At 41.3% G+C, this 72089-nt stretch overlaps 1 protein-coding gene across 3 annotated transcripts; it reads right to left on the reverse strand.

Annotated features, from left to right (window-relative positions):
- Window positions 1-2559: 2559 nt before the first annotated feature.
- On the reverse strand, window positions 2560-48981 carry Rnf182 (ring finger protein 182). 3 transcript variants are annotated; one of them, XM_070023480.1, is made up of 4 exons: window positions 46033-46092; window positions 26309-26482; window positions 24737-24786; window positions 2560-5637 (listed from the first exon to the last, which is right to left on the reverse strand). In XM_070023480.1, exon 4 carries the CDS (start codon window positions 5425-5427, stop codon window positions 4681-4683), a length of 747 nt encoding a protein of 248 aa, XP_069879581.1. In that variant the 5' UTR covers window positions 5428-5637; window positions 24737-24786; window positions 26309-26482; window positions 46033-46092; the 3' UTR covers window positions 2560-4680. The 3 variants fall into 3 exon arrangements, with proteins under 3 accessions (XP_069879581.1, XP_069879582.1, XP_069879583.1); XM_070023481.1 differs by lacking the exons at window positions 26309-26482; window positions 46033-46092 and adding an exon at window positions 48961-48981; XM_070023482.1 differs by lacking the exons at window positions 24737-24786; window positions 26309-26482; window positions 46033-46092 and adding an exon at window positions 48162-48238.
- Window positions 48982-72089: the final 23108 nt, after the last annotated feature.

A 72089-nucleotide genomic window follows, 5' to 3' on the forward strand; every position in this document is an offset into this window, starting at 1 on the left:
CTAAAGTGCTATTAAAAACTAAAATTTGCCTAAAATTATCTTAGAAGATAAGCTTTTTTTTTTTTTGTCAGTCCTGGGGCCTGAATTCTGGGCCTGGGCACTATCCCTCAGCTCTTCAGCTCAAGGCTAGTGCTCTACCACTTGAGCCACAGCACCACTTCTGGCTTTTTTCTTTTTGTTTATGTGGTGCTGAGGAATCAAACCCAGGGCCTCGTGAATGCAAGGCAAGCACTCTACCACTGGGCCACCTCCCCAGCCCAGAAGATAAGCTTTTTTATTTGAAGACATTGAACAATAAATAGCTTTACTTACTCTTAACTGTTGGGAAGGGATTCAAAACCAGTTGTCAGAATTACCTGATGACCTTATTCCAGAATACATCTAATCACAAAGAAAGAATTCTTGATTGGTTCTACTGTATCAGAATTGTTTTGGCAAGAAATAGGGGGAAGATGTTAAGTTTAGAATTATACAGCATACATTTACTAGTCAGAGGAAAAACAAATACAGCTGAAAGTTACTGTGGCCTAAGTGGTAAGTAGACCACTCAACTAATTCTATATATTCGAAAATCTTCATGAAAACATCTTAAGCTTTTTTCTCTTCAAAAATCAGTGTCAGGTCTGTTTCCATTACTTCAATGCAGAGTATTGATTTCACTTCTTTCTCTTGCCTCCCATGACCACACATTTGCTGGCTTCTCCTTTGGTACCTGTCTACTAAGCATTCCAAGTTTTGGTCTTGTAGAGAGCTCAGCTTTGGCTCTCTCTTCTTCCCTCCCTCATCTTCGGCTGCTGTTGCAAAGCAGTCTCCCAAAGCCAAATCTCGAGGCCAAACCTCTTACCTGATATAAATTGATGTGAACATACAAAAAAAACCTTCCATGGCACTCCAAAATAAAAACAAAACCCAAAATAAAACAATCTGCTGTCAACCATCTCAATTTAAAAGGTTAATATGTGGAACCCTAATAAACTCTTGATTAATTAAAATGCTGGCTGAGCAACTGTTTCACTTAATTGAATGTTTTAATTAAATCAAGGTTCACTTTTAAAAAATACATTAGTACATAGCCCAACTTAGTATGTACATTATTCAGGACACACTAATTTCTGATTCCTAAACTTAGAGCACCTTCAGATCTGAACCATAAATAATTACTGAGTATACTTATACCAGATTTAAATGATACAAGCAATTGGGCTGAATGAGTATTTCCTCCAAGCCTCCCTTGTCATTTACTCAGACTTCAATATATATTTGCATTCTTAAGAAGCATCTTTTATACAAAAGTAAACTTGGGGGGACAAAAATGGTATAGCACACCTGTAAATCCAGCTACACAGGAGGGAGAGGTAGGCTGATGGCTTGAGGTTGGCTTCAGGCAACAGATTGAGACCCTATCTGAAAAACAAACTACAAGTAAATGGAGTTGGGACAGGGCTCCAGTATTTGGCTAGAAAGCAGGAAACCCTGAGTTCAACCCCCCAGTATCACAAATAAATAAACAAACAAATAAATAAATAAATAAAAGTAGCTTTGAAGGAAAGATCTAGTATTAATCCTACAGGAGTACAACTTACAAAGGTGTTGAAGGAAAGAGAAATAGCCATGCAAACACATAGCAAGCACACAAAACTGCAACAATAAATGGTTACACCCCTAGGGATCTTACCTGAAACAAAGACTGTCACTGGTTTTGAGAAAGCTCTGAAATAATGTGTGGCTCCCTATAGTGTTTCAATGAAATCCAGGCAAGTAACTTTATCAAACAGTGTGCAGAACCCACTCATAACCTGCTGGCACACAAGGCAATTGCTTCCTCGGTGCTCACCCAGCTCTCCTTTTCTGCGACATTATACTTCACCAGAATGTGCCATACTGAGAAATTTCTCCAAGGTTATCTGTCTATAACCCTGCAAGTGTTGGCTGCTTTCTGTTCTCAGCAGTGAGTCATGAGTTTTTAGGAAAGTTATGGAAGCCCAGCTAACAGCCTTTTCAACCTGCTGATTTATGTACAGATTTCAGAAGAAAATGAAAATTCTTTTCTTGATGGATGTATATTTTCACTTTATGAAGTATCATGGGTATATAACTGCTACATATTCTCAAATTATTTCTACTTTACCTCGCAATGGTCATAATCAGATACCAGGTAATTTTCAATATTTACCCAGATACAAATTAAGGTATTCTTCAACTAAGTTGGCCTATATTTCATTGAGCAGCTAGAAAAAAATCTGGAAAATTATATCAAACAAAACTAAATCTTATAAAGAAAATATTTTTATTTCCCCTTCCCTCATTTTTCCTTTCTGCTTTAAAAAAAAGGATGAATGCCTTTTTTATCAGTGTGCTGAGTCTGGTCAGCTTTGTTGGAAAATTCTGAAATTGCCATGTGCATGATAAAGTCATCAGCTTAATCAAATTTCCTCCACAGTTCATGTGTGCAGCTATTTGAAGTTAACAGGGTGCCAAGGCAATGCCTGAATGTCAAGGACAAGTCAGAGAAATCAAGCATCTCATTTGGAAATAACAATTTAATAGACAAGAAGACATTATCACAGTGAATAAAATATTAAAGCATTGCCTTTATACATTCAACAGCATAGAGAGTTTTGTTATTGTTAGTGTAGTCATACATTTGAAACTCTTTAAAACCAAATTGACTAACTGGCAATGAGAGAAAAGGACCTTCACAATGCAAGGAGACAAAAATTTAGCACTGCAGACATTATTCAATAAACAAATGTACAGTACCCATATCCAGAGCTTTCTGGACATCTTCTTCCTATGACAATTCACCAATTCACTCAGGATTACATTTCAGACAAAGTGAGCACTTTAAAAAAATCTTATATAAACCCAAATCACAAAACATCTCTTAAATATTATATTTACTCAAAGTACAAATGAGTTTCTGAAAATTGTACTCACAATGCTACCTAAAGCAAGGTTTTATGCAATCATAAGTGTGTTTAGTTATGTCTTGGGCTTAAATGCATTGGACCACATACCACGTACACTTTCTCATCACGCTCACTGTGGGTATCCATATTCTCAAAGTTAACGGCTATATAATTAAAATCAACTGCTATTCTAGGTAAGTATCAATTTTTTCTTAGTAAGGAAACTAGAATTGGCCCACTATCACTATTTTGCGCAACAAGTATTTCACCACGAACAAGTTAAAGTAGTCTTAGTAATGCCCTTTTCTTAGAGTTACAAATATTTCAATGTTAATCATCAGCAATAGACTTTAGATATTTTTTTAAAGTTTTTGCCTAGTTTCTGTGAACATTCTATTCCTCCGATCCTAAACTCTACTAGACAATTTCTTCTCATAAATATATACATTCAACTTCCCTGACATTCTGAAAGGACTTCACCAACTCAAGACACATAGCTTATGCTTGATTTGATGCAGAGTTAAGAACTATTCCAAAACTGGTTTAGGGACAGCAGGGACAGCAATGCATTTGTGTTAAGCTGCATTCTCCACCTCCACTTTACTCCCTTGCAGAGCTCCTTCAAGCCAGGCATAAGCTTGGCAGATCTTTGCCTGTTGCTTTGCCTGGACTTCTCCAGCACCTGGTTTCACATATAAGTGTCAACTGTCTTATTCTGGTACAACTCAGCCCAGGACAGCAGACACAGGCTCTCAGCATTATAAGCTGTGAGCAAGAGCATCTCACCGTCTGCCTCTGCTTTCTCTGCCACAATTCAATCTCACATTATTACAGGATCAAGCTAAGTAAGTCCTAATCATCCTAACCAAATTTTTCCAACAATCTTTCAAAAGAACATCTCCATAAACTTACAATGACTAATTTAAATGGAACTTTGTTCAAGATAAGGGATGGGATTGGTTGAGCGTGTGGTTAAAAGTAAATCAAAACTAAGGGGTTTGAAAGAAAGACTACAAGGAAGGTTTCCATTAGCAATCGTTGTTCATTCTCCTCAGCTCTTACAGAAGCCTGAGGAGAGAGAAAAATAGACATGGAAGGAAAAGCACGTGTCAAATACAAATGTCCATATTCTGCCATGACATCTACTACAATGTGAATTCTGCAATGTTTTCCATTTCCCTTCAGTTAGTAGCAAACAGCTATTCAGTTGAAACTACCCATGGGAATGACTCATGGCAGGGGAGAATGCCCAGAGGGGACAGGCATCTCAGAGGATCAGCAGGCCTCAGAGTGGTATTATCTTGAGAGAGAAAGCACCTGAAGATGATTTGGGGGTTCCAACACCACATGGGTATGTGAGGTGCACATTTTGCAAACCTATGGGACTTGAGCAACATTCCTGCAGCATGGTAGAATGTACACAACAGTGAAAAGAAGGAATCTGCTGCCCCTACCTTCTCACGAAGAACTGACCCCTGACCCGGTGCCTGTCTGAAGCTCTGGGAATCTCGTGGCTGTCAGAAAGCCACAGAGGCCAAGCACACACAGAGTTTTGCTGCTAATTCCTAAGTAAAAACAATATTTTTACTTCCGGCATTCAGGAAAAAAAACCCACTGATTCAACATGTGTTTGGAAAACAGGCCGCAGCCTCTGGCCTGGGGCTTTGCTAATGCCATCAACAGCAACCATGACGAACATAGAGGAAAAGAAACTATCCGTACATCCTTCAAACACGGCGGTGTGTACCAAATTTCTTATTTTGCATATTGATTAAGAAGGAAGTGCCATACAGTCCAAAAACTCATGACAAATGCACTGGCAAAAACCATATACCATAAGGATGACAAGGCTGGAAGGGACGAGGCTGACAAAGACAACCCCCAGGGTGACTTTCTTAGACACCAGCAAGTAGATGCCCAAGGGTAAGGAGCTGAAGTAGAGCAAGCCCAACAACCACACCAACACCCGGATCGAGGTCTGAAACAGCAGGGATGTGCAGTTCCACACAGTCCAGTTATGGGACACGGTGGTGACCGAGTCGAAACTTGCTGGCCTGTAGAATTCAACTACAGGCGCGGAACTCAGAGATGGGGAGCTCTCCCTCTGCACCTCCATGATGGTGATCACCAGACAGTTGGAAGACGTGTGAGAAGGACTGACGAGGGAGGCCAGCCTCTTGGGGGTCAATAGCAGCTCGGTGGGGTTCTCTGGCAGGCACTTCCTCCCTTTGCTTCCACAAGTCAAGTTTACAAGGATGTTGTTGTCATCGGGTAAACTACTAACCTCGTCATCCGGCAGGCATGTCTCAAACCTGCAGAAGGGGCAGACGATCACACCTGGAGGGGAGTCCCCAAAGTCTATGATCTTGTAGAGGCATTTGGCACAAACCCTGTGACAGCACTCCAGCACCTTGGGTTTCCTCTGCTTCAGATTGTAGCGATTATAGCAGATCTTGCACTCAAGCTCATCGGACACCTGAGACTCTGTGGCATCTTCAGATGCCAGCTGGCTGGCCATCTTGAATTACATGCACAATCTTTCACAGATGCAGCTGGTTGAAGAACCACATCAATTAAAGTGTCCTTCTGAGTAACATGTCATCTGAATCAGGAAGGGAAGCAAAAGGCTGGAAAAATAGTGAAGGAAACCAGACATCTTCTGGGCATTTTCAGCTTCTGCTTATAACTCTGTCTCAAATGTGTATTTTAGAAAGGCCGCCCAGAGGATCTGAAAAGGAAAACAAAGACATTCTAATATAGTGAAAAATTCACTGAAAAGGTATTTCTGAAATATGCTTTATGAAATTTCCTGAGCTCCAAAGACTAAAAGCAATAGATTAACTGGCTAAATCCCTTCATCTTTTACTCTCCATCCCCAGAACAGAAGTCTCATCTCCATAGCTGTTCCAATCCACAGATATGGAAAGGGGAGCAACTACAAATTCTAATAGATATACACTGCTATCAAGCTGTGTCACGTATGTGAATAGAAGAGAGCCTCTGGAATCTGCACCAAATTCTGACTTGTATCAGAAACATCAATGTTGGTGAAAGCAACAGCCAACCATCTTAGTACCTTTGGCGGTGTTTACTAACGACCAAAAGAGAGAACCTGAAGGATGAAAGTTAAGAATAAATTTTCATTCATGAGGAAATGGAAAGACTTGGGAAAAAAATTATGTTAAATCAAAGTAAGCCAGACCCAAAGAGACATTGGTTGCATGGTTTCCTTCATTTATTATAATTAGAATGTGCCTATAAATCTACAAGTAAACACACTGGGTGATAAAAGACAAGAAAATACACTTGGATGTGATAATAGAGGCCTCTAGACATTCATACAGTGAGACCAAAGATAGATTATAACTTAGGAGAGGATCACAAAGGCTCAATAGCTATGTGCATATGATCATATAAAAGGATATTTATTGAAATGAACTCCAAGAAATGGAAGCAAGAATTTTTTTTGCCTTTGTTGCTGTTTTTGTTTTCTATACCTTTTGTCCTCTGTGTAAGTTTATCTGTTTTGGAGAGGGTAAGGAGGAAGCACAGAAATGGTGGGAGAAAGGGTGAACAAATACAGCTATGATATCAGACACTGTGCTGAAGATGAACTATACAACTTGTGTGGTGGGGGAGGGGGAGAGACAAACTGGGGAGAGAGCCAGGGAAAGGCTAACACTGTTAAAAAAGAAATGTACTCATGGGGCTGGGAAGGTGGCTCAGTGGTAGAGTGCTTGCCTTGCATGCATGAGGCCCTGGGTTCGATTCCTCAGCACCACATAAGCAAACAGAAAAAAGCCGGAAGTGGCACTGTGGCTCAAGTGGTAGGAGCACTAGCCTTGAGCTGAAGAGCTGAGGGACAGCGCCCAGGCCCAGAGTTCAGGCCCCATGACCGGACCAAAAAAAAAAAAAAAAAAAAGAAAAAGAAATGTGCTCATTATCAACCTTTATAATAACAAAAACACAAAGCAACAAAATAGGATACATTTTCAGAAAGTGTTTTGATGGAGATGAGAACATGTCTGTGGAGTAGATGGCTCTCAACTTGTTGGTGTAAAGAAGTCTGTTCCATAATCATCTTTGACTATTCCATTTCAGATTTTTCATTTCACTACAAGTTTGAAGGCCATACTTATGAATACACAGTCATCCAAGGTAGAATGATGCAAATGCCATTTGACATAGCAACAGAAGCAAGTTGAGTCTAATATCCAAGAAAGAGAAGTAAACACAGAGAATAATGCACAGCACATCTTAGTGTTATGAAGAATCACCCAACATGGCTGTCAAGAAATATTCCACATTTACCTACTCACCTACTTTATTTTCCACAACCTCCTTGTGGTCAGCAGAAAGCAATCTGCCATCCTGATACTTATGACAGTGATATTATTGTCACTGCTTTTGGACAAAGGGCTGAAGGCTGATTTCCTGAACACAGCTATCTATGGTATTAGAGAAACCATTTCCCTTAGCTTTAATAGACAAAACATTTGGTGGTTGTAAATTTGTCTTAAATTATGCTTGCTTGGAAAATAGCAAAATGCATTCGAAATTCTGATCACATTCCCCACCCCCCACAAACAATAATAGCAGACTGTCAAAACATTTCTAAGAAGCAGAGTGCAACTCTGCTAAAATTTAAAATTGCTATGGATCATACTGAATTAACACAGAAGAGGCAGGGGGTAGCTAGTTGGAAAACTTGAAAAATCACAAAGAGCTAAGCTGTGCATACACTTTTCATTTCTGACTTTTGTTCATTTTTAATTGGGTTCTTACTCTTCAAGAATGCATATTTGAGTATCAGTGGCTAGATGTACACTTGTGGCAAAAGGAATTCAGGCAATAGAATGGTGAGCAGCTAAAAAAGTTTAGATAGAATTTTAAAAAGTTTATTCTACATGTTTGCATGCAAAAACTGCTAGCATGAACATAACCAAGTATGAAATCACCTCAGATGCCCCTCAATGGATGAATGGATCAAGAAAATGAGGTACATATACACAATGGAATGTTATTCAACCATTAGAAAGAATGACACTGCATCATTTGGAAAGAAATGAAAGGACCGGGAAAAAAAATATGATAAGTGAAGTAAATCAGGTCCAGCAAGACAAAGGTTAAATGTTTTATCTCATATATGGAACTAGAATTAGTTTGTAAATATATAAGTAAATACTCTGAGTAGCATGCAAGGGTCCACAAATTTATTGACTGAAATATGGTAGACTCAGGGGAGAACTCAAACAGTGTAATTCCTTAGGAAAGGCTAAATCAAATGTCAACAAAATAAGCATCAGGAAAAGGGTACTTGAAAGGAGTAGGGTAGGGCCAAGGGGTGGGGGGGGTAGACGAATAAAGATGAGAAGTGGGGGGAAATGTAGCCAAGAATCTCAATGCATATCCTACAAAATTAAGAAAAGCGATGAAGGAGTGGGTTGGGAGGGAGGGGTGAGAATGTTGAAAAGGGTGACATTGATCAAGACAATTGTATTCATAAACTGCTTTGATGAATGGCAACTCCTTTGTACAACAATAGAAAATTTAAAAAACAATAATAGAAAATAATTATTTAAATGCTAGCAGGAACCAATATCTATGTATGTAGTCTTACACACACACAAAAGGTATACATATACAAGCATCGACTCTTGGATGCCTTTTCCTTCCATATGACCTAAGTATTTTCTCCATTTCTGACCCAATCCTGTTCAGGATGCACACATTTGTGTGGATGCATCTGGCCCACAACTGCACAAAGCTGGTTTTGGCTCTTGCCTCCTGTGAGATGCACATCTCCGAGACAATAGCCAAGGACTGAGAAGGAGCTCCATCCTGGTGACCACACCTGATCCAGCTACCTTCGAAGGACAGTCTTTACTTCTCAGTGGAGCATTTCTGGTCCACCACCTGGAGGGCTCCTGATTATTCCCTGCTGAACCCATTCTCTGAGCAGCCCCACCTGTCAACCTTACAAACCTGCCATCAGTGGGAAGAGAGCATGGTAAATTACCTCTGCAACTTCTTTCCATTCAGTCTCATGCCCTCCCAAGCAAAAGTGTCCCATAGCTGACAATTCTAGTTGGATAACAGCAGCAGCTGCCCCACTGCCATGGAAAGCAGTGAACACATGCATTTATGGCATGAGGAAAAAGAAGGCAAAACAGCCAGTGATGATATAACTGGGCAGAGTGACATCAAGAGCCCAGAACGCTAGAGCCAACCCACAGATACACCAAAATAAAGTCTAAGTGTGAGGGCATGTTGAGCATCAGCATCTGATGGCCAGCCGGTCACATTGCAATTTTCTGACCATGCTCTCAGCCATCAGAGGAGGACTAGCCACAATGCCTACCTGGCAATTCTGAGACCTAATAATTTTTACCTATACTGAGCTGTTATTTGACCAGAGCTTCTTTTTTCCCCCCACAGAAATATTACACCAAGAGGGCAGGGGGAAAGAAAGAGGAATGATGAAAATGAATTTGAACAAAGTGTATTGTATCCACACATACAAACGTCAAGACAGAAGTCTCATCATGTACAATTTAGCATGTACCAACACAAACAAAATTAGAAATACACCACCAGACCTTTGAACATATAAAACAATGTTGTTATGAGATCCTCATATATGGGCTTCCTGGTAATATGCAAAGAAAATACTAGTTGTTCACTTATCCAATCAAAAAGATGCCTACCTGGGCTGGGAAGGTGGCTCAGTGGTAGAGTGCTTGCCTCACATGCATGAGGTTTGATTCCTCAGCACCACATAAACAGAAAAATCCATAAGTGGCTCAAGTAGTAGAGCACTATCCTTGAGCTGAAGAGCTCAGGGACAGTGAGCAGGCCCAGAGTTCAAGCCCCACGACCGACCAAAAAAGATGGCTGCCCAAGGGTAACAAGTTTGAAAAGAAATGTACTTATTGCCTTACTTACATAACTGTAACCCCTCTGTACATCACCTTGACAATAAAAAACAAACAAACAAAGAAGCCTACTCTAGCTGGGTGCTGGTGGTTCATACCTGTAAGTCTAACTACTCAGAGACTGAGATCTGAAGATTGCAGTTCAAAGCCAACCCAGGCAGAAAGTCTGTGAGACCACCAAAAGAATCTGTGGCTCAACAAGGAGAGAGCTAGTCTTGACTAAAACAGCTCAGGGACATCTGTGCGCAGGCCCCGAATTCAAGCTCCGGAACCAGGGAAAGGTGCCCACCTTATTACCAACTCTTACAAACCGGCTCCGTCAGCTTGAGAGGCTAGCTCCAAGACGGGTGCTGTGGGTAGCCAGACATCCGGCCTTGAGGCCTAGCCATAGTTTTGCAAATGAACCCACAAGGGTCTCTTTCTGGAGTGGCAGACAACAGCATAGTGACTGTTCTTCTCCAGAAGCCAGGCAATGAACTGTTACAGGTTTTGAAAAAGATTCATCTGTCATTTTGACTCTAAGGTCCCACAAATACCTGAGTACCCTATATCTTTAAAATAAAACCTTGTGATCAGAGTAGGGTCCTCAAATACACCACTGGCTTTGATCTGCTAATATTTTATTGAGAATTTTGCATCTATATTCAAAGTTAAATTTGGCTCTAGACTTCTATTTTATGGAGTTTTGATATTAAACATGCTTATTTTATAAGAGAATTAGGAATTCTTCAGCTTCTTCTTGGCCAGTTTATTTATTTATTTTTTTTTTTGGGTCCGGTCATGGGGCCTAAACTCTGGGTCTGGGTGCTGTCCCTCAGCTCTTCAGCTCAAGGCTAGCGCTCTACCACTTGAGCCACAGCGCCACTTCCGGCTTTTTTCTTTTTGTTTATGTGGTGCTGAGGAATCGAACCCAGGGCCTCGAGCATGCAAGGCAAGTGCTCTACCACTGAGCCACCTTCCCAGCCCTCTTGGCCAGTTTAAATGCAGGTAAAAAGTATTTTTTCAAATACATAAGACTCAGCTGTAATTTTACTGTAATTCTATCACCATTTTCAGTGGTAGGTCTTTAATCTCTTTCTATGTCTCTTACGGTCAGCATCTCGTCTTATTCACAGATTCCATTTTCCTCAGCCAAACTGAAGCTTTGCATTTGGCAAAAAAAAAAAAAAAAAAAAATCTTCTGGCTATTCAAACTCTTTGCCACACAATCAATTTCCTAATCAGATAATTCTTTATATCAATTTTATTATGCTACTCAAAGAACAAGTAATTATTGTATTTCTTCATCTTCTTCCTTTTCCTCTTCTTCTTCCTCTTCTTCCTCTTCCTTCCTCCTCCTCCTCTTCCTCTTCTTCTTTTTCCCTCTTCTTCCTTCCTCCTCCTCCTCCTCCTCCTCCTCCTCCTTCTTCTTCTTCCTCCTCCTCTTCCTCCTCCTCTTCCTCCTCCTCTTCCCCTTCCCTCTCCCCCTCATCCTTCTCCCCCTCTTCCTTCTCCTCTTCCTTCTTCTCCTCCTTCACCCTTTTCCTCCACCACTACTTCCTCCTCCTCCTCCTCCTCCTCCTCCTCCTCCTCCTCCTCCTCCTCCTCCTCCTCCTCCTCCTCTTCCTCCTCTTTTCTTTTTCTTATTTTTTGGTGCTCGTCCAGGAGCTTGAACTCAGGGCCTAGACATTGTCCCTGAGCTTCTTTTGCTCAAGGCTAGTGCTCTACCACTTGAGCTACAGTGCCACTTCCAGATTTTCTAGTAGGTTTTTATAGGTTTATTTTTGGGGGGCAAGGAGGCTGGGGGTTGTGTTTTTTTTCTTTTTTCTTTTTTAGTGGAGATAAAGAGTCTCAGGGACTTTCCTATCAAGGGTTGTCTTTAAACCATAATCCTCAGATCTCAGCCTCCTGAGTAGCTGGGATTACAGACTGAGCCACTGGTGTCTGGTGACTCGAATTCTTTGATACAAAAGTTATAAAGTGTTTAAATTCAAAACAAAATTCTTTTTATTATATTTTGTGATTTATTTCTAATCTTAACAGATGATTAAAGAACAAGAGCTACAAAAATATCTTTTCTTTTGAACTTATGAAAGTGTTCTTCTAGTCAAATATATGATCAATTTTTTCTAAATATTCTAGAAAATAATATTCCGTATTAATGAGATGAAGGACTTCAGTACATCTACCAAACTCAACTTTCTTATTCATGAAACTTTTCTGCCCTTCAACTGTGAACATGTTTATGACAGGTGGAGTGCATTTCTAAACATTTTGCTTTATATACTTTGTGACTATCACTTACCCTCTTAATAGGTTCTTCCTTCTATCACGATGCAATATCTTTTCTTTCCTGTTTGTACCTTTAACTCAAATACCCCATCTAATCCTAACTTGCAAGTTCCACTGATCACATCGGTCAGAATCTTCATCTGTCCAATTTCCAACCTCGAGCACTTTACTTCAAGTATTTCCTATAGACAGCACGTAACTGGGTTTTGATTTTTGACTTAACCTGACACATGTCAAAACTTTTAATGGGAAAACTCAATTCATTCACACTTAAAGATTTTTATGTGAACTTATCCTTTCCTTCACACTTGAGTTAACTGATAAAGTTTGACATATTTTTTTAATCTGCTTTCATCTGGAGATTTGTGCTTCTGGTTGGGGTTTTGTGTTTGATACTCTTTTTTTCTTAAGCATTTGAGGAAATGTATGATAGCTCTGAATTCTTATAGAGCAAAAGGCCATCATTCTAACTGGAAAAGGGCTGCATGGCTACTGACTTTTCCCCTCAGGGTCTACAGAACTTACATCGCCCATTCCAGCTTCAGGTCATGGATGTGAATCTACAGCTAGTCTGTACTTCATCATTGGTCATTTATTGTCTGTCTGAAAGTCTCTTAAGTTTCTGCTCCTCATTCCTAGGAATGTGAGAACTCTTCCAACATTTGCAAAGTTGTCTTGAGGAGTGATTTGAATTTACAGACCAATCGATTTTTTTTTCCAGTCTTCATGTTTAAGCTCAGAAAATGTGTGTCGTACATTTGTCTAGTTATTGACTTTCCTCCATCTGCTCTTTCTTCACCTTCTGGCCTCCTCTTACTCACATGCTACATTTCCTCTGTTTTCTCTCATGATTTCTATCCTTTGGTATTTTGGTTCTGGGCTTTGAGCTCCTTCCGCATGACTAAATAGGCTATAAATTCAAGAATGATCAGCTTCTCCTTCAATTCACCTACTACCATGTTTGACTGGAAAGTCATGTGATTCGTCTCCAGAAGTCTTTCTGAGTTGCACTGACTTCTCCCGTCATGCACTCTTACTATTTCTGTCAGGGTGTTGTCTGACTCCAGCTGCTGGCCAATGGCATTAAGCATGCATTCTATCTGTTCTAGTTGACTCTCTTCTCTTTGCTGTGGTGCCATCATGCTGCTTGGTACACTGCTGGGGTCTTGGTCTGCTGTGTGTCCATGATCCTGCAGTTCTGTGAGTGCTTGGAGCAAAGTGGTTTCTAGCCCTGGCACCCAGCAGTGCAACTTAGGGGGCACGGAGGGCAGCATGTAAAGCTGTACAGCCTTGGGCAAGGAAAGGCTCACCCTGATGGGTCTTGCTCTCCTGGGCTCTTGTGGAACACATTACATTCCTCCCCATACACACACAATAAAGAGAGGGTGGTTTCCACTTCTCTTCCATCCTGTAAACCTCAGGGCAGCACCCAGTGCATCCTGGCCCTCCTTGGGTCACATGACATACTTAGGCCCACCCCATTCAGAAAGGAAGCTCCAATTTACTCCAAAATCTTCACCTGCAACTCCCACAAAGTGTGAGGGGCTTTCCCATCCTCAGGGGCCTGTCAGCCACAGGAGAAGTCTGGGTCAGGAGGGGTCACCAGGGCAGCATGGTAAGCTACTTTACCGGCCATCTGCCCAGCATCCTTGACAGCTAGAATTCCTGGGAGAGATTTTCAAAATACATCCATCCAGGTGGGGAGATAAAAGTTTAATTTAGCCAGGCACCAGTGGCTCACACTCGTCATCCTAGCTACTCAGGAGGCTTAGATCTGAGGATTGCAGTTCAAAGCCAGCCCAAGCAGGAAAGTCCGTGAGACTCTTATCTCCAATTAACCTCCAGAAAACCATAAGTAGAGCAGTGGCTCAAACTGATAGAGCCCTAGCCTTGAGCAAAAAAGCTCATGGACAGCATCCAGGCCCTGAGTTCAAGCCCTATGACTGACAAAAAGAAAAACAAAAACTTAATTTGGAATATTGGCAGTACTAATCAAGTTTGGTGACTATTACATCATAAAGATAGGTAGTAAATTAATACTCATCCTTAAGTTCATATTGTTTTTTAAATCCATATTTTAAAATTCACCCTTATAAATATTCTACTATTTCCTTTCCTCTGTAGCAAACTGTCAGACACCCAAGAAATAAGAATCTTTCTATTTTTTCCCTGGCTATCTTTCTTTTTAAAAAAAAAACCCTCAAGTTTTATGTAATTCAAAATTATATCGCTGTATACCACTTGGACTTAAAAGGTCATTTTAAAGGATTTATGTTTGTATCTCATTCCTATATACTTTTATTTTGCCAATATGGGGATTTGAACTCAGGGCCTCACATATGTTCAGCTTGCTTGCTTAAGGCTGGCACTCTACCACTTTAGTCATACCTCTATCCCTACTTTTTGCTATGTTGGAAATATAGTCTCAACTTTTCTTCTCGGGATATCTTCAGTCCTCTAGATACCAGCCTCCTGAATCACTGGGATTAAAGGCATGAGCCACTAGTTCCCAGCTTACATCTGTAATTTTTAAAACTTTCATTTCACTATTTGGAATCTTCCTATTTGAATCTTAGAATGCTTGGGATCTTCTTCCCCAGTATGTCACAATATAATCCTTCTTTTTCAGTTTTTTAATCAGATCATTTTACATAAGTATCCTTTGTCCTGTGTCCAATACATGTTCAAATATGACTCCAGTAATTTCTCATAGCCCTGAACAACCAAGCTTTGCCATATAACTTTCGTGTGTGTGTGTGTGTGTGTATGTGTGTGTGTGTATGTATATGTCTTGTGTGTGTGTGCTTATATAAAAGAGAGAATAAGAGAGAATAAAAAAAGAGAGAAAGAAAGAGAAGGAGAGACACAGAATTAAACTCCCTCACAAATTCTCTAGCAGTATTTAGTCTGTGTTCCTGATAAGGTCATGCACTTTTGACTGGGCTACCCTCAGACTACAATCCTCCCACCTCCACCTTGAGTAGACGGAATGACAAGAGTGCACTACCATGTCTTCCCTATAACTTCCTTTTTGTCAACAAGTGGAGGAATCCATTGCCCCACCTCCTTAAATCCACGCTGCCCATGGGAGCTGCTTTGGCCAACAGAAATGGAGTTGAAGCAACCCTGGGGGAGTACCAAACCCTGGCCTCGAGCTACCAGGCAGCTTCTGTCCTTGCACTCATGGGACTCTAAGACCAACCATCAGGAGCTGAGGCTGGTCTCTCGAAGATGAAGACCCACAAAAGTTAAAACACAAGCCAACACTGGCACTATAGTCAAGCGAGTGAGATTCTCACAGAACTCCAGGCCTTAATGAAACCCGTGGGACAGCCCCCATTTGAGCGAGTAACCCCGAGAGCAACAAAAGCATCTCCACTGAGCCCAGCAGTGATGCTGACCTCCAGACACACAGCAGATCAATAAAATGTCGGAAGCTTTAACATTTTCAATTACTTTGTTTTGTGATGATCAGTAACCAGAAGCATCAGGCCACATTGTCTTTTTCTAAACTAATTTGAAATGAATCTTTGTCCAAAGAATGTATTCCCCACTTGACAATGGAAATAAGTCCTACTCAGTCGAATTTCTTAGGGACTTTGAAACTTCCCAACCTGTAGTACTTGCAATTTTTGTTAGAAATTATTGGGCTATGCTGCAATAGTCACAATAGTCAAGTTATGCAAACAGCCCAGATGCACTACAACAGATGAATGAATACAAAAAATGTGGTAACTATACACAATGGAATTTTACACAGCCATTAGAAAGAACAATATTATGTCATTTGTAGGGAAATGGATGGACCTAGAACAAATCGTGTTAAGTGAGGTAAGCCGAGCTCATAGAGACAAACAGCATACGTTTTCTCTCATTTGCAGAAGCTGGATCTAAAATATACCGGGACATAATAAATTATACAATACTCTAGGCATTCACACACAGTAAAACCAAAGGAGGATACTCTTAGGAGAGGAACACAAAGTCACAATGCCTATGTGCATCTGCTATACAAAATAATATTTATCCAAATGAACTCCAGGAAATGAAAATGAACTTTTTTTTCTTTTTTGCTGTTTTTTTTTGTTTTCTCTTCTTTTTGTTCTGTTTGTTAGTTTATATGTCTTTGGGAATGTAAGGGGAGGCATGGAATATGAGCTTGAAGACTTCCTAAGTTCTCTATTAAGTGTCCTGCTCAGTGATGGAGAACTATACACACTGGCCACTTCTCCAATGCCAAATCCTTCACTCACAAAACCCTACTTCCTAAACTTACCATTTATGGCACTTGAGTTCCAAATTAAGGTATGGTATCTCCGACTCCAGTCTTCCCATCTGGAGATTCAGAAGTTAGCTTCTAGCCAGAGCTTCAAAGGTCATCTTTCTACTGATAATGACCAACAACCGTATGCTGACCAGTCTCTGAAACTCATCCCAGTGACTGGAATGCTCCCTGAGAGAGCACTGACAGTATTTGAACTTCATATAGGTGACAGCGTCAGGATTAAGCTTTTTGCTATGCCCCTTCAAAAGCATTCTTTCCTGCAACTGTAGAGGGTTCTAACCAAACAATCCTAAAAGAACAGATGCAGAGTACCCCTTCATGAAGGACCAACAGCTTCCTCTAAAAGAACTGAACCTGCAATACCATCATCAACCCCTTGTAGCTTCCTGGCAGTATAGAGACTGCCAGGAAAGCTGTTGGGAGGGCTCAGTGAAAGTCTTTAGATACAAATCTTTTGCACAAATACGAACTAAGTGAAGTTCAGTAGAAATTTAGAAGTAATCTATTCATTGCTATCTTTAAAGGACTTCAGCATCCTAAACTAATAATAAAAATAGCCATTAGCCAGGCATGGTGGCTCACGCCTGTAATCCTAGCTACTCAGGAGGCTGAGATCTGAGGATCATAGTTCAAAGCCAGCCCGGGCAGGAAAGTCTGTGAGACTCTTATCTCCAATAAACCACTCAGAAAAACCAGAAGTAGGGCAATGTGGCTCAAAGTGGTAGAGTGCTAGCCTTGAGCAAAAAAGCTAAGGGACAGTGCCCAGGACCAGAGTACAAGCCCCACGACTTACCAAAAAAAAAAAAAAAAAAAGCCATTGAACACAGGTTCCAAAGATACACAAGTAAAACATAATGACCAATTTTTGCAGTATTGTAATAATTTTTCATTGTAATAATTCCTTTCTGTTCTAATAAATACTACCAGATCTATTCAGAGGCAACTGTCATTTTTCCCTCACTAACATTATCTATATTGGACACATAAATAATGTAAGTCTTGTAAATTTAGACTATTTTCTTGGGACTCTACTCTTTACCTGGAAGAGGCCAACAAAGTAATAATTTAAGAAGATCACAGGTTAATAGAAATACAGCCTGAAAAATGACATTATTAAAATTGGCCCAGTCCTTTCACATTAATCTCTTCCCTATTAATTCCCTCTTCTGCTATTTCCCTTGGCTAATCCTATCAAGAAAGAAAAGAACGTGCCTAATGAAGTTAGCTGTTATCATCTGAGTATTAAACATCCCCCTCAAGGCCCAGAGTGATATTATTGGGAGGTGTGACCTAATGAGAGACCTTTAAGTGATGGGGGGGGGGGGCGGTGTAGGGAGGAAGGCATGCCCTTGAAGAGGATGTAGAATCACAATCCCTTCCTTTTCTCTTTGTTCCTGGCTTGTGATCTAAGCAGTTTTGCTTCCTGTTATTTTCCCACTACAGTTTCAAAATAACATGGTCATCTGATGGTGGACTGAAACCTGCAAATCTGTAAGACAGAGTAAAACTTATCTAACTTCATTATCTTGGATAGTCATTATCAGGATGGAAATCTGACAAACACACCAACATAGGCTCTTTGTACCAGTTCTACAATTTTAATCTTGGGCAGAAGGAATCAGCTATTTTGACATCTACTCACTAAACAAAACTGACACACCCAACAGATCATCTCTTCACTCAAGTCCAGGTGACCTGCCTATCTTTTGGAAGACAAAGGTAACTGAGTTATTAGATTGATAAAGTACATGATTCTACCCTGACACTGTGGCTGAAAATCACAGATTGTCCTCCTAGTAGTTTAATGAGTGACAGGAAAGGTATCTTCAACTCTTAGAATATGAAAAAAAAATCAAAAGAAACAGTTAAACTTTAATTTTGTTTTTTTTTTAGGTAGTTAAATCCCAGTACTTCCACACAAAAATAAAACTGTTACCAAGACCTCATCCCCCACCCCACCAAAAAAGCTCAGTGTGGTGGTGCGTATCTATAATCCTAGCTATGCATGAGTCCTAAGTAGGTGGATTGTGGTCCAAAGCAGGCACTGGACACAAATGTGAGACTCTTTCCGAAAAATAACCTAAAGTAAAGAAGAGCTAAAGACATGACTCAAGCAGTAGAACACCCTCCAGGAAGCCTAAGACCCTGAGTTCATACCACAGAGCCAAAAAAAAAGAAAGTTTAATAAATACTAAAGCATTAATATAACTTATTTACCACTATTATTAATTATCATGATGGTGAAGATTATTGGTCTCATTTATATGGTCACATTTTGTAGGCCTGGCTGGCCTTGAACTTGTGATTCTCCTGCCTCGGATTCCCAAAAAGATTTTATTCTGCTTTTTTTTTTTTTAATGCCAGTCCTAGGGCTTGAACTCAAGGCCTAGGTGCTGTCCCTGAGCCACTTGAGCCACAGCTTCACGTTCTGTCTCTCTGTCTCTCTCTGTCTCTCTGTCTCTGTCTGTCTGTCTGTCTGTCTGTCTGTCTGTCTGTCTGTCTGTCTGTCTGTCTGTCTGTCTCTCTCTCTCTCTCTCTCTCTCTCTCTCTCAGTTAATTAGATATAGGAGTCTCACAGATTACCTGCCCCGGCTGGCTTCGAACTTAAGTGCTCAGATCTCAGGCTCCTGAAAATCAGAACCTTTCTGAAACCAACTGAAAATTGTTTTCTTGCTTGAATCTGAACTCTTTCTTTGCCCCCAGCTCTGCAAATCTCCGTATCATCTTAATCTTTTCCCTTGTGCCCACCATTTTCTCTGATCTCTAGCTTTTTACATCTGAGGAGCCTTGAAGGGCAATGTGTGTGCAGTGTGGGTCTCGCTTGTCTTTGCTTCTCTTTTCTCTGGGATCTTGGCTCCTCCAGGTCTAGCTGCTCGGGTAAACTGGCATTCACGGTTCTAAGTGCCTATTATGGTGAGCCAAAGCATTCCAAGAGCTGCTTTCTTCTTGGCCTCTCGGTCCCACGTGTGCACAGAAATTGGCAAATTATTTGTGGAACAAAGCAGTGAAGAATGTCAAGTTCAATTCAATGCATTTCCCTTCTCCTCAGGGCCTTGGCCTCTCAACTCCTGCTTGCTTTGGTTGCTGTCCAATGTGTTGAATGGTTTTCTTGTTTCAGTAAATGTTTCATGAACCTTTTCTTCGAGAAAAAGCTGGTCTGATATAACTATTTTACTATAGATAGAAGTAATACCCTAAAATGTTATATGGATGGAACTTTGTCTGATCCTGGAATAAACAAGAAGACTCTTCAAGATACATTTACTAGACAGTATGGTGTAAAATTACACACACACCTTGAATCCCAGCTATTCAGGAGGCAAAGACCTAGAGGATTGCAGTTTGAGACAAGCCCAGGCAAAAAGTGGGACCTCATCTCAACAAATAAGCTACATGTAGTAGTAGACACTTATTATCTCAGCTACAAAGAAGTCTATATAGGTAGGAGGATCACAATCTGAGGCCAGCTCTTGTTTCCCAGTCTAAGCCTCATGGAAATAGAAATAGGACTTTGCATGGTAAGTCTGTTAGGTGAGATGCCAGTAGAAACTTGCGTTATCAGCCTTTGCCTAACTGTGCTGTGAGTTCTGCACTGTGCATGTATGTCTATGCCCTTCTCTGAACTGCCAGCTCTATGAGGAAGGTGATGCCTTGTTTGTTGGCAGATGTACGGTGCCTGGCACATGGGAGGGGAATGAATGTTGGCTACATGAACAATGCTAGAGACAACTTTTCTATGAGAAAACTGTTGAAACAGTAAGACAGACTTCATTACTACAGCAGGAGAGAGACTGTAGTGTAACAGAGCTCAACTCTACCTAAACAAAAGGCAGAAGACTGAACACTGCTAAGTGCTAGAGCACAGGGGCTAAAGGATGTTAGGGGAGGACAAGTCTGTATGATTAGGCAATCTGGGTCTATTAGTTGGTATTTATCTGGAGGCTAAACTTGGCCTATTTTTAGGATGGGAGGTAGTTTTGCAAATAGAACAATGTATATAATAAAGTGAGGCTGTTACTCGCCAAGGAGAGGGTGTACCTAGAAAGCCATCTCTTTGGCTGAGTGCATATCACAGATGTGAACCTTGAGGAGATATCACTCAGTGGTAGAAGATCTTTCTCTCAACAAGGGGTTTCCTTTGTATGGTTTTGGAGGCTGGGGATGGAACTAGAGCCTCATAAATGCTAAGCACTGAGCTGTACCTTCTCCCTTGAGATCTACAGCTCAAAAGAGGAAAAAAATGGTTTACAAGGGCAAATTTTCAAAATGATGATGTAGAGAGGGAGGCCAGGGACCTACCAACAGCTGTTGGCTTCAGCAAACAGTAATTTGTTTTGAGAGAGGAGCGTTCTCTGGTAGGCATTTTAACAGGTGAAGCCATCTGGTTCCTAGAGACACAGCCTTGAGTTGATGGATACCATGCTAGTGCTAGACTCCTCGTGTGGAGGGTGGACAAAATGGTTTATGCTGAGAGTTTCAGTTCATCAGGACTGGCATGAAATCTAGGGAGAAGACAGGCTCAGAGGAGCCTCACTTTCTCAAATTTGGTCAAGGACAGAATGTTTGTTATTACACAGAACAAGGAAGGGATGGTGATTTACAGGTAGAAATCCAGTGGAAACCTGAGATGGGATAAAAATCAGACCTAGCCATAAGACTTCCATGTCTGAAGCTGGCTGAAAGAGAAGGAAGTAACATCTGATTCACCCAGCACCCTGTAGCTTTGTTTTCACTTACTCCTTCCAGGAGATCTGTGTCTAGGAATGACCCATCTTGTGGCCAGAAATATGGAGACTTGGAGCTTTGCAAATAACATATCCAAGGTCATATAGTTGGGGATAGTGGGGTTAGGATTCAAACTCAGCTCTTTTTCTGAACCATGTTCTGATCTTCAGCACAAGCTTACGTATTGTTGCACCACAGCTTGCTTTGCTTGAGAAGTTCATGCCTGTATCAGCCAGCAGGGGGAAGCTGCATGCTGTGGGGCCTATCTTCTGAAGGTCTAACCCGCCTTCAGGATAGGGAGTGAGAAAGGAAACATAAAACCCGGTGCTTGACACAGGCTCAACTGTCACCAAGTGTCATCCCTGTGGTGCCCAAACCCAATGGAAATGCTGCTCCTGGCCACAGAGCCCTGCAGTGCTGAGTGGGAAGACTTTTAGCCATCAAGCTCAAACTCTTCATCTCTTGCCTGAAAAGCCTTGATCTAGGAAGGTTAAGGGATTTCCTCGAGATCCATAGCTTGTTACAGAGCTGGGGCTGGTATTGTGGCCCTGTGTGGGGCTTTACCCTCATGGCTGTCATCATACGAGTCATTCACCCCAAGGTCACGCTGACATGGTGGTGTTCACACCTTCTCTCAGAGAATGGCAGTAAGGCTGGACTCATCCTCAGAGCTAGGGTAACTGGGCAGGTCAGGGGGCTTGGCCAGCTCCCTGGTCCGAGTTCCTCATCTGAACCCATCAGATCTCTTCTGAGGGCCCCTCACACCCATCAGGTAAAACACCCACCAGATGAAACAAATGAACCTTTCAAAAATGTTTGCTGAAAAGAGGTCACTAGAGTGTTCTAAAACCTCAAAGACTGCTGCTGGCACTTGTGTCAGGCCCCAGCTGGAGGATGTCACTGAGGTGGTAGACAGTCATAAGCTGTTTCTCCTGCCCTGCCCCTTATTGTCATTTCCACCCATTTTGGCTGGGCCAGACTCCCACCCTGATGGTTCCCCAGCCTGTGTGGGAGAACCCCTAGCTATAGAGACAGTGTGTGCAGTTCTTCTCTCCATCCATTAGGCCACCTGGAGTGTGAGTGTGAGCGTGTATGTGTGCGCAGGTATGCATGTACTGCTGGTAAGCCAGAGGAGAGCAGCTGAAAGCTCCTATCTCTCACAGCCATCTCCTCAGCAATCCCATGCATACAGGAGTGGAGTGAGGCAGCCTCGTGTCTCCCGTGGTCACGAAGTAAGTTCGGTCACTTAGAAACATTTCTTCCTTATTAGGGTATGATGGAAAGGCAGCAGAGATCAGCCACCAGAAGAGTGCGGATGAGGGATGCAGGAATGGGGAGCTGCCCCTTCTCTGCATTCCCTGTGGCTTCCCTCTGAGATAGCTTTACACCAAGTGCTGTAACTGCCCTATAAGTTGTTGGGCTCTGCCTCAAGATCGTTCATTTCAAAGGTTAAGGCCATGACCAACACCTAGCCTAGGCCCCATGTCACAGAAAGTGTTTAATAAACATTTGGTTAACAAGAAAAATACACATGGTGGAAGGGGAGGGTGAGAAACAGAGCTCCCAGGAGCACAACTCTCTGAAAGTAGTCAGAAAACTCAGCTAATAGCTTTTATCTTTATGCTTTTATTGTGGACTAAATTTAAACGAGTTCAAAAGTAGAGAAAATGGTGCTGTGCATCTCTTTATGCTAATCAGTAAGCCTCAACAATGATCAACATATGGCCAATCCTGTTTCATTTATCTGCCCTTCCCACTGGGTTACTGTCAAACAAAGACCCAGATGTCATGTTGTTTTATCTGTAAATACCTTAGCATGCATCCTTAGAACCACAAGCAAATGGGCCTTTAAAAAACACAACTATAACCCCATGATCACACCAGAAAACATCACAGCAACTACTAAGTCAGCAAGCTGGTGATCTTACTGTCTTGTAACTGTTTTCCCAGTTGGTGGGGTTAGAATCAGAATCCAAACAAGGATAATACGTGCATGTAATTGATGAACCTCTTAGGCCTCTCTTAGTCCAGAGGTTTGTCTTCATTCTTTCCCCATTGCAATTTCTTTACTGAAGAATCTACTGTGGAATCCCCTACAGTCTGAATTCTAACCAATTGGACCCCATGTCAAGCTTAATTTGTTCTTCTGATGCTTCTATGTATTTTAAACTGGTCACTAGGATGTGAGTCTACCTCAGGCAGTCCATGATCGGTCAGGAGCTTCCAGGGGTGAGGTCTGTGATTTCTACTGCACCTCGTCCCCCTCTGTCACTGAGCATGGACATCAAACTGGCCCATACCTACTCACTTCTTATCTGCTCTTTATGTCTAGTGGCTTTAGTAACATTGAGAATTTTAAACATAGGATTTGAGGTTTTTGAAGATGATGATGGTCTGTCACTGCAGAAGGAAAGCAACCTTCAATGAACATAAATGGAGAACATGACCCAGGGTTTATGAAACAATTCACCCAATCATATTCCGCCCACAGGCCATTAGTTACCAACATCTGGTCTATATCGATTGTTTTACTAAAGATTGCAAGGCACTTTGCACTGGTGACTCACGCCTATAATCCTAGCTACTCAGGAGGCTGAGATCTGAGGATCATGGTTTAAAGCCACCCTGGGCAGGAAAGTCCATAAGACTCATCTCTAATTAACCGCCAGAAACCCAGAAGTGAAGCCATGGTTCAAAGTGGTGGAACACTTGCCTTGAGCAAAAGGAATCCAGGGGCAGCACCTAAGTCCAGAATTCAAGCCTGGGACTGGAGGAAAAAAAAAGAAGGAAAGAAGGAAAAGGAAAAGGAAAGGAAGGCAGCTGGGCACTGGTGGCTCACTTCTGTAATCCTAGCTACTCAGGAGGCTGAGATCAGAAGATCATGATTTGAAGCCAGCCCTAGCTACTAAGGAGGCTGAGATCAGAGGATCATGATTTGAAGCCAGTCCTGACAGGAAAGTCTGTGAGACTCTTATCTCCACTAAAAAAAAAAAAAAAAAAAAAAAAACTATGAAAAATCTGGAAGTAGATCTGTGGCTTAAGTGATAGATCACTAACCTTGAGCAAAAGAAGCTTAGGGACAATGCCCAGATCCTGAGTTCAAGCCCCAGGACTAGCAAAAGAAAAAAAATTACTAGTCTAAATGATAATTCTGCCATTCTTTATTTGTTTAGTATCTGGAATGCTTCTATAAAGAAGAATCTTGCCTCATTAATGGTTTGGTTACCTTAAAGATACAGCAGGAGACAAACTAAACAGCTATTTGGTTTCTGTGCAATAAAACAGTAGTCTCTGTGCAGCCTTAAAAATCAGTGAGTGAGCATCACTAATTTTATGGAAGAAAAACGATTTTCAGATGAAGCAGCTTGGTTTTCTTGCAATATCACTCAGTTTTTTAAATCTGCATCATCCTTGTCACTGCTGGTAAGCAAAACTGACAAATGCTATGCTGTAATATTATTTAGTTGGCCTCTGATCTGATATTTTATTTAACATCATTTCGTTTTCCAGTAAGTGCCAAATGGGAAAAAAAATCCCCGTATTTATGAGCCCAAATGTTATCTTCCATATCCCAATTCCCTCTTGTGACCAGCCGTCCACATTTCACTTACATCAGTGGGCTGTTGTGATACTCCTCTTCCTTTCTTTTCTGTTATTCTACCTATCATAGAGAGGGAGAAATGATCAAAGTGGATTACTACTTTATTGAAAGATCACAAGGTAACCCACATATAATGTATATATGGATTCATCATCTGCATTTCCTCTCAGCCCCAGGCAAACTCTTCCCCTAGGCCCCTGGCGGTTTATCTTCCCCTCAGACATTTCTGGCCGCATGTTGCCTGTCAGGTATTATCACTGAGCCCTACACTGCTGGGACAGCTTGGCCGCCCCTGTCTTCCTCCCAGTGCACTGACTGTGTCCCTGACCCTGTCTTCTGCCCTCTGCCCACTCCTTCTGGAAGCTTCTCGATCTTCCTGGCAGACTTGAGCGCCCCAATCCCCAATCACCTCGCTTCACGTGTCACCCTGATACAGGTGATGAGAGCAGAATTCCAGCTCGAGTTCTCAATTCTGGTTGTCTATCTCTGGGTTTACGGTCAAGAATAAAATGTGCACATGGTCTTTTTCTTTTAATATCTCAAAATAGAAGGCAAGGAGATGAGTGTGTTTCCTGAGGCACCTTCAAGTCACACGTGCAGACCCACTGGCTAGTTGATCAAGGAAAGGTTTTAAAGATGGCTGAGCTCCTCCAGAAGTGGTCTCTGCCAGAGCTCTACTCCTACCCTCCGCTCTGCCCCTGGCCTTAGGCCTGGAATTCACTTGTTGTCCTGTAACTCATGTGCTGCATAACCATGTCTGGGCCAACAACAGACTCCATATATACCAATGGCCCTAGGATGTCCCAGACAACATCCCAGAGTCTTAGCACAATGCAGGACTCATGTCTGTGGCAACGTTGGTAGAAACAAGCTTACTGTGCTTCCAGTCACACAAAAGCACAGCACAATGACCAGGTATGGTGGATTATACCTGTAATACCTACAACTTGTGGAGACACAATTGCGATTTGAAGCCAGCACAGGGAGGAAAATAAAGCAAGCAAGACAATAAGCCAGGCATGGTGATGTATGCCTGTAAGCCCAGCTCTATCGAAGGTATGTGTCGGAGGATCACAACCTAGGCAAAAAGTAAACAACCCTATCTGGAAAATAACTAAACCAAAAAAGGTTAAGGGGTGTGGATCAAGTAGTAAAGCACCTGCCTATTAAGCACAGAGTTTAAATCCCAGCACTGAAACAAATAAAAACAGACCCACACCACAGCCAGGTATGGCTTATTATGGTGATCCAAACATTGATGTTATATTAATATGTCCAAGAAAACAGATGACAAGTGAAAAAGCTCAACAGAGAACTGGAATCTTTTTTTAAGAGAAAAGAAAATGGAATAGAAATTGGAGCACTCAAAAATACAATAACTGGAACAGATTCGCCTTGGCCTGGTAGAGTAAGGCGGCCAGTAGATCCTCTTGACTCACAAAGAGACTATAAACTACACATGGATCATTGTTTCACCACTCTGGAACGTTCACATACAGCAAGCAGGGCAGCACGTACACATGGCAACTACTGATCTCGTGCCTGGCTCTCCGAGTTCTGATGCTGCTCAAGGGCAGCTCACCATATTGTGTTCCTTCGCTGTCACCAGCATGAAAATCCAGCCATGGAAACCAGCAGAATCTATGCCACTGACAAGAAGCTTGCTTGACAGGAATGGTTGCTGGTTAAAATGAAGGAGATGGCAGCTTCTTGCTCCTGAGATTACTCTCTTGATTGGGGCAGGTCACGTACCAGCCTAATAGGAGAAACATGGGTTCCAAATGTTAAGACTGTCCAAAGAGGCTTACAAAGCTTCCCCCAGAACCAAGGCTCCCACACAGCCAGATATTAAGCACCCCTGCAGCCGAGACCGCCATTCGCATATTCATGGCCAGCACAGCCCCAAGAAGGCATACCGTGCCCAATGGATGCCAAGAACTGCTAACTAACCTTTAACTTAGCTACTCAGGAGGCAGAGATCAAGAGGACTGCAGTTCAAAGACAGCCCAACCCACCCCACCCCCCAAAAAAAACACAAAAAGTTCACAAGATCCCATCTCAATAGAAAACAAAACAAAACTGGGCATGGTGGCATGCACCTGTCATCCCACCTGTCATGGTCCAATCTGGTCCAGACAAAACTGAGATCCTATCTCAAAAATAATCTAAGAAAAATGCCTGGATGTAGAATGCAAGTGGTAGAGAACCTATCTAGCAAGTGCGGAAATGCCTGAGTACAAATCTCAGAAATGGGGGGGGAGGGGAGGGAGAGGGAAAGGGAGAGGATGAGAGAGAGAGAGAGAGAGAGAGAGAGAGAGAGAGAGAGAGAGAGAGAGAGAGAGAGAGAGAGCACTCAATGCAAGAAAAGACAGTGACATCTTGCAAACATCCTGAACACTAAATGAACTCCCAGATCACATGCAGATACATCCATAGAGAGTGAGAGCTCAATGGAAAGATATTTGGGTTTAAAAGTTTTTTTGTTTTTTGGGTTTTTTTGGGGGGGTCCGGTCGTGGGGCCTGAACCCTGGGCCTGGGCGCTGTCCCTCAGCTCTTCAGCTCAAGGCTAGCACTCTACCACTTGAGCCACAGCGCCACTTCCGGCTTTTTTTTTCTGCTTATGTGGTGCTGAGGAATCGAACCCAGGGCGTTAAGCATGCAAGGCGAGCGCTCTACCACTGAGCCAACTTCCCAGCCCAATGGAAAGATATTTGGGCATACATTCTAAGTAATCTCGGGTTCACACTTAAGCAAGCACAGGAAAGATCCCTAGGTAGAAACACTACCACCAATGTCATAGGGAAATAAGTCACAATCCATAGTCGCTAAGATACATTATGAAATGGCCAGTAATAAACAACAAAAAGAAATGAAATAAAGGGAAATAGGTGTACTCTATAATCAGGAAACAAGGCAGTCAGTAAAAACTCTGAGTCTTCCCAGTACTTAGCAAAGATTTAGTATGGGTATTAACGCACTTACAAAACTTTTCTTGAAAAGTTTTTACAAAGTTGAAGAAAAGTATAAGAGCAGTGATTCGATTAATAGAAAATCTCATTAAAGATATATAATTTTTTTTTTTTTTTTTTTTTTTTTTTTTTTTGCCGGTCATGGGGCCTGAACTCTGGGCCTGGGCGCTGTCCCTCAGCTCTTCAGCTCAAGGCTAGCACTCTACCACTTGAGCCACAGCACCACTTCCGGCTTTTTCTGCTTATGTGGTGCTGAGGAATCAAACCCAGGGCCTCATGCATGCGAGGCAAACACTTTACCACTGAGCCACCTTCCCAGCCCTATAAATATTTTTTTAACCAGTCCTAGGGTTCAACTCAGGGAATGGGCACTGTCCCTGAGCCTCTTTGTGCTCAAGGCTAGTGCTTTACCACTTGCGCTACAGTGCCACTTCAGCTTTCTGAGTAATTTATTGGAGATAAGAGTCTCACAGACCTTTTCTGCTCTAGCTGGCTTCAAATTGTGATTCTCAGATCTCAGTCTCCTGAGTAGCTAGGATTACAGGTGTGAGCCACCAGTGCCTGGCTAATAAAGAGATACTTTTTTAAAAATCAAATTGAAGTTCAGGAGCTAAGAAATTACAATCACTGAAATTAAAAGGCTCAACAGAAATGCTCCTTAGCACATTTCAGATGGCAAAAATGAAGAATCAGTAACATTAGGATAAAGAAACACTACCCAACCTAAAGAATAGAGAGAAAAAAAAGTCAAAGAAAAATGGAGTCCAAGAGACCTTAGGAACAACATCAGTGTACCCAACACACATGCAACAGATGTCACACATAAAAGTGAGAGGCAAAAGCAGGAAATAATTTTTAAAACATGATGACTAAAAAAACACAATCGATCTTAAAAAAAATCTAAACTAAAAAGCTAAATAAACTCAAATTAAGATAAACACGGTGATCATCACAAAGACTTATTAAACTGCTGAAATACAAAAAGAAAAACATGGATGTATATGAAATACAAATATTATTGTGGACAATTTTGTCTCATTCTTAATTAGAGGAAATGTTTCTGGGTTTTTTTCCATTCAGTATAATGTTGGCTACAGGTCTGTTTTATATAGGTTTAATTTTTAGAATATACCAAATAATTGAAAATTAGACAAAATTTTAATAAATAACGTACAAGTCAAAAGCAGGACATCCCACTTAACGTAGTTTGGGCAACAAAATAAAAATATGACATCAAAACATAAGGGGTGCTAACAAAGTCATGCTTTCAAGGAAAATCATATAGTAGAAAAGACAAGTTAAAAATCAGCAATCTAAGTACCATTCTTACAGACCTAGAAAGAAGTAACAAACCAGGTATTGAAATTAATGGATTAGGAAGGGAAATAAAAGAATGCGATCTTTTCTTTTAATCAAAATAGGATCACTGAAAGGATAATGATTTAAAAATGCAGCTCAGATAAAAAAATAAGACACAAACTATTGATATCAAGGATGAAAAAAGGATTTATTCAGAGCCTATAAGCAATGTTTCAAAAGAGAATTTTATTATCAACTTTTACTTAGAAATTTGGAAATTTAGATTAGATTGTGATTAAATCCATTAAAAAATATAAACTTGACACTGGAAAAACAGAAACTTCAAATAGACCTATATTCATTAATAAAATTTGAACCTCAAATTTAAATCTTTCCTACAAAGAAAACTCCACCACAAGTGGCTTCAGTAATGAACCACATTGAATATTTAAATAAGAACTAATACCAATCTTTTCTAGAGAACTAGAGTTAGGAAGAGAATATAAATAATCTTATAAGACCAGCATACCCTTAATACCAAAACAATGCAAATCTATTGCATAAAAAGGGAAATTAAAGACCAATCTCTCCCCTAAACAGAGACACAAAGTTCTCAAATAAAATATTAGCAAATTGAATCCAACAAAACACAAAAAGGAAGCCAGGCATGGTGGCACGTGGCTGATTTCAGCATGCACCATCTTGGAAGGTGGCAGGACTGTAGCCTGGGCTACCTGCCAAACTTTGTCTCAAAGACTAAAAAGATAGAAATTTCAAAAATTTCACATCAGCTGATTTATAACAGAAATGCAAGAACAAATTTCCCTTTTTTTCTTTAAATGTGATTACCACATTGACAAAATAAAGGAATAACACACCATATGATCATTTTAATGCACAAACTAAAAGCATTTGACTAAACTCAACATGTGTTTGTGATTAATGTCTATCAAATTAGAAGCAGGAATTTTCTTAATAAAAAGAAAATTTAATGAAGGGTTTCCGCAACACTTAGGAGCTTAACTATTAAAAGCTTACCCCCTGAAATTGAGTATGAAGTAAATACATGCTATTACCATTTCCACTCAAACTTGCAATGGAGGCCTAACTAGGGAGAGGCCTAACTAATAAAATAAATAAGTAAAAGGTAGATGCATTGGACAAGAAAAAATAAAGATTTTTTTCATATATATTTTTATTGTAAAAATACTGTACAGAAAGGTACAGTTACATGAGTAGGGTAATGACTAGGGTTATTCCTTTCAAGGATTGTTGCCTCCGCCTTTGTTTTTCCCCTACCATCCCTTCCTGGTTTTGAATCTTAATATTCAGATCTCAGTCTCCCTACAAGTGTGAGCTATCCACACCCAGTCACATTTTGAATTTTGATAAGTAGTGCCAAGTTGTTTAATGACTGGTCAGATCTCTTTCTATTGACTTCAACTGGAAGTACGAATATTCTTATTGCAAGAAAGTGGCTATCCTTGCATTTTCTTTCCAAAGCTGAATCTTCTATTTACATTAATTGATACGTGTGGCTTTCATTGTAGCAGCCTCAGTTAGCAAGCCCAGGAAACAGCAGCTATTAGCAGTCAGTTACTGACATTCACTTGGTGGTTCCACAAATGCCTTAAATAGGAGCCATACTCCCCGAACTCTAAGACACTCCATCTTGGATTTACTCACTGATACAGCCATTGAAAAAAATTACAATTCAATTATTTTTTTCTATTCTTATACATTTTTTATTGTAAAAATACTGTCCAGAGTGGTTACAGTTACATGAGTAAGGTAATGAGTACATTTCCTATCCAGCATTGTTGCCTCCTCCTTTATTTTTCTCCTACCAGCCCTTCCTTCCCCAACTCCCCAACTCCTCCCTTCCTCCCCCCTCTCCCACAAAGTTGTAAAGTCTCTGTTCCACATAGTGTCATGTACATCTCATTGTTACAAAGGGTCAACCTATATCCCTATTTCAGCATTTTATTTCCCTTCCCCTCCCAAACCAAAGCTAACAGTACAACTATGTTTATCGCAGCATTACTCACCATAGCTAAGATATGGAACCAATCCAGATGCCCCTCAGTAGATGAATGGTTCAAGAAAATGTGATGTGATGTGTGTGTGTGTGTGTGTGTGTGAGAGAGAGAGAGAGAGAGAGAGAGAGAGAGAGAGAGAGAGAGAGAGAGAGAGAGAGAGAGAGAGAGAGACCACATAAGATGATGCTAACCGAAATGAACCCTAAGATAGGGACCCAAGTGCTTTTATCCTTCTTGGTGTTGTTTTTTTTAATGTATTTATAATGTTCCATCTGATTTTTTTCCTTTTGTAAGATCTTTATAACATAAGATGAGTATGCACATAGAAAATTCAAATAATTCCACAATTACTAAAAAGTGAAGGAAGCTAGACACTAGTGCCTCACACCTGAGTCCTAGCTATTCAGGAGGTTGAGATCTCAGCACCACAGTCCAAAGCCAGTCCAGGCAAGTCCATGAGACTCTTATCTCCAAATAACCACCCCCCAAAAAACCAAAAGTGAAGCACTAGGGGCTTGAGCAGAAATTTGAGCACAAAAGCTCAGGAACAGTGCTGGGCCCTGAGTTCGAGCCTCAGGACAACACACACACAGTGAAAGACGCAAAATTCCCTAGAGTCAAAGTAAATCTACTAAAATCATTCAAGCAAAGTAATTAGAAGATGAAATTTTAGAAGATACCATTTGTAATAACTACAACAAGAATCAATCCAATGAAAAATGAGTAAGAATGCTAGGAGGAGAACCTCAAAACATAACTCAGAAAAATTAAAGAAATCCTAATTAGATGAAGAGTATGTTGGGTTCATTGATTAAAAGATTCAGTATTGGGGCTGGGAAGGTGGCTCAGTGGTAGAGCGCTTGCCTTGCATGCATGAGGCCCTGGGTGTGATTCCTCAGCACCACATAAGCAAAAAGAAAAAAGCTGGAAAAGACGCTGTGGCTCAAGTGGTATAGCGCTAGCCTTGAGCTGAAGAGCTGAGGGACAGCAATCCAGGCCTAGAGTTCAGGCCCCACGACCGGACCCAAAAAAAACAAAAACAAAAAAACTTAAAAAACACTTTCATTAGACAAACAGCCTAAAAGGACAGAATACAGCATCCACAGAATACAATTAGCTTATGAAAGGGGGCTCTTGGAATTCAGTGGGTAAAGGAGGATGTTTTCAATAAACAATACTGATTTCAAAAAGGTAAATATAATCTTGACCCTAACCTTACACCATACACAAAAAAATAATAATTCCAAGAGGGTCATATATCTAAATATGAAAACAATAGAGCAATAAAACTGTTGACAGTGCAGGAAAGAATCTTTGTGACCTTGAAGAAAGCAAAAATGTCTTAAGATACAAGAAGCACTAGTCTAGGCTCTGGGAGCTCATACCTGTAATCCTAGCTACTCAGGAGGCTGAGATCTGAGGATCACAGTTTGAAGCCAGTTTGGACAGGAAAGTATAAGACTCTTATCTCCAGTTAACTACAAAATGCCCCGCGTGGAGCTGTGGCTCAAAGTGAAAACCTAGCCTTGAGCAAAAAAACTCAGGGACAGCAACACACACACACACATACACACACACACACACACACACACACACACACACACACACACACGAAGCACTAACCTTTGAAGGAAAGATTCAAAAATAGGGTTTCATTAAAATTAAACATTTCTGTGCATCAAGAAATGCAGGCTATTAGACATGACACAGGTGGCTCACCCCGTATTCTTAGCTACTCAGAAGTCTGGAATCCAGAGAATTAAGATTCAAAGCCTATTCAGGCAAAACAAGTTGGTGAGACTCTATCTCAAAAATAACCAGTGAGGGAATGAGTGGGGTGAGAGGGGTGGGTGAGAATGTTGAAAGAGGTGACTTTTATCCAAGGAACTGTATTCCTAAACGACCTTGTTACGTGGCAACTCCTTTGTACAACTACTTAAAGATAATAAAAATATTCAAAAAAAAAAAAAGAGAGAAACCCCCACTCATCACAGAATCAGACTTTTTTGGCTCCTGTTCTCATTGCTGGCCACTTCTTTTGGCCAAGTAGCAGCAGTAGCTGTGGTAGGACCAGCTGCCCACCATCCTCCTCGGCAAGGTGGGCATTCTTAGTAGCATCCCATAGATGTTCTACTTCCCAGGACTCTCCAGAAAGGTGTCTTATACCAGTGTGCCTTAGAATGTCATCTTCAATGAATGTCTTTGTCAGGTCTAATGAAATATTCGTACGTTTCAGGATTTGCCCCAAATCCAGACTATGTTCTTAAAATCTTTACTTAAAAAAGTAGTTAAAAAAAATAATAACCAAACCAGGCACTGGTGACTCATGCCTGTAATCCTAGCTACTCAGTAGGCTGAGATCTGAGGATCACAGTTCAAAGCCAGCCCAGGCAGGAAAAGCCATGAAATTCTTACCTCCAATAAACCACCAGAAAACTGGAAGCGGTGCTGTGGCTCAAGTGGTAGAACACTAGCCTTGAGCTGAAGAGCTGAGGGACAGCGCTCAGGCCCAGAGTTCAAGCTCCATGACTGACACACACACACAGAAAAGAAAAACATCTAAAGAATTTTATTAATTTTTAAAAGACAACTCTTTTTTTAGTGGTATTGGGTTTGAATTCAGGACCTCATATTTGCTTGTTTGGTATTCTACTACCTGACACACATCTCCAGCCCTGCTTTTTGCTGATTATTTTGGATATGGACTTTTCATAGACTTTTGTTCGCAGGTTGGTTTGGAACCTCAATCCTCTAGACCTCAGCTTCCTGAGTAGCTAGGATTACAGGTATGAGCTACTGGCACCCAATAATTGGGGTTTTTTTATGTGCAAAAAAATAAAAGGCTTCTGAACTGACCATTGATAGAAGATGTTATCTAAACAGTCGATAAAACGTATGAAAAATTACTCAGTGCCAAATATGGGAAAGGGAACATAAAAACAACAAAATGACATCAATTTTCACCTACTACTATTAATGTCAATACAAAATACAAGCAAAAAGAAAGAACAATGAGCGTTGTCATATGCTGCGGCTGGGAATGTAACAAGTATAGTCAATCTCTTTGGGCAGCTGTTCAACAGTATCCAGGCTACATCTTATAGGTAACTACAACTCTTCAACTAGTAGGCATATGCTCAACACAAATACCCATACATGATGGATAGGTAAGTTCCTATATTACTGTGGTGGCACACACCTGTAATGCTAGCATTCAAGAAGCAAAGGCAGGACAATTATGAATTTGAGGCCAACACTGACCCCAAATCAAGAAGATGTTTTTGTTTAAAAGCAAAATCAAAATGAAATCAAGAGGCTCTTTTCTTATATACTATTTGTGTTTTCTTTCCTTTTTGTTCTGTCTGTTCAGTTATATGTCTTTGGGAATGTACGAGGAGCCACAGAAATGGAGGAAAAAAGGGTGAGCAAATGCAGCAATGGTACTCACTGGACACTATTGTTGAAAATGAACTATACAACTTATGGGTGGAGACAGAGGGAAAAACTGGGAGAGAGCAAGGGAAGGGATAATATTATCCAAAAAATGTACTTTTACCTGACTAGGTTAACTGTAAATCCCCTGTATATCATCTTTATAATAACTATAAAATCACAGCAGCACTATCTATAATATTCAAATTATTCAAATGTCTACCACAGATTTTTCTAGACTAGGATATATGCTACTATCAAATGCTGTATGGATTCAAGGGACAAAAAATAAATAAAAATTTCTTACTACATCCAGCAACATAGATGAATATCTAATAAAATGGCTGGGATATTAGCCAACTATCTGATGTCACATGCACACACACACACACACAAACACACACATACATGTACACACACATATAAGAGTCCATTGCATGAAGTTCTAAAAATAAGGAAACCAATCAATAGTGCTAGAATTCAGACTACTTATAACATTTGGGGCAGGAACTGATGGAGAAATGGTAAGGAAGGATTGGGGTGATGGGAATTTAAGTGCATTTAGTGGGTCCCTGGGGAGTTCATGTTGTGAGAATGCACAAAGCTCTACCCTAATGATTTGTGTAAGAATGTTTACTTTTGGTAACAAAGCACATCCAAAAATAAAAGTAATGCTTCTTTCAGTCTATTCAGACATATGTAACACAAGAAAAACAGACTTTCTAACTCAGATGTGGCTATTTACTCCCCTGTCTATTTTTACCATATTTCTAATCTAGCCTCTGCCTACCTCATTGGCCACATCTTTCTACTCTTTTCTTCTCCCCAGTGTACCACATCCCTCTCTATTCTCCTAATGCTCCAGGAAAAGCCACATTTTCTAGACTTGACTCCAGGCTTTTAATATGTTCAGTTTCCTTGTCCTACCTCCTCACCTACTTTCCCACTTCAACCTATTCTAAACCTGTTGTTTTGCCTAGCTTATTCCTAATCTACCCCAGATTCTAACTATTCTCAAAGCTTTGGATATCTCTCCTACAGGCACCCACAAAATTATACATAATGCCCACCATGTCACACCCTAGAGTAATGAATGGACTCTTGTCGTAAACCTTTGTTGTCTGTTAGATCCAAGAGGGTATGGCTATATCTGACTTGTTCATTTCTGGGTCGTGACTCCCTATCAGAGTACCTGGCAAACACCGACATTCAGTAAATACTATCTGAATAAATGAGGCAGTAAAGTCAGAAAAAAATCCTAAAATGAACATTCCCCCTTTACATTGAGCTTTTTTAAACAGAGGTATCTGTATGTGCTTCTTTTTTAAAATGACTTTATCTAGCAGAAAAAAAAATCAACCATGGCCTGAGAGGTTAATAATCAAACCATTTAAATTTACTACAAACCAAGGTACAATTGAATCTCAGTCCAGACATAATTCTAAGCTCTAAAATGTTTTAAGCTTCTTCTAATTATGTGTGTCCCATTGCAGAAATTTTTTTTAAATGTTTAAAGGTTTCAAACACTTCCGTGAGTGTCATAAAGACAATGAAAAAGAAAACACACCAAAGAGAAGTTTTGCAGTACTACTGCAAGAGATCCATTTGGTAGACTTGTTACTTAGTAGAGGTTTTATATATTCCTAAAATAAAGCCTATGTGTTCAAAAGAGAGGAAAAAAACACACCACATATCTAGTACCTGACCAAAACTGCACCAATCCACAGAGGGACCCATATTTTTCTCTTTTCTCTTTTTGGTGGTCCCAGGAATTAAACGTGCAGTCTTGCACATTCTAGGCACTCACTCTACCACATTCTCAGCCCCCCATTCTAACACTCTACGGTAGTACATGAAGTCTAGCTCAAATTAACCATAGTGAGATAAACATTTCCAAACTTCTTCTGCATGTGCTCAGCATAACACACACTGAGCAACTTTTCTTTCATGATTACAAGATCATAATTAACATGGTGATCAAATGTTCTGACCAGTTTCCCCTGGAAGTGCTCCTACTGTCTGAAAGCCTTTAATAATTTGGGGTTTGAAAAGTGCTTGCTGCTTGCTATGGTAATTTTTTTGGCCATGATAACATAACTCCTGGTTCTACGTGTGACACAAAGAAAACCCTGAACTTGTAAATCTACACACGAAGACCACATTTTGCTCACCGTTGTTTCTCATGATCCTTCTCTAGTCATTCAAGTGCCAGGCAACTGAGTACCCTATGGGGCCAGGCTGAAGACTAAACATTGAAACTATCATGGTAAGCAAAAACAGAATCATGTCATGGAACTTACAGTCAAGTGAGGGTATAATCAAACAAAAAAACACATAAATATATGTAAAACAGTAAGTACAACAGCTCTTACTTGGACTACAGCAGTTGGCTCCTACCAAGTGTCCTTGCTATAGTAATTTAAACCAAAATGTGAACCAAATTCTTCCCATTTCTCCCATCCTTACCTCTGTTTTCTTTTGGCCTTGGGAGTCTTTCAAGCAAGGAAATGATAGCATTTGTATTAAAGTTCAAAAAGATTATTCTGGGAAACAGATCATAGGTGTGAAGACTAGTACTGAATGACCAGTTAGAAGGTCCCTGAAGTAAAAGAGAGATGGTACCAGGGCAGCAGTGGGGGAGCAGGGTGAGAAATAGTGAACCTCAAGGCAGAGTCAGCAACTCTATGTTCAGTCTGAAGCATGAGGAGGAAGAGAGAAGCCAAGGATGACTTGGAAGTGAAGACATAAGCAACTGGATGAATGAAGCTGCCATTCTCTGAACTGGAGAAAACAGGGACAAAGTTGAACATGTGTCATTACAGGGAATGGGGATTTCCCTTATGTATGTGTTGAGTCTGAGTGAACATATGAGTGTGGATTTAAGAGGGGTTTTCAGCTGGATATATGAACTTCAGTTTCATTAAAGCCATGAGACAGGATGAGATAGCCTAGGAGAGGAAAAGATGAAAAACTAGACTCTGAGGCACTGTGATGTTTTCAAGATCTAGAAGAAGCAGAAGGACCAAGAGGGAAGCAGTGACTCAAGACAACTGGGTGTGCTCCAGGCCGGGTATGATGCACTGGACCATGCGGCAGTATTTGCTCTGTTTCCCTTCCCAGTTGTGGATGCAGTGTGCATCCCTGCCCCACTCATGCAGCACAGCTGTGTGAATTTATTCCAACAGGTATGCTAGTAGGCAAGACAAAAGAGCCCCCAGTGTCCTACATGGTCTGACTGTCCTCTTTTACTGCCATGGACACAAACATTCCCACGGTGGCTGCAGTACCTTCAGCCTGAGTCCCAAAACAATATACAAGGCACAGATCTGAACCCAGGCCACAGCCAGCAGTCAATGCCACATGAACCAGAGCCTGGAGCAGGGCCATGCAGCGAAGTTCCCCTGATCAGCTCATGTGTAGGTGAGTCAATGTAAGCTACTGACCTCAGCCGGATTTTTAATACAGCATGACTACGGCAGTAACTAGAGTATACAACAACTGAATAAAATTAAGGAGGAATTGATTAATTGCTAGATGTTACTGACAGGTTGGATAAACATTGGGAACTGATCTCAATTTGTCCCAGTCCCTGATATGACAAGGAAAAGGTCATTCCAAAGCATTTTCAGCAGAGGATGGTTTATAAAAGCTGAACTAAAGTATGTTCCACATTTGGGGAAGGATATAGGAATGAGAGGTTCTGCTATAAAGGAGAGCAGAGCATTTATACAGAAGCTAAAAACATGTCAAGATCAATGCAGGTTTACTTTCCCTTTTGGGGGGGAGGGAGGGTCAGATGAGCAATGTTAACAGGTCATAAAACTGTTTGCAGCTGAGAAACTGATGGAAATGGTCTAATAGTTGGTGGTATGGGAAAACCATAATTTTTGTGAATGGGAAGGGGAGGTTGTATCATGTACAAGCAGGTGGAAGAGGTGGCACTGATGACAAATGAGGCCACATTAGGCCCTCTGAGATTTGGAGATGTATATGGTTCAGAAGCAGGTGGCATGGTAGATGTGGTGGGGAGGTCTGTGAAGTTCTTTTATTTTTTTGGGGGGGGGCCAGGTCGTGGGGCCTGAACTCTGGGCCTGGGCGCTGTCCCTCAGCTCTTCAGCTCAAGGCTGGCGCTCTACCACTTGAGCCACAGCGCCACTTCCGGCTTTTTTCTTTTTGCTTATGTGGTGCTGAGGAATTGATCCCAGGGCCTCATGCATGCAAGGCAAGTGCTCTACCACTGAGCCACCTTCCCAGCCCCAGGCCTGTGAAGTTCTCTACAAGCAAGATCACCTATGGAGAGTTAGGACAGGAGGTGGTACAGGTCTGAGGGGGGAAAAGAAGGCAAGCAAACAATGGTCACCTAGGATAGCAGGTTGGGAAACTGGGGCAGGATTGTCTACAAGCATTTGACTTCACACACAGATTACAGATTACTCTGAAACCTTCACGATCCTATCTAAATGACAAACTACTACAAAGAGAAAAATCCCTTAGGAAAAAAAGCAAATGAATAGAATATCTGGAGTTAATGAAATGACATTAAAACACCTTTGAAACCAATCAAATGTTACTCTACTGCAGAACTGGAGCTAAAGAAATTCAGAATCCAAATGAGTGGCAGAAGAGATCCAAAATGGTGGTAGGCCCAACAGAGACTGGAGCCCGAGGGACAGGGTGAGGAATACAGAGAAATACAGCTTCTGGTGCTGCACTATTCACTATTTCTTTAATATGGCTGCTCAAAACTCAAAATTCCACACTGGATTAATTCCATATAGTCTAAGTCAATACTATTTGCAAGCATGGTTTGTGGTTGCCTGTTATTATGATGACTGTTAAGAGATAGGCTGTTTTTTAACATCAAAGGAAGATCATCCATGATGTACCTGCCCAGGTATAGCATTTAGACCTTCCATCTATGATCAATAAACAGGCATATTCTAATTGAAAATGGTCAAGCAGCAGCTTCAAATCAATATAGAATGGTACCTTCAATCACTGAGATGACAGATATCCTTGTACTGAGTAAGGAACTTTCCAACCTTGACAGGGTTTAGAATTTAAATGTAGAGATGATGAAAAGTCAGGCGTGGGTTAGTATTTTTAAGAAGAGCTGAGAAATATGTGTTCTATTCATTGGTATAGTCGAACTGATTGTCATGTTTTTAATGTTTAAAATAATCTGACATTAAAATGACAGATTAGTCTTATGATTCTAATTTAAAATGTGTGATAGATTTTAGACATGATTTATTTAGATTGAAATGCTTCAGAGTATTTGATTATGTCTAGACTATTAATTTTGTAAGTAATGGGATATTCAAAGGAACTTGAACTAACACTGGGGATGGTTTGACTTATTTGAAGCAAAAATTTTTCCAAATTTCTCTTTCAATAGAAAAATCCAATATGCTACACTTACATATGCAATTTGAAATAATTAAAGGTTTGAATTTAACTAAGTTTGCAAATGAAACTGCTCATTTTCGGAATTTCAATCTGTTTGATTTGAATCAAAGATTAGCCCAAGAAATAGTGACAGTGGTTCCTCATATTTACAGACACATAGACAAACTAAGATATGTAATTTGGACTCAAGGGCTTAAAGAAAACTAAATGGTTAGTTTTTTTATTGGGGGGGGGGGGTTACCAGTACTGAATAAAACAGTAATTTTCATTTCTCCATGCTAAGCTTACTTGCCTTTAAGCTATAGGAATTAGATACTTTTCACAATATTAATTTATTCAATCTTTATAACAACAGCATTATTATTTTCCCCCTTTTACAGGCAACTGTACCTAGTCATACAGTTATAACCAGGTACCACAAACTGAATGGTTTAAAACAACAGGAATTTTCTTCTCACAGTTCTGGAAGCTGATAGCCCACCATCAAAGGACTGGCAGACTTGTCCCCGGTCAGACCATATGTCCTTGTTCACGGATGGCACCTTCCTCACATGGAGGAAAGTGTTAGAAAACTCCCTAGGACCTCTAAAAAGGGTGCAAATTCCATGCACAAGGGCTCTGCTCACCATTAAAAGGCCCACCCTTTAATTTCATCATCACTTTAGGAGTTAGGATTTCAATGCAGGAATTAGGGATGGCATAAAAGTACTGAGTCTATTGCAGTGATGAATGAAAGTAGCTATGCCACAGTCATAAAGCTAAAAGATGACTGAGCCAGGATTCAAAGCCAGGCTGTCTGGCTTCTCACGTTGCCCTTGAACATGAAAAGGCCTCATGGTAGCCAAAAGAACTAGATGCTCCAAAAGCAAGTTTTTACATGCTGTTAAGATTTTCTTTTCCCCAGTAGTTATCAAAAACACTTTGCAATAAGAATTCCAGGAAAAGCCATTATTGTGCTGCAAGGACCGAAAATGCAAACAACTTTCAAGACTTCTAACTTCAAGCTGACCCAAACCCTAAACCTTCTGGATCATAAAACAAGGAACTCCCCACTATAACAAAGAGTATGTTGGTCTGAGCCTCCCACAGAAAGCCTGGCTGGGGATATATGGCATTTGATGACATAGTGCTCATTCCTTTTCATCCTATGACTGTTTATAGCCCTTTTCTATGTTAATTCCCAGCCCAGGGCCAAGTACAGAATCAAATCCAGAGGACAGAGGACAACTCTTATTTGTTTTTAATTCCCTACTTGGCATAGGAGGCAGCAGTGATTGTAAATAAGGCTGGGCTTTTCTAGCCTTCCTCCTGTGGGCAGCCTGCTCTCTCTAAGGTGACCACACCTGCCACTGGGAATCTGCTCAGCAGGCCATCTTCACTGCCACCCTTCCCAAAGTACACCCAACCTCAAAAGCATCTTCACTACAGCAGAGAGCCTTCTTCATTGGCTGGTAATTAACAACACAATCCAAGTCAACTCCTGATTGTGGTTTATCCACATGAATGTTTTCCACATTTACCAACTTTGTGCAGTCTTGGATCAGTTATTTATTAGCATTTTACAGAGGAGAAAATGAGGGTTGTTGCGAAGATCAAGAGAGACAGCTTGTGTAGCACACTTCATAGGGTGCCTGGCACCAACTAAATGGCCCATTAACTGGAAGCTATTATAATATTTACTGTTAAAAGAACTTATGGAACTATGATTACTTACTTGCTTCTATATACACTTGTCTCTTACTTAATCCTACTTTTCATACAGTAAAGGACAAAGGATAGTTAAGTAAAAAGGATCCTAAAACTAAAAAATTTAATCATCCTTCTATGGAGATCATGAGAACATGTGTTGGGGTGGGTAGAGAATTAGAGCAGATGGAAGATAAAAGCTAAAACACAGAAGAATGTTAGAAAAGACAAGTGTAAATTAGTTTGGAAAACCCATCCTCTGCTGACTAGAATAATCAAAAGAATAATCTTAAGTGCAAGTGTTAAGCTAGCTAGTATTTTTTTGTTTTTATTCATAATCTTTTAGGGCATGAACAGTATAATACCAGTAAATTGAAAATAAAGTATTTTATTTAATATTTGATTTTTAATAACAAAAACTTCAAATAATTTTATAGTACGCTCCTGGTACAGTTTGAAACTTGGGTGACTGAAGTTCTAGTAACCCAAGGAATTTGAGTAAGCTTGCTTGGGCCCTACAACAAAAACTGACTTTGAAACTACCTTAAACCATAATTCCACTATTTTAACAGCTTAAAAAAAGGGGAAAAAAACATACTTGTGCCTACCTTACATGTGGTATTGGAAATAAGGAAAACACAGTTGCTGTTCTTAGAACTTTTTTTGTCTAAACACAATACATAAATGTATTTTAACACCTTCTATAAATTCTTTAAAAATTAACAAAGGCTTTATTGAAAAAGAGAGAGAAAAAACATTGACAATGGCTCTGTTGGAAAAGAAGAAAGAAGCATCACTTAGCTGGATGCTCATGGCTCACACGAGTAATCCTAACTACTAAGGAGGCTGAGATCACAGTTCAGAGCCAGACTGGGCAGAAAAGTCCATGAGATGCTTTATCTCCAATAAACCACCAAGAGACTGGAAGGAAAGCTGTGGCTCAAGTGGAAGAGCACCAGCCATGAGAAGAAAAAGCTAAGGGACAGTGACAAGGCCCCAAGTTCAAGTCTTAGTACACGTACACACGTACACACACACACACACACACACACACACACACACACACACACACACACACTCTCTCTCTCTCTCTCTCTCTCTCTATTAGTCTTTAGTAATAAGTTAAAGATAGCCAAGGAAAGAATAGGTAAGCCAGACTGAAGAGTCCATAAGACCAGGTAAGTGTCAGACATTCCCAAGACACAGTCACCACAGAAAACAGATGCTCTCTTTATATGTGAGTCTACATCATACATGAAAGACCTTTTTATAAATTAACCCACTCTGCATTCTGTGGGCAGATAAGAATACCAGTGCATGTCACAATATGCTATAAATGTAAGTATCATGTTCCCTGACTTAAGTTTGTTTAAAAAAGTATGGAAAAAATAATATATTACCAAGCATAACAATTAGTGTTGCTCTTTCTACACTTAGTTCGTGTCCCTGAAGAGAAAATATAGTGTGCTGCATTACCTGACATACAGCCAGCATTCTGATATATTCTGTGTACCTTTGGGTTGGTGTAGGAGACAAATCATATCTATTTCTTCATTGGTACAATAAGGACAATAACAGTACCTAACTCACAGGGTTCTTCTGTAATGTCTGTAATGTCTTGCCCATAGGAAACACTCTTTATGAGGCTGATCAGCTAATAGACTGATAGAAAAAGATGGAAATCAAAATGGCTATGATCAGGAAAACAATATACAGCAAGAGAAAATGCCAGCAATACCACATATATAGATTGCTCATTCAAGAGCTTGAGTAAACAGCTGTTGTTCTGGGTACCTGACACATCATACTGCGATCAAATTGTGTAAAATGGAATGACTATAGAAGAGAAGAAGATGAGTCAACACAAAATAACACTCAAAACAATTCCTCACTCAAATACATCAAGCATGTTAGACATAGTTGTATTGTATAGTTCCATTACGGACTTGATTATCCAAATCCTGGACCTGATCAATTGGATGGATTGTATTACTCACTTTAATTTATGGTTTAAGACAATCAAAACCATGTTTAAGCTGAATGCCAGTGACTCACACCTATAATCCAAGGTACTTGGGAGTATGAGACTGGAAGGACAGTGGTTTGACAGCCCAAGCAGAAAAGTTCACAAAACTCTCTTCTGAAAGAAGAACTAAGGGTGGGGGGGAAGGATGGGAAGGGATGGGAAGGGGAAACAAAGGAAGAGGCCACAAAGCTTGATAAGAAATGTACTCATTGCCTTGCTCATGTAATTGTAAGCCCTCTGTATGATATTTTCACAATAATATATATATATATATATATATAATTAACCAAAAAAAAAGAAAAAAAGAAACCAAAAAAAGCAAAACAAAGAAAAAGATCTGAATGAAGTGGAAAACATCTCTTATCCCAGCCACAGAGGAAGTCTAACCTACATAAATTGGGCCCAGGCATGCACTCAGCCAAAATAACTAGCAAAAAATTAGGGCTGAGAGAAATGTACTCTTTTTTTTTTTTTTTTTGTCGGTGGTAGGGCCTGAACTCTGGGTCTGGGCGCTGTCCCTCAGCTCTTCAGCTCAAGGCTAGCGCTCTACCACTTGAGCCACAGCATTACTTCCGGCTTTTTTCTTTTTGCTTATGTGGTGCTGAGGAATCAAACCCAGGGCCTCAGGCATGCAAGGCAAGTGCTCTACCACTGAGCCACCTTCCCAGCCCCAAGAAATGTACTCTTTACCTGACTTATGTAACTGTAACCACTCTGTACATCACCTTTATAATAACAATAATTTTTTAAATTAGGGCTGGAGGCATGGTTCAGTGGTAAGACCATCTGCCAAAGCAAGCATGAAGACCCAAGTCCAAACCCTAGTACTGCAAAAATCACTTAAACCAAAATGCCAGTCACATTTTAAGCTAGGAAGGAAGGTGAATGTTAGCAACCAGGATCTATGTCCCTATTGTCAAAGGAACCAGGCTGGGGAAACTACTACTTGGTAAATAGACCAGGATAAACTGCCTGAGTCTGCATCAGAAGACATTAAAGACAGGATTGAGTCATCAGAATCTCTTCCTGCCGTCCCCTGGACCACTGTGCCCCAAGGGCTCTCAGGGTGCACTAATCTCCCCACTTTTTTTTAACACCCTTTAACTCAATGATACCACTTTCTAGTCCTTCCTTTTTCCCTAGCAACTTATTACAAGGTCATGAGCAGGTTTTTAGTACCAAAAAACTTAGGAAAAATCAGTGATCAGTCACCTCCTGGGGTCTGTTTCCTACTCACCAGACCATTGCAGTAAAAGTTCAAAATGCAATATGTAATAATATAATATGGAGGGGGAGATTAATGCATACTGTTACAAGCTAAGTTTTTAATATATTTTCTGGTTAAATTACAAATTAAAACACCTTTTTAAATAACTTCTGGAGATATCAACATTTTTTAAGCATTATGGAATTAACTGGTTAACTTTTCCCCTAAAAAGTATGGGGAACTGGGCAAGCTATGAACTATAATATAGGAGGACCTTTGGTTTTAGTACATAATGAATTATAAAAAAAAAAGGAGGGGGGGGGAGCCAGATACTGGTGTTTGATGCCTGTAATCCTACCTAAGCAGGAGGCTAAGATCTGAAGATCACAGTTCGAAGCCAGCCTGAGCAGGAAAGTCCATGAGACTCATCTCCAATTAACCACCAGAAAATGAAGTGGAGCTGGGGCTCAAAGTGGTAGAATGCTGGCCTTGAGCAAAACAGCTCAGGGACAGTGACAAGACCCCAAGTTCAAGCCCCACAACTGAAAAAAAAATGGGAGGAGGAATTGTTATAGCCATTAAAAACAAGCAGGCCGGGCGCCAATGGCTCATGCCTATAATCCTAGCTACTCAGGAGGCTGAGATCTGAGGATCACTGTTCAAAGCCAGCCCAGGCAGGAAAGTCTGTGAGACTCTTGTCTCCACCAGAAAACAGGAAGTGGTGCTGTGGCTTAAATGGTAGAGCACTAGCCTTGAGCTGAAGAGCTGAAGGACAGCGCCCAGGCCCAGAGTTCAAGCCTCACAATCGACCAAAAGAAAAAACAAAACAAAACCAAAAACAAGCAAGTCTTTAATGTAAGAGCACAGATAACTTACATCACATAAAGTATAGAGAAGGAAATACTTGGTAAATATTCATTGACTGATGTCCAAACTATTCCACAAACTGCTACAAATAACTAGCAGATAATGGAATCGATTATTTACCTTGAGCTATGCTTCTATCGCTCAAATATAAATGAATACATTTCCCCCGAGCACTTGTGGCTTACAAAATAGCTTAAAGACATCTTATCTCCACTTTAATTGAAAGCACAAAAAAAATGGAACATGCCCACAATAGTTCCTCAATCTCCATCAATCATTATTAATAATCCATGCCATTAAACACCACTTCCTGTCACCCGAGCCTTGTGTCTCAGTGCCTTTTCTCAGCACAGTAGTTAGATCAATACCTACCTAGGGTGCAAAGCAGGTCAGTTAACAAAACCTTATATTTACAGCATTTTCCTGTGGTCTTGGGGTCTCCAGTCTTCAGAGACAAATCATAACCTAAGTGTTTTGGTAATGAAGAAATCATTAGAAAACTATCATCCTTCATCAGTGTGCTTTTATACATGCTACTGCACATTGCACTAGATGCTAAATTACCAACCAGTAATCATGTTATCACGGTCCAAGTAGAAATTGCAAGAGAATGTTGACCCAGAAACAGCAAATAGAGGCTTCCGTGGCTTTAGACTGCCCAGGCAGGCTTATATGACTTCCAATGGCACAAATAGAATGTTAATCCGAAATGAAAGAAGACCATTCTTGGCTTGCTTTTTATCTTTTGGATAGGCTTGATAAATTCAAATTACAGAATTCCTCACATAGAACAAAGACTGTGGTGACAATTATCAATCAGTTTTTACAACTACTACCAAAACCTAGGGCCAGTTTTACTTCATAAAATTGGTGTCTTAAGCCTGGAGCTGCAGGGAAAGTCTGGTGCTCCCAAAGTGAATAACCTAAGCCTAGGTACAAGGCACCCCTGTCCACCTGCATTTCCTAGGGAGATGTTGGAGATATCATCACATTTTTTTCTTCCTTTATCATCTGGTTAAGCACATATAGCAGGATGCTGCTAACACATACAATATGCCAGATTCCAGAATCCACTGCCCTGACACAGCTTCATTCCATGCTTTTATAATTAAACCACTACAACAAACTAGGGCATGCAATACAGGTCTGTTTATTTCTGTTTGCTGACTTTATAAATTTTTTGGCAGAAAAAAAAACGGTACAGCTTTCAAACTACATTGAATCTTGTCCCTGAGTGAGCTAGCAGCAGAGATGAAATCAGAGTCCCTGTTGGGCTACATTTACCTTGAGGATCTTCAGTACCCACACCCAGAACCACACAGAACTGTCTAGAACTTGAAGTGTGGCTTTGAGTTAGATTTGCTTATACACATCTGCAAGCCTGGCCACCTTTAAAAGAACCCCAAGTAATTTATTTATAGCACAAAACACAAAGCTACATTCTGAGCCTATTCTGAGCTGCATTCTGAACCCAGTGCCTAAGGTTCAATATTCTGATGGCCTTTCATGCTTAAAAGAGAAAATGTTTATTTTGTCTCCTGGTTATCTTCTCAAAACAGATCTACTTAATTTCAATCAATGTACCATTTCATTACCATCGTCAAAGAGTATTTAGCAGAACATGTGGGAATCACTGCAGGTAAAATTCAGTTTAAAAACAAACCCAACTATAAAATAACATGGTTGCAAAGCAAATTATTTCATTTTCAATACAATCTTCTAAGGGAATTGCATTACTTAAAATTTTGAGCAAAGGTGAGCAGACTTGGAAAGCTAGTAATCAGCAAGGTAACAGGTGTGGAAGTCCCAAAAGAAGGAAAAGGAGTATTTGAGAATCACTCCAGGCTGACCCCTCAAGTAGTTGTAATACCCAGGATCCCAATCAACAGAACTGCAAAGTGATCCGCAGTGAGTTTTACTAACCACCTCCTAACAAAAGCTTGCTTTTTTCCCCTTCCTTGCACATAAAGTTCTCTAAATAATCAATTCCATTTTAGGCGCTATTTTTCCAAGTTGGGCATGCTATTTAATCAGTTGGTTCATTTACCAGTTATCAAGAGGACGTCTCTACCCAATTAATACAAACAATATCCCTATGTGTACTTTCCTTCTGAATTGATCAGGTATATATTTCTGAAAATGAATCTCTTGTCTGTCTTTCACAAAATTACACGCACGTACCTCCTCCAAAAAATAATAATAATAAAATGAAATCACGTCTTCACCATCAGAATGTTGAATGTCTTCTCTGTATGCCACACGCTGACGTGCCACCAGACCACCGCCAGCGTGGGGTCGCTGAGAAAGGATGGGGTGCCTACAACTTGGGCAATTCCCTATCCAATACCCAAGGCCCTTGGCAACAGCGCTCTTCAAACAGCGAGGCCACCACCGCCCAGCTACCTGCCTTCAGGGGAGCTCTGGATGGCTTCCTCGCATAGACAGACAGACAGACAGACACAGACAGACACAGACAGACAGACAGACAGATAGATAATCACCAGACACTTTTCCAGTTCCTTGAAGCCCGGACACAGTCCTTCCAGAAACGACGGCGCAGACCCGGTGGCCAAGTTATCCCACCCACAAAGTGATGGTCCCGCTTCTCCGGATGGAATGACTGAAATGGGCGGGGAGGGGGGGGGGGGAGAGGACGGGCGGCTTTCCTCCTCGCCACCCGGCTAGCAGGTGCACCGACACCTCCCCGCGACGCCCAGTCCTCCCTTCCCTTCCCTTCCCGCCCGGAATCCAGCCGAACTTCGGAAGCCCCCCCCTCTCCCGGCCCCCCGAGAGCGGCGGGCGCGAGCGCGCGGTCCGAGCGCCGGCGGTGCGCCGATTCCGTGCGCCCCCGCCCCACCCCGCCCGGCCCGGTTAGCAGGACGTCGCCCAAGTCGGAGGTAAACCAACGGCAGACGGTCCCATACCTCTGCCTTTCCCAAACGACGGGGGATGGAGGGGATGCATCGGTCGGTCGCCACCGCTCGGCGCACCCCGAAACTTACTGGGGTGCAGGTGGTGGTGGCGCGGGGCGGGCACAGGGCTGCGCCCTGCGAGCCGGCGCGGCCAAGTTCGCGGCCCCGGAGTTGGGCGCGCGGACGGCGTCCGGGGCTGCGGGAGCAGGGGGGCGGGGGGAGGCCGGGGGAGGCCGCGGCCCCCGCGTCGAGGGCAGCCACGGGCCGCTCCCCGGCGTGGCCGAGCCCCTCGGGCCCCGGGGTGCCACCAGGCCCCGGCGCCCCCCGCCCCGTCCTCCAGGGCGCCCCGCCGAGCCTTGCGGGGCCGCGGACGGAGTGCGCGCCTTACCTGGCCCCGCGGTGGCGGGAGGCGGAGAGAGAGAGGGAGGCCGGGGAGCCGCTCCGGCGGCGGCGGCGGCGGCGCCCGGGGCGGGGAGGGGGGGGAAGGCGGGGGGGAGGCGCCCGCGGAGGAGGAGCCCGGGCGAGGGGCGGGCGGGCGGCTTTGTCTCGGTGGAGCCGAGCCTCCGGCCCTGCGTCACCATGGCAACCGCCAGGGCGGGGTGGGGGGGGCCGCGTGCAGACCTCGTGGGCCCCGGGCTCGGGGACTCGGGGCGCGCCCCCCCATCTCAGCAATCTGCATTGTTCCCAGGGGACAATGACCTCCCCTCGCCCCGCCCCCCAGAAGCCGCTACCACCCCCCCCAAACAGACTCCCGGGTCCCAGTGTCTCTCACCCGAGCGCCTCCCCAGCCACCGAGGAAGGCTCTGGGGGGAAGAGGAGGGAGCCCCGGGCCCCCCAGCCGTCCTCCCCGAGCCGGCCCGCCAGCCTCGGCTCCCCCACACCCGACGCTCCGCAGCTCGCCCATCCCCGCCCGCCGGCACCACGCCTGGCTACCACCGAGCGGCACCCCCCGCCAAAGGGGAGAAGAAGTGACAAAGTGTGGAGCAACTGGTGCTTGGGGCTCCGGCTGGCTCAGCTGCAGCTCGCCCAGGGCCGCCGGGGACGGCGATGCTGCTGCTGCCACCACCTCCGCCCCTTCCTCCCTCCCCACGCCCCCTGCAAGCCTTGCCCCCACTGACTCGCTAAGGCCTCCCGTGGAAGAAGGGCAAGGCGGGCAGGGGTACCTCTGATGGTTCACTCACGATACACTTGTAACCCCCAAACGTTAAAAAAAAAAAAAAAAAAAAAAAACCAACTTTCAGGCTGCGGTGCTGCCACACACCGCCCGGCAACTAGCTGTGACAGCTAAGCATCCGCCGCGAGTGCCAAGTGACTCTGTGCCAAGGACTGACTCTGTGCCGCAGGCCACTGCGCTCCGGAGAGCAGAGAGGCCCTCCAAGACGCGGGCCAGGTCGGCATCCTCTCCCAAGGAAAATTTTGGAGGGGAAGGGAAAAGTACTAGCCAACCCAGGGTCATGCTGCCTTCAAGGGACAGAGCTAGAGGGCACACACTCCTGGAGTGTGTGCGTCATCTTTCCATACTATGTTTCCTTAGAAGATCCGTGAGTAAATCCAAGATCGCGTGTCTTAGAGTTCGGGGAGTATGGCTCTTATTTAATGGCATTCGGGGAACTACCAAGTGAATGTCAGTAACTGACTGCTAATAGCTGCTGTTTCCTGGGCTTGCTATCTGAAGCAGCTACAAGATGGACCAATGAAGGCCACACGTATCAACTAATGTAAATAGAAGATTCATTTTTGGGGAAAAAAATGCAAGGTTAGCCACTTTCCTGTAATAAGAATATTAGTACTTCCAGCTGATGTCAATAGAGATCTGACCAGTCATTAAACAACTTGACACTACTTATCAAAATTCAAAATGGGACTGGGTGTGGATGGCTCACACTTGTAAGGAGACTGAGATCTGAATGTTAAGATTCAAAACCAGGAAGGGATGGTAGGGGGAAAAACAAAGGAGGAGGCAACAATGCTTGATAGGAAATGTACTCATTACCTTGCTCATGTAACTGTAACTCCTCTGTACAGTATTTTTACAATAAAAAATGTATAAAAAAGAACATTCAAAACCAGCCTGGGCAGGCAAATAGAGAGACTCTTATCTCCAATTAACCAACAAAAATCCAGAAGTAGAGGTAGGGCTCAAGTGGGAGAAAACCAGCTGAGTTCAAGCTTCAGTATTGGCAAAAAAAAAAAAAAAAAAAAGTATGTCCTACACAGGCGTGCATGTGCACACACACACACACACACACACACACACACACACACACACACACACAATTTCTCAAGTCCAGAGTTATGCATAAATACACAAATATGTGATCTGAAATATACAGGAATGTATATTGCAGCAGTTTTGTAATAGTACACATTTGAGACACATTGTATGCCTATCAGTATGACAAGGTTAAGAAAATTTACCTCATTGCCATCTAATATAATGAGTCCATTAAGAACAAATACTACAATATATAGGAAGATCTGTTTTGCTGAAAGAAAAAAAATGAGAATATTCAAACAAGGTATGAAGTGACCTCATTCTGCACACACACACACACACACACATACACACAGAGACACACACACAAAAAAAAATAACTAGATGTCTATAAAGACAGATAATTCTGTGGTTGGATATATTTGTCCCTCAATGGTTGCATGCTTGGAGATTGGTCCCCAAAATAACAGTATTGTAGATGTTGAAGAGATGGAGCCTAGTGAGAGGTAATGTGTCTTGACCGCCCTGGTGAAGGGAGTGGGGCCACAGAGTGGGACAGGTCAGGAATAGGTTAGTTCCTGCAAGAGTAGGTTGTTATAAAAGAATGTGCCTGCCCCTCCCCTCTCTCCTGCTTCCTCTCTCATCATGAGCTCTCTCATATCACAGTCCTGCCAAGTGATGCACTCACCATGTGGCCTTCATCAGTGCTGATGCCAGCATCCTGTTCTTGGGCCTCCAAAACCATAAGCCAAAAGTCAAATCCCTTTCCTTGAAAAGTACCCAGCCTAAGTCATTTTGTTACAGTGTTACAAAAGGAGAGAGGAGGTGAAAGAGGTAGATAAGGAAGGGAGGGAGGAGAAAGGAAGGGAGAAAAGAAGAGAAAGAAATAGAGAACAGAAGGAGTGGCTACCTAAAATAAGAATTGAACTCTTGTAACTATATACAATTCAGCACTGTTTAGCATGTTGGATGGTTGCTTGGGCATTGTTAGTTAATGAGCATTTGTCACTAATTGATCAGTGAAAAATCAAAAATGAAAATTATTTTTTGTGAGTTTGCTAGTACTGAGGCTTGAACTCAGGCCTCTGTACTCAATTTTTGCACTCACGGCTAGCACTTTACTACATGAGCCATGCCTCCAGTCTGGCTTGTTTTTTGCTAATTAATTGGAGATACAGTATCAAGAACTTTTCTGCACAAGTTGACTTTGAACTTTGAGATGTGATGATAAATCACATCTCAGCCTTCTGAGTAGCTAGGCTTATAAACGTGAGCCACCAGTGCCCAGCTTTAAAGACTCTTTATAAGTGTTCATTGACCTGTTGATTATTGCATGATTGGAAATTGAATACATGAGAGAAAAAAGCAGTTGAGTTACCCTCAAATGTTGAAGTTTTAAAGAAACTCACATGAGACTTTAGGGTTGGCTTGTTGAATTCTTTAAGAAGGTTGTCCTAAGGTCTTATGGAAGATTCTTCTAGACATTTCTATATTACCCAAAAGAATTAGTTTTTTCTTCCCCCAACCCCCACCCCCCAGCTTGGATCCTGAGTCTTGAAGTCTGAGCACTGTCCCTGAGCTTCTTGTGCTCAAGGTTAGCACTCTACCACTTAAACAACAGTGCCCTTTCTCATTTTTCTGGTAGTTCATTAGAGATGATCTCAGGGACTTTCCTGCCCAGGATGGCTTCAAACTGCAATCTCAGATCCCAGCCTCCTGAGTTGCTAGGATTACAGGAGTGAGCCACCAGCCTAGCTTTAGCTTAAAATCTTCTTCTATTCTCTTAGACAAAAAAATTAAACAATTGTGAGGAAACTATCATTCTTTAAAGTGCCCTCTTACATAAGGGTAAGAGGGATCCTCTGAAGAGGTTAAATTATTGTATGGCTGCATGATTGATCTTTCTTATTTGTGCCATTTTTGAAATGAGAATAAAACAATGAATTTACATTCCTAAAAAGATCTCCTGGAGCTATACAATTCCAATCCAGTAGCCACTAGCCAAACTGCCAGGTTCAAAAAGGGAGAAAGTTCACAGGCTGTGAACACTTGGAGCAATAACCTTAAAAGAAAACTTTAAGAGCATCATCAATAATGTTCATACTGGTTGCATAGTAAAATATTATTTTGTATATATTGAGGTAAGTTACATACATTATTATTTTTACATTTTGCTTCCACAATGTAATTTACTGGAACTTTCTTAATTACCTATGTAATATTTTGGAGAAAGCAATTTTAGAATTGGTATTGATGGTTACATATGGTTAAGAAGTTGAAAGTTAACTATTCTTAACCTCTATTTTAAAATGAACTATAATCTTCTTGTTAATGCCCCTCAATTGATAGTGATGCCATAAAAGAGAGCTTTATCTTAAATAATTATTATTTATTTGAAAATTCGTCTGTACACAAGCATTAGCTCATGTGCTTATATTGTAGAAACAAATGCTAAAGTCAGATTCCCAGGGTTGGAAATGTAGTTCAGCCAGTAGAGCACCAGCCAATGAGCAAAATCAGCAGATTCTGAATTCAAGTCCTGGGCTTGAACAAAAAATAAAGTCAGATTCCCTTGACGGAATTCCTGCTCCACTATTTGTCAACTACTTAACTTTACAAGCATTTTGATTCCTCTCTTTCTCAGGTTTCTCACCTGCAAAATAGGACTCACAATGTTATCTGTACCTGGTTGGATTGTTATAAAAATGAAATAGCAAGATGCCTGGTCATAAATATGCTGAATAATTTTATTTATCATCATTTTTGTTTTCATAGTGTGTTGGATCTGTCACTTATTCTTCCAACCTTCAGGTTAGTGTCTATGTAACAGATTTTCTTCCTTTAAAGAGTCTAATTGGAACTGTAACTGAGCCATCAAATTTTAATTATTTTCCTCCTGAACTGGATATAAAGTCATCAAAATCAAAGACATATTTTGATTCACACTGAGAGCAAAATACATCACAACTTTCAATTACCAGATCCACATTCATAACAATGTCACCTTGATAAATATTAAATTTTCCAGATTTAACCAAACACAGCAAATATCCTCAAGTGGTTTGTAATCAATACATTTTAATGAAATCTTTAATATGCAATCTAAATAATGCATTCAGCCCTACTAAAACATTTTTATAAAAATTTTCCTGTTCTATAATAATTTGGATTTATTTTTCCCTCAAGTACAAGTCATAATAAGAGCTGCTGTTACTGTACACTCTGTGCAAGGTCACTGTATCCACATGGATGAATTACTAGGTCCTTAACCATGACAGATTACTAGGTCCTTAACCATGATTTTTAAGAAAACAGGGAAGAAATATGTATAAAGTTTTACCTCTTAAAGCTGGGCAGTGGTAGCTCTTGCCTATAATATTACCTACTCAGGAGGCAGAGATCTAAGGATAATGGTTTAAAGCCAGCCCAGCTAAAAAGTCTGAGATTCTACCAAATTTCAAACTCTACTACAAAGCCATAGTCATCAAAACAGCTTGGTATTGGCACAAGAACAGACCTGAGAACCAATGGAATAGAACTGAAGACGCAGAAAGGAACCCACAGACCTATAGCCACCTAATCTTTGATAAGGGAGCTAAAAAAAATAGAATAAAATGGAAAAAAGACAGCCTCTTCAGTAAATGATGCTGGCAAAATTGGTTAATCATCTGTAGAAAACTAAAGCTAGATCCTTATATATCACCCCGTACCAGACTCAACTCCAAATGGATCAAAGACCTCAAAGTCAAAGCAAACACCCTGAAAAATTACAGGAAGGAATAGAAGAAACTCCAGGGCTCCTTGGCACAGGCCGAAAATTTCATAATAAAGACCCAGAAACACAACAAATCAACGAAAAGTTAGACAAATGGGATTGCATGAAACTGCAGAGCTTCTGCATGGCAAAGGACATAGCAAGATCAATAGAAAGAAGATCTTCACTAGCCTTACAACAAGGGCCTCAGATCTAAAATATACTTAGAACTCAAAAAATTAAATCCCCTAACAACAAATCCTCAAAGAAACAACCGCCCCATTAATAAGTCAGCTAAAGACTTAAAGAGAAACTTCACTGAAGAGGAAATAAATGGCCAATAGACACATGAAGAAATGCTCAACTTCTCTAGCCATAAAAGAAATGTAAATCAAAACAATATTGAGATACCACCTCACCCTGTTAGAATGGCTATAATCAAGAACTCTAATAACAACAGATGCTGGAAGGGATGTGGACAGAAGGGAACCCTACTGCATTGTTGGTGGGAGTGCAAACTTCTTCAACCACTCTGGAAAGTAGTATGGAGTTTCCTCAAAAGACTCCACATAGAGCTCCCCTATGACCCAGCAATCCCACTTCTGGACATTTACTCAAAGATCACAAACAAGGCCATACTAAAGCTACCAGCACAACTATGTTTATCACAGCATTATTCACCACAGCTAAGATATGGAACCAACCCAGATGCCCTTCAGTAGATGAATGGATCAGGAAAATATTATATATATATATATATATATATATATATATATATATATATATATATATATATATATATATATATATAATGGAATTCTATGCTTCCATCAGAAAGAATGACACCTCCCATTTGTTAGGAAATAGACCTGGAAAAAAATATATTAAGTGAAGTAAGCCAGGCCCCAAAGAAACATAGGTCCCATGGTTTCCTTTATTTGCAATAGCTACTATACATCTAGGATAATCTTACCAGACAAACAGAAAAGGTAAAAAGGTGTGTACATATGACCATACAAGTTGATGCTAAGCAAAATGAACCAATATATGAATACAAGAAGTTTTTTCTTTGTTGCTGTTGTTTTTAATGTACTATGTGATTTTTTCTGTTTCTTTTGTATGTTCTTCCCCCTATGGTATAACCCCTGTTGTCACTGTATTTGATTCCGGTGCCCTGCATCTTGTATATACATTTTTCTAATTTGGGGAGGGGAAGTGAAATAACAAAATGCTGAAACAAGGATACAGGTCGACCCATTGTAAACAAAGATGTACAAGACACTATATTGAAAAGGAACTTTACAACTTGGGCATGGGGGAAGTTCAGGAGGTAGGGAGGAAAGGGAAAGTAGGGGAAAAACAAAGGAGGAGTAAAATACTCAATAGGAAATGTACTCATTACCTTATTCATGTAACTGTAACCTCTCTGTACTGTATCTTTACAATAAATTTTTTAAATTATATTCCAGCATAAATAGCAAAACAAAAAGTCTGAGAGATTCTTATCTCTAATTAACCAGCACAAAGCTGGAAGTGAAAGTGTCACTCAGGTAGTAAAATGACAGCCTTGAGCAAAAAAAGCCAAGTAAAAGGACAGGCTCTGAGTTTAAGCCCCAGCATACACACACAAAAGCAGGAAAAATGTTTGACTTCTTGGCATAATCAAAACTAAAGGGGAAAAATATTCTGTTTTTAGTCTTAAAATTATTTGAAGCCAGACACTAGTGGTTCATACCTCTAATCCTAGCTTCAGGAGGCTGAGATATGAGGATCAGGATTTGAAGCCATCCCAGTCAGGAAAGTTCATGAAACGTTTATCTTTGATTAACCAGGAAAAAAAAAGCCAGAAGTAGTGCTGTGGCTCAAGTGGTAGAGTGCCAATCTTGAGCAAAAAAGCTAAAAGCACCTTTTCCCTGAGTTCAAGCCCACACACACACACACACACATACACACACACACATACACACACACAATAATAAATAATAAAAATAATAATAAATCTGAAAGCTTCAGCCTAAATATGTTTTTGTTCCATTAAGCTATGGATTCTGGAACAGGCAGAGAAAAAAAAGCAAGCTTCAGTGTTTGTTTCCTCATTACATCTTCATTAAGCCTCAGTTCCTTGCTCCCCTGCCTTGGAGCCATGATCTGACATTGCTTAATGAGATGATAGGAATACATTCAAAACACATTAAGAAATACTTGTGTATGTCTTAAATTTTATCTTACAATGTTTGTTCCTGTGCCTTAAAATTCATCTTCTTTATGGAAATATTTTTAAATTTGACTAGAAAAAGACCCAGCTTCAGCCACTGAGAAAGGTTGAAATTGAAAGTGTACCCTTAGCTGGAATCTACAAAAACTGACAATCATAAATTCCTTGCCTACCAGTGACCTCCCTAAGGCACTGGGAAAGTCTGCTCTCAAATGCAAATTTCATTGACTATGAAATCGCTGCATGTAGAGAGAAACACAGTTCTTCATCCTCAGTCCTAAGCAATGTGGACATCCTGGCTTAAATGTGGACATGTTGATCTCTTGGACCCAATAATCTGTACCCACAGAGAACTCCTTAAACCATATTGATTTCAAAGGTGCCAAAAATGCCAAATTAACATTCTCAATTCCTTCATCCAGATGAATCTTTAAGAGGAAAAAAAAGGTAAGAGTCAGCCAAAGGACAAGAATTTGACACACTTGAAATGATCTTTGTGTGCCATGGCTATTTACTTCAGCACCAAAGAACTTAAAGGACATTCACCTTTCTCATCAAATGGTCCCATAATTGCTTTAAAAACTGCAGGAGAGCTAGGTGTTGATGGCTTACATCTTTAATCCTATCTACTCAGGAGATTGAGATCTGAGGATCCTGGTTTGAAGCCAGCCTGGACCAAAAAGCTGTGGGAATCTTATTTCCAATTAGCCAGCAAAAATCTGGAAGCAGAAGTGAAGTCTTATGTGGTAGAATGCCAACCTAGTGAGAAAAAGCCAAAAGATAGCACAAGATGCTGAGTTCAAGCTCTCGTACCAGCACACACACACACACACACACACACACACACACACACACACACACACACACACACACACACACACTCACACACACATCCCATAATTGCTTAAAGAACTATAGAAGACTGCCTCCTTGCTGCAGTTTCTCCACAAAGGTAAGATGGATTCTAAAATATGTCTGCTGAGAAACCAGATATTTAGAGAAAAAAAATACTGATAATCATCAATGGTGACCATACATTCAACCACCAACCTATCTGCCCTATCAGCATCAGTGAGAAAAAAGGTTGCTACTAGAGAAATATGCATTCTAATCAATTTTTAGGAAACATATAAAAGTTAATTGAGAAGAGTAAAAGAGATTGAGAAGAATGGCCTTATTCATTATGTGTTATTTCTGTGTGTTTATTGTACAATACATTTTTTACAATATATACTTCTTGTTTTCAGATGGGTGGAAATGGCATAGAAACAAGAGTTAAGCAGTAGAGCTAGCCTTGAGCACAAAAGCTCAGGGACAGCGCCCAGGTCCTGAGCTCAAGTTCTCATAAGAGAGAGAGAGAGAGATGCCTGTAATCCTAGCTACTCAGGAGGCTGAGATCTGAGGTTCAAAAACCAGGCAGGGCAGGAAAGTCTTTAAGGCTTATTTCCAATTTACTACAAGAAAACAGGAAGTGGCACTGTGGCTCAAATGGTAGAGCGCTTGCCTTGAGCTCTGAAGAGCTCAGGGACAATACCCAGGCCCAGAGTTCAAGCCCCATGACCAATGAGAGAGAGAGAGAGAGAGAGAGAGAGAGAGAGAGAGAGAGAGAGAGAGAGAGAGAGAGAGAGAGATGCAAAATAGCTGTGATTAGTGGCTCATGCCTGTAATTCTAGCTACTGAATGGTTAAAGATCAGAAGATGGCAGTTTAAGGTCAGACAAAAAGTTCATGGGACAAATCTTCAACAATAAAAGCTGGACATGGTGGTGGTACACCTCTGTCATCATAGATACACAGGAAGTGTAAATAAGAGGATTGTGGTCCAGGCTGTCTGGGTATAAGCAGAAACCCCCCTATTTGAAAAATAACACAAGAAGAAGAGGAAAGAAGAGGAAGCTGAGGAGGAGGAGGCACATCACAGTTCTGACTTTTCTTTGCAGTGCTAGGAATTGAACACAGAACCTTGTACTTGCTGGGCAAGCATTCTACCACTTGAACCATGCCTCTAGCTTTATATCATAGTTCTTTACTAAGAGCACCCTATGAAAGATTGAAATTGCCATGATTTTTGGTCAGATTACATGAAAGTAAAATTTTGAAGTACTTTAATCTAGTTCAAGTAAATTTTATTTAATAAGCCAATTTTTGGCTGCATTGAAAAATACATTCAGAATTCATGTGAAAGCACTGCTTTCTTGGATCAAGAATATAGAAGCCTACTCTCTTTCAGGGCTCCTTATAATCCAAGAGTGTGGGAAAGTGCCAAAAGTGTGTCAGTAGTCAGGTCCTGTAATCCTAACTAATCAGGATGCTGAGATCTAAGGATCAAAGTTTGAAGCAGCCCAGGCAAGAAAGTCCATAAAAGTCTTATCTCCAATTAATCAGTTAAAAACAAAACAGAAGTAGAGCTGTGGCTTAAGTGGTAGAATACCAACCTTGAGCAAAAAATCCTAAGAGACAGCATCCATAACCTGAGTTCAAGCCTCATTACCAGCACACACACGCAAAAAAAGTGTGATACACTTCCTGTATTGTCTGTTTAAAACCCATACTCCATTTATTTATTAATCTCTGACACAGCTGCAGATGAGTGCTTAGCAGGGTGAGAATGGTTTGTTGTCTAGTTCTTGCATCTATAAAATGAGGGTTACTGAGGCCTGTCCTTGTCTCCAGTAAAGATTTCATGAACATGAACCTGCTCATTCAGGGGAACATATGGATCAGAAGCTCCATGAGACACTTCTGTCACAATATGATTGGAGCAAAGGCTAGAGGAGATATCAAAGGCAAATTGTGTGGGACACACATCATTATAATAGAAAAGCTATTTCAAAGGTCTTCTTGATGACTAGATCTTTTGAACACTATAAACAAAGAATTCTACACCATCAAAAGCAAGTCAAGGATGTTGTCACCAGACAGGCTCTTTGTGGATGAGGTATCCAATGTGTCAGAGGGAAAATATATAGCAGCATTTTTTCTTGGTGCCTTGCCATCCAGAGTTGAGTATACCTTGCGTGGCTAATGGTCACAGATCACAGGAAGTACCTAGCCATAGATATGTTAACTGTTGCCCAATGTGGTAGCTCTAGAATAAGCTCTGCTCACTGAGGGGAAGCGAATGACTCCAGATTGTGCAGGAATGACATAAAATACTGGAGACAATTCACATGACATAGATACTGAAACATTAATTATGGTATCACGACAGTGGTACTCACTAGACAATGTAGAAAATGAACTGGATATCTTGTGAATGGGGACAAGAAGGAAAAACTGGGAGAGATTAATGAAAGGGGAGACATGGTTCAAAAAGAATTGTACTCATGGACTGGGAAGGTGGCTCAGTGGTAGAGCACTTGCCTTGCATGCTCGAAGCCCTGGGTTCGATTCCTCAGCACCACATAAGAAAAAAGCCAGAAGTGGCGCTGTGGCTCAAGTGGTAGAGTGCTAGCCTTGAGCTGAAGAGCTGAGGAACAGCGCCCAGGCCCAGAGTTCAGGCCCCACGACCGGACTCCCCCACCCAAAAAAAAGAATTGTACTCATTACTCATTACCTGATTCATATAACTATAACCCCTCTGTATATCAAGTCTACAATAACAATAAAAACATATTGTGTTCATCTGAAATTCACATTTCCCTGGGCATCCTGTATTTCTGTTTGTTTAAAACAAAAACAAACAAACAAACAAAAACAGGCACTGGTGACTCACGCCTATAATCCTAGCTACTCAGGAGGCTGAGAACTGAGGATCCTGGTTCAGAGCCATCCCAGACAGGAAGGTCCATGAGACTCTTTTTTCTTTTTTTCTTTTCTTTTCTTTTCTTTTTTTTTTTTTTTTTTTTTTGCTGGTCATGGGGCCTGAACTCTGGGTCTGGGCGCTGTTCCTCAGCTCTTCAGCTCCAGGCTAGCGCTCTACCACTGGAGCCACAGCGCCACTTCCAACTTTTTCTGTTTATGTGGTGCTGAGGAATCGAACCCAGGGCCTCATGCTTGCAAGGCAAGCACTCTACCGCTGAGCTACCTTCCCAGGCTCCATGAGACTCTTATCTCCAATAAACCACTCAGAAAACTGGAAGTGGTGCTGTGCCTCAAGTGGTAGAGCACTAACCTTGAGCTGAAAAGCTGAGGGACAGTGCCCAGGCCCAGAGTTCAGTGGTAGAGTGCTTGCCTTGCATGCATGAGACCCTGAGTTCGATTCCTCAGCACCACGTAAGTAGAAAAAGCCGGAAGTGGTACCGTGGCTCAAGTGGTGGAGCACTAACCTTGAGCTGAAGAGCTGAGGGACAGTGCCCAGGCCCAGAGTTCAGGCCCCACAACAGACAAAAAACAAAACAACACAAAAAAAACTTAAAAACAAAAACAGAGATCTAAACAGAGATCTCAGGCAGGCAGAATGCACCTCCTTAGAAGAATCTGTTCTGGAGAATCAAACAATACCTCTACTCAATACAAAAATAGTTAATGGTAGCTGGGTGCAGTAGCTCATGCCTGTAATCCTAGCTACTCAGGAGGGAGAAATAGGAAGGTCTGAACACTGTTGAAGGCCAGTCTGGGTAAAAAAAAAAAAAAAGTTTTCAAGACACCATATCTCACAACAAAATAAAAAAAGGTGGCGGTGGTGACCTGTACCTATCATTCCAGCAATGACGGGAAACAGAAATAGGATTGAAATCCAGGTCAGCTAGGGTAAAAAGGGAGACCCTATCTCAAAAGGAGCATCGCAAAAGGGATCGCAGCAATAGAGCACCTGTCTAGCAAGCACAGAGTTGGGTTCAATCCCCAGACAGCAGTTTGTCATTCACTTCCAGCTCTTGGATGCTGTAAAATAATAACCTTATAATAACTTGCTTTTCTTTGATCTTCTTTGAGTGATTTCTTTTTTTTTAACCAACAAAATAGCTAGATCAGAACCTACATTAGAATTTAAATCCGGGGGCTGGGAAGGTGGCTCAGTGGTAGAGCACTTGCCTTGCATGCTCGAGGCCCTGGGTTCAATTCTTCAGCACCACATAAGAAAAAAGCCGGAAGTGGTGCTGTGGCTCAGGTGGTAGAGTGCTAGCCTTGAGCTGAAGAGCTGAGGAACAGCGCCCAGACCCAGAGTTCAGGCCCCATGACTGGACCCAAAAAAAAAAAAAAAGAATTTAAATCCACAGAGGGGCTGGATAGAGGTCACAGAATGTGCCCAATATGTCAGCCTCTAGTAGGAAGATCCACAGATCTTTCAGCATGGGAAAAGACAAGTCTAGAGCAGGAATATCCACTATGCAATGTGCTAGCTTGCTATCTGTTACATGTTAGCAGATTCAAAGCTTTTATTCTTTTCTGAAGTGTTAGTTCCTCACCATGTACAATCTCTAGGTCAAGCTAGAGCTCCTGAGATGAGTAACAGGTGGTCCCAGCCCTGAGGAAAGGTTGCTGCAGAGAAGATTGGGGTGACAGCCAGTGACAACTGAGCTGGCAGGTGCTCTGTCACAATCAGCATGCTCAGGACCCTGAGGAGCACTGAGGAAGGGATGTTGCAGCTGGTCCTAAGACAACAATGGAACAGGGTTACTTCCGAGGGAGAACGCAGCAGATGTGAGACACACCCATCTTCAAAGAGAACGTTCCACCAAGTTCTCAGCACTCCATTTTACATGCCAGGGTACAGGATGTTTGCGGACTGGTGTCAGGAAACTCTACTAATCTGTACACATCTGAAAATGAGGAAAATTCATCTTCCTTCCCAAGATGAAAACCCAGGGTAGCCTTGAACAAAAGAATACTTTCATAGAACCCAGGACCGCACACAATCTGACTGGATTCCACCTGGATTTTACCTCTCTCTGAAAAGTCTCCATTACCAATGCTGTCATTGCCTTGCTCACCTTAAGGGATCCTGTTCTTACAGCTGAGAAGCTGGGACTGTATCCTAGAGGGGACTGTACTCACTCACACACCCTTTCTCGAGTGTTCTTTGACATTCTTTATAGGAGTTCCTTCAAAGGAGCTCAGCAAATATTAAAGCTGAACGGGATTAATAATGAAGTGTCTTGGAAGTTAAGAGGCCTGTTGGTGCCATTCCAGCTTCCCCTGGATGATACCCAGCACCACCAAGACTCAAGCCATTGTCCACCTCATCCGTGACAGCTTGCCATCGGCATCCTGCCAGGAACCCGCCAAAGCCGCCTGTTGTGACAGCTGATGGAGACCTTAGAATCACAAGGGGCTTCAGTGCACTCACTTAACAGAAAAGACATTCACTGGGGCATTTTGATTTTAATGAAAACAAAACCTTTAGCCTGGGAAGGTTCTTCTTCCTTTCAGAAACGCACACTTAATAGACAAGAGCCTGAATGAACTGTCTTCTCCCCTCGCTGTGGCCACTTGCCATGCTAGTCATGTTATCTTTACATTTACATTTCAAATACACCTCCTACTCACTTTCATTTCTATAATCCCAGTGCTATAGTTTGGTTTCCCCAAAGGCTTAGTCCCCAGTGTGGTGCTATTGGGAGGTAGTGGAAATTCAAAGAGGTAGGGTTTAATAGGAGGTCTTCCAGTCATGGGAGGGTGGGGTGTGTGCTGTTGAAGGAGAGGATGGGACCCTCCCCTCCTATTTTTCCACATCCAGGCCAGGTGGTGAATGGCTTTGCCACACAGTTCTGCCATGGTGCACTGTCTCAGCAGACCCAAAAGAAGCTAGTCAGAAATAGAATCCTTGAATACTGAACCAAAGTAAACTTTTTCTCTCTATAAATATATTCTTTATATTTGATACAATAACAGAAAGCTGACTAGTAATCTAGGAATCTTCCTGGCATCTGAACTGTCACAATGCCTTAAGGGGTCATGTTGGTTTTGTCAGTCTGCTCTCATTGTCATTAGCTTGATACCCCTTGAACACCTCACACCCTGCTCCAAAATACACCATGATCTCCCCCCCCCCACCCAGTGCCTGTAGAATCACAACCTTGTCCACTTTGCTCTGTATACCTGGTATAATGTGCTTTCTCCAGTATAACCTCCCCTCCACTGTCTTCATACTCTGCTCTCAACTACATTACAGCATTCTTTTATGGTAATATGTTTATCTTCCCCTGAGTGTCTTTTCTAACGGACTTTCCTAGATTCAAAGCCCACTTCAGAGTTTACAGGTCAGGAAGCAATCCCTCATCCCTCTTTCATTTTGTGTCTCCCATAGCATGTAATTTGTCTGTTAATGAGCGCACAATCTTGTACTTTGTGTAAGAGTGGTACGTGCATGCTCCTAGAATAAAAGCTTTTACATCACGAAGTTCAGTGCCTTACCTTTCAATTTCATCTAGCCCTCCACGGGAAGTTACTGTGTTAAGTTTCACATTTCATGTAGAACTCTCACCACAGGTATAAATTTCCTCCGGGGCACTGCTGTGACATTATGTTTAGTTGTCAAATGAGACTGCACACCCTTCAAAGGTTTGTTTTGTCTTTCTGTATTCAGTGAGAAACTACACTTGGTTGTTTGGGGTTTAGGATGAAGGCAAACTGAAGAGGTGCCAAATTGTCAAAATATGGCCTGGAAATTACCTCACCTCATTGCTCTGCACAAAACACAGCTTTGGAGTTGCAATCTGAGCCTCTTTCCCCGAGTCCCTAATTACTTGTATGTGCTTCTTTTCTAGGAGGTCTTTTTTTCTTTTCCTTTCTTAGATGTTTGCCCTGTCTCACAACCCTGAGCACCCAGCTCTGGAGACCCATTTGTTTCATCAGCTCTCACTCCAGAAGGATTTCACAGGATCAATTTGTTTAAGTGAACTTTTAATTTGATTTTGTTTTCTCTTTGGGGGTTTGATTTGTAAAATCCGAATGCGTGCGCACAAAAGCGTATGATTAGAATGATTGAAATGCCAGAGAGCAGAAAGCCAGCTCAGCCTCAGGGGATACAAGGACAAACTCATCACAATACACCCTAGATGAATGGACTGGTGTTTTTTTTTTTTATATTTGTGGAGGCAAATGTTGACTGATTAAAGTACTTGTGTCAGGTAGGATGCATATAACTACAAAGAAGGAAAGAATGGGCAAAACACAGTCCAGTAGTAAGTATCTATTTTAAAAAACCGTCCCTGGACAGGTATTTCCAGCAGCTTGGAGTATGAGCAAAACCTGGGCCCTTGCTGTCTTCTGCTCAGCTCTCTCCATCAGCTGGTGTTAGGCCCCCCTCTAAGCACAGAACACCTGGCATGACTATACCTTTCATGTGTTCATTCACCTCCATGAAAAACAGGTGGTAGGGATGTAATAAGATTTGTTTCTGGGCTGGGAAGTTGGCTCAGTGGTAAGGCGCTTGCCTTGCATGCCTGAGGCCCTGGGTTCCATTCCTCAGCACCACATAAGCAAAAAGAAAAAAGCCGGAAGTGGCGCTGTGGCTCAAGTGGTAGAGCGCTAGCCTTGAGCTGAAGAGCTGAGGGACAGCGCCCAGGCCCAGAGTTCAGGCCCCACAACCAGACCCCCCCCAAAAAAAAGATTTATTTCTCCTGCTGCTACTCCCTTTAATCAGAGAGGACCATTTTTCTTCAAACCCTGGAGCTAAATTGTAGCAGGTTGAACCAGACCCAATATCTCAAGTCAATCATTTCTCAACTGGGTCTACCACTGTCCACGGGAAATTCTGAAACCACTATTGACATCATTGCCTAGGGCTGGTCATACTGTTACTGAGAAAAACAATCAAATACATCTGGAACTCAAAAAATTAAATCCCCCAACAACAAATCTTCAAAGAAACAACTGCCCAATAAATAAGTGGGCTAAAGACTTAAAGAGAAACTTCTCTGAAGAGGAAAGAAGGATGGCCAATAGACACATGAAGAAATGCTCAACCTCTCTAGCCATAAAAGAAATGCAAATCAAAACAACATTGAAATACCACCTCACCCCAGTTAGAATGGCTATAATCAAGAACTCTAATAACAACAGATGCTGGAAGGGATGTGGACAGAAGGGAACCTTACTGCATTGTTGGTGGGAATGTAAACTTGTTCAACCACTTTGGAAATCAGTATGGAGGTTCCTCAAAAGACTCCTCATAGAACTCCCCTATGACCCAGCAATCCCACTTTTGGGCATTTACCCAAATAATCACAAACAAGACCACACTAAAGCTACCAGCACAACTATGTTTATTGCAGCATTATTTACCATAGCTAAGATATGGAACCAACCCAGATGCCCCTCAGTAGCTGAATGGATCAAGAAAATGTGGTATATATACACAATGGAATTCTATGCCACCATCAGTAAGAATGACATTGCCCCATTTGTGAGGAAATGGAAAGAGTTGGAAAAAATTATATTAAGTGAAGTAAGCCAGGCCCAAAGAAACATAGGTCCCATGGTTTCCCTTATTTGCAACAACTAGTATATGTCTGAGTCAAGCAGAAAAGGTCAGATAAGTTGATGTTAGGGAAATGAACCCTAAGATATGTATTCAAATGTTTTTTTTCTTTCATGCGATTGTTTCTAACATATTTATAAGATTATTTCTTTGTTGCTTTGTATGTCCCTCCCCCACAGTATAACCCCTGCTTTCACTGTATATGATGTTGGTATAATTTGTGGGGGGGAAGGGAAAAAAAACAAATCGTTAAAACAGGGATACAGGTGGACCCATTGCAACAATGAGATGTACAAGTCTTTATGTCGAAAAACGAACTTTACAACTTTGGTGGGTGGGGGGAGGAGGATTCAGTGGGGGGGGGGCCGAGGGAAGGGATGGGAAGGAGAAACAAAGGAGGAGGCTACAATGCTTGATAAGAAATGTACTCATTATCTTTCCCATGTAATTGTAACCCCTCTGTACAGTATTTTTTGGGGGGGCCAGTCGTGGGGCCTGAACTCTGGGCCTGGGCGCTGTCCCTCAGCTCTTCAGCTCAAGGCTAGCGCTCTACCTCTTGAGCCACAGCGCCACTTCCGGCTTTTTTTTTCTTTTTGCTTATGTGGTGCTGAGGAATCGAACCCAGGGCCTCATGCATGCAAGGCAAGTGCTCTACCACTGAGCCACCTTCCCAGCCCCCCTCTGTACAGTATTTGCACAATTAAAAAGAAAAGAAAAGAAAAGAAAAACAATCAAGACTCTGAGAAGAAGAAGAGGAGAAATGATGGTTGGGAAGATATCACCTGTACCTGTTCAGTGCAGCCAACTCAATACCAAGCAGCTCCTTACAAATAAATCAGGATCAAAGGATGTCCTTTGTAGAGACATCAGATCTAATCAAATAATAAAAACCCACCGCTGACATTATCATTATCTCTGGCATTATTATCAAAGGAGATAATGATGAAAGGCTAAGTCTAAATTCTTCACCTGCTGTAAAACCTAGCTTGTCCTACAGTCCTGGATACCTTTTCTATACCATTACTGAAAACATTCATCTTATGTTTACCTAATTTCAGCTGAAAGGCTATTGATATTCATTCCTTTCATATTGATTGCTAAACCAAATAGTGACTTGTGCATAATCAGTAGGTCTAGAGCCCTATCCTAATCGGTGGGAAAATTCTTTTCAATCTTCCCATCACTGTTAGCTTTCACTCAAACTGAGCCACCCAATCCCTGTCACTTCCTATAACCTGACTACCGCTGTCACCTCTTTTCTCACAACTTCACGAGATGCCTCCTCTTCTTCATGTGTATTATTGTAGTTGCCATTTCTCATGTCAAATTAAGTTTATTTACTTTTGCATGGTTTGCTCTTCCCCATGTCTTACATTGACCTCAAAGTCCTTTTGAACATACTGAAATCTAACATTGCCCATAGATACAAATTCCCTTGAGGGAAATCTTCAGGGTTACAAATCACGTAGAGGACTGCAAATATCAGAGGGTTCTTTGAAACTAGGCTCCATTTGGAGCCATTCTAGGAACAGCAGTGGAAATGAACAAGGCAATTGAGCAATTTCAGAAGGATGATTAAAATGCCAGGGAGCAGAAAGCCTCAAAGAAAGCTCAGAAGACCTTGGAACAAACTAGCTGCCAGTCTTATAAAGAGATCAGTGCAGCACAGAAATTGTAGAGGCTGGCAGAGGTAAATAGGAGAATGATACCAGAAAGACAGCTGGAAGGAACAATGGGGGAGAACTTGATCCCTCGATCACATGTGAATTCAGAAGGCTTTCTTTGATTCTCCATGACTTTTAGGCACTTTAGTTAAATATAAGGAACATTTTACACTTCTCATCTTTCTCTACAGACTCCTAGTCACCCCCCCCCCCCATCTCTCTAGATTTAACAGTGAAACAGATGTGGATATGGAATGCTGAAAATGCTTAAAATAGGTACCTAAAATAGGGTTAGCATCCCTAATCCCAAATCCCAAGTTTTAAAATGTTTGAGAACCAACGTGATGCTCCAAGTAGAAAATTCTACTACCCCATTAAACTTTGTTTCATGTCCAAAGTTATTAGAAATACTGTATAAAATTATCTTCAGGCCATGTGGGTGAGGTAGCTACATAACATAAATTGATTTTTACATGTTTAGACTTGGATCCCCTCCCCAAGAAACCTCCTGGAATATATGCAACTATTTCAAAATCCGAAGGTAATCCAAAATTTGAAACACTTCTGATCCCAAGCTTTTCAGATAAGTGATACTGAATCTCCAGTTTCTCCTATGAAGTAAAAAGAAAGAAAGAAAGAAAGAAAAACATACTACCTTCTGAAAAGATCTTTCTGCATATTTGCTATCTTCTGATAATACAAAATGAATAATGAAATAGGCAACAATACATGGATATGCTTGTATATTATTTCCGGAGATATGCTTGCATATTATTTCAGTTCATATTATTTCTTCTATAGACTTCCCAAATCCGTGGTCAGTTTTATAGTCTGCTACTTCATTATCTTCTTTTTTTTAACACCAACTCACTGCCATTTATTCCTCATCACCTGATTCATCTGATTCAAAAACAATAATGAATTCTAAGAAAATGTTTTAAAGGCATGTCCTGTGTAGATGACTCTGAATGTGCCTACCCTGAACCTCTGACAGCACGTGATACCATGTAATTGAGTCCCAGTTTTGAGTAGACTTGGCTCTGTGCCAGCTTCACCCTAAGCATATCTCATTTTCCCATAGATAAAATGAACATGGGTTTAACTAGGTGATTGCACACAACCATCTCCTCTCTCCCAGGCCATATGGTCCATGATTAAAGCAGAGATTCTGCAGTCCCCCACCCCCACTTCTTCACAAGAGACTCTAAGGTAGCCTTGCCCCAAGCTAAGAAACCTTGAACACAGGGTTCTTATTCTCCTGGGTCATGGTTTTCCCAGCTGTGAGAGAGACTGAATTGTTTGCCTGACAAGATTGTTTGTGAAGATTGAAAGAGTTAATAGATGCTCAGAAATTTAGAACAGTAACTAACAAGTAAATTGTATATAACATGAGTAGTTACAGCAGAGTAGAAATTCTTTAATTTAAAAAAAAAACAGCTTACTTGAGCTATAGTACACATACCATTTAATTCACCAACTGTAATTCAGTGATTTTTGTTAGTCTCATAGATATGGACAACTATCACCATAATGTATTGTAGAACATTTTATCACCTCCAGAATGAACTCCAGCCTGGTACCAGCGGTTCATGCCTAAAATCCTAGCTACTTAGGAGGCTGAGACCCGAGGAAGAAAGACTCTTAGAAGCCAGTCCAGGGGAAACAAATCTGTGCGACTCATCTTTAATTAAACAGCAGACAGCCAGAACTGAAAGTGTGGCTCCAGTCATAGAGCAAGAACTCGAAGCCCTGAATTCAAACCCCCATCAGCACATAAACACACAAAAGAATAAATTCACCAGGCCCTGGTGGCTCATGCCTGTAATCCTACTACTCAGGAGGCCGAGATCTGAGGATTGCAATTCAAAGCCAGCCAGGGTAGAAAAGCTCATGAGACTCTTATCTCCAATTAACCAACAAAACTGGACATGGTGCTGTGGCTCAGGTGGTAGAGTGCTCGTCTTGAGCTGAAGAGCTCAGGGATAGCTGCCCAGGCCTAGAGTTCAAGCCCCATGACCCACCAAAAAAAAAAAAAATTCCATATCCTGTAGCTCTCATTCTCCTATCCCCTCACATCTACCCCTAGCTATGGCGAATCACTAATCAACTTTCTGTCTCTACATATTTGCCTATTTTATATAGTTCATATAAATATAATTATACAAATATGACTGGATTTTTTCACTTACTATAATATTTCAAAGTTCATCTGCATTGTAGTGTGAGTTAGTACTTCAGGCCTTTGTAATTGCTGAATAATATTCTGTTCTATGAATATGTTCATCCATTAGTTAATGGATGTTTAAGTTGTTTCCATATTATGTTATTATTTTTATTATATATATTATAAATAAGGCTATGGTAAACATTCACGTATACAGATTTTGTATAGATATACATTTCATTTCATTTGGATATGCACTTGGGAGTGGAATTTGAAATTTCCTATGGTAACTTTATATTTAACTGTTTAAAGAACCACCAGACTTTTTCTAGAGTGTCTACATCACTTTTCAGTTCCACTAGCAGGGTGTGGGGGGTTCTAATTTCTCTACATCCTCACCAACATTTGTTACCTTACCTTTTGATCCTAGCCAGCTTAGTTGCATGATGCAATATCTCTTTGGGAGTTTGATCTACATTTCCCTACTGACTCATACAACTGAACATCTTTGTGTGTGTTTATTGGCCACTAGTAACCTATAGATTCTTAGAAGCAGTCTTTGGTGATGCTTTCAGAGATCTTAGACTGTTGCTGGTGTAGGGGATATTCCAGATGTTCTTTGGTTCCTGGGTCCAGTCCTGAGTGTGGCAAAAAAAAAAAAAAAACACCACAAATGTTTGCACAAAAGAACCACAAAGAGGAGAAAGATATAGTAAAGAGTATTCACTAGCAAAACAAGTAAGTATATTTCAAAGGGTGAGTGGAGGCAGTGGGAGCAGGGGAGCAGTGGGAGAAGAATCAACTTCCTAAACAGGACAGTACACCTTGAGGGGTTCAACAGGGAGTTCAAGTAAAGTCTGACTGTATGGAAGCTGTTAGAACTTAGTGTTTTATCCAGCAGGGTAGGGTTACTAGGTGGTATGAAACTGAGAACCTTACCCCCTCTAGACACACATGTAGAAAGAGGAAGAGGAAGGGGAAGAGGGGGAGGGAAGGGGGGAGAGAGGAAGAGGAAGTAGAAGAAGAAGAAGAAGAAGAGGCAGTATCTTCACAGGTGTGAAAAAAAAATATGCCTGTGCATTTGATCCTTTTTCCCTTCCTGGCTTAGGAAAGCCAGTGGAAGGTCACATAGCAGTCAGCACATCTTCAAGGGAATGCCTAGTCTTGATTTGGAGAATGGGCTGCGTAAGGAGCCTGTGGAGCTGTTGCCTTGATCATTGGTCCAGGGTGTAGGTCCTCCAGTGTTTACTGATGGGTTGTAAAATGGAATGTTGTGTTTGGGATCATTTCCTCATTCTTTGTGTATGCCTATCTCTCTGACACTAACAGTACTCCCAGACACACAGAGCGGTGACCCAGATCCTGCCTTGCGGTGAGAGCTTGAGGATTCTGTTCTCTACAACTTGCTCCTCACAGCATGAGGACAGTGGCCAAGTTAGTGCCACAACAATAAGGGAGACCAGGAACCTATTCAGTTTTCATTGCTACCATGCCCCATTCATTTCTATGCAAACTAAAAATATCATAACAACTCTTTTATTCTAATGTCTTCCAAGGATCCCAATTATCATAATTTGAGTTTTCTCTAATTCTGCTGCCTTGATATCTTTTTTTAAGTATGTAGGTCTCTCATTATAGTCTTCAAGAATATGGAACATTTATAACTATTGTAATGCACATGGCCTTCATCAGACATGCTGCTTGAAATCAACATCCTCCTTATCCTAAAAAAAAAAAAAAAAAAAAAAAAAAAAAAAAAAAAAGAGCCTTTTAAAACTAGCAAAGCAATTTAAACTGGATTGGGACTTTAGACAAAATAGTTTATTTCTATTTCTTCATTGGTCAAATGAGATTCATAATATACAATTCACATTGCATACAAATTACAATGCATAGCAAATTAGATTGTGTACATGTGTTTGACATAGTTCTAGACAAATAACCAGCACAGAACAAACATATATATATATGCATATATATGTATCAATTTATGCCTACTTTATATTGTTTTGCTTAAAGTCATGTGTAGGTTATTCACCAAACTGCAAAAGCTTCTCATGGTCAGCAGGAATCAAGGCTGGGTTGGCCAAGGGTTCAGTTTGCTGGGAGGTTGAAAAATAAAGAGAGGGACTCTAAACCCAT

The sequence above is a fragment of the Dipodomys merriami genome, unplaced genomic scaffold (genome assembly GCF_024711535.1).
Source record: "Dipodomys merriami isolate MVZ:Mamm:240054 unplaced genomic scaffold, mDipMer1.0.p SCAF_16, whole genome shotgun sequence".
Taxonomy (NCBI): Eukaryota; Metazoa; Chordata; class Mammalia; order Rodentia; family Heteromyidae; genus Dipodomys; species Dipodomys merriami.

Bases quoted from the DNA above. Each gene is read 5' to 3' on its own strand.
- Rnf182 (XM_070023481.1), bottom strand. From the start codon at position 5,427: ATGGCCAGCCAGCTGGCATCTGAAGATGCCACAGAGTCTCAGGTGTCC.